Below are 72089 nucleotides of genomic sequence, written 5' to 3' on the forward strand. Positions count from 1 at the left end.
AGTAATAATTACAATTAAATCAAAATAACCTTGATTACACAAGGATATTTTTATAGAAGTTTAACAGTTTTTTCAGATCACTTTTTGTTCCGACCTTCAGAAGGATGTGTAATGTGATATTTGTCAATATCGATAGTGTCTATATAGATAAAGAACGAAATACCTTTCGAAATTTGCTACGGAACAAATGAGTACTTTTGTTTGTAAAATAAAGGTAGATAAATGTTTGCTAATAAATCTTTAACTTAACATACGAATTTCGGGTTGCAGTTGTTTTTATTTGTCGAGTTTTGACAATATAGTTTATCAATGAATAAGTGTGTTTTTGATATGGCTGATCATTCTTTATTTCTAAGACACTACTTCGAAAAGAAGTAATTTCGTTCTAACACATATTCGTCAACCCAAGAGGATTAAAATCAAGACAAATGTAGAATGTTCATTTTTTTTATTAAGTAGTAGACTTTGAAAGAATTATTTTTTATACGGACAGTGGGACGCTGGTAATCCTTATCGCATAATCCGTTCTAATCGTGTGCATTTGTACTAAAACAGTAGACATAGAAATACAAAGCTTTTAAGCCTGCCAGGGACTTGATTCATTTGCGCTTCTTTGGCAACAAACTAGCTTCTTTTTGATATCTGAACCCTCTAAACTTCAAGTATTTGAAACTAAGATAAAGTAGTTGAAATGGGGGAACTAGTTTAAAAGCGGAACATCTTTCCCGTATTTTTCAAAATAAAAACCATTTGTAACTAAATGTTAGCAATATTTTTTATTGGTCATTTTTTGAGTCATTTACAACATCTCACGAGTTCATCAGACATTACTACAAGACTCCTTCGGAACGTTATCGACATCATCACGAAATGCATGACAATTAATGGCTTTAGTACGATATCGTTTGAGTTATTGCAGATTTGCAAGAGTTTAAGATGGTACAAGTTTATTCTTATAGAGCCAAATTTGCGTTAAAATGCCATTTATTATTACAAAAGTATCAGATTTGACGTCATGATTTGCTTTTATCATTTTCATTTTCGACACAGTATTTGCCCGATGTGTTCAAAATTTATATAATCTAACATACAATATTCGACTAAAATGAGGAAACAGAGAAAGGAAAAGTTTATTAAGATATTTCAAATACACTTTTACATGTAATTAATCTTGAAATTTCAAGCAATTTTATTTTTCTATAAGAAAAATCCTTCGTAATCAAAATTCATTCATATCGTCATATGGACTTCTTCTAAACGATCGCAGTTACTAGCAATTAAAGCATTCGATATAAATAGGTTTTAAAGTATACAATTTCGTGTGATCCCTTATTGGTTTGGTACCTATTGCTCATTTCAAATGATTCCAGTCCAATCCTGCCTAAACGGCTTTTTATAATAATGTTCTTTTAAATGTTACATATTTGTTTTTCTACAAATGAAGCGCTTTCAAATGTTACCAATATATTGTGTGGTCAACAGACATCCAAAAGTCACACGATCTTGCATTTGGTGATATGAACAAATCTACATCTACAGCATACAGATCATGACGAAGCATTTATTGGAGTCAAGCTGCCGTCCTTGCTATCGACCTCATGACACGTGTTTCTTGAAAAACTCAATCTAACTACAGCAGATGTTTCAGCATTTAAGGAGTTATGTGAACCGCTTCTTCGCACAAATCTGGCGTATGTGCTGCGGTCAAACGTTGCTGTTCTCCTATTCAATATCACTCTGTTATAGAATCGAATGTAGCCAAGTTTGACCTCAGATCGTCGTAACGCATATATAATGGGGTCACAAAGAGGATTAAGCAGTAATACACACAACAAAATATTGTTCACCAAAAGGAATGTGTTTATGGATTCGTAGTTCAAGTCCATCTTTGGTGGCCATATGTAGTATATAAAGTGGTATATTCCAAGCGGACACCAACACAACGCAAACGTTCCAATGATTAAGAACGTTGTTACGACGGCTTTGATGGAATTGGATCCTTGACGTCGCCCAAATTCGTCCTGCCGCACAATAGTTCGTACTCTGTAGCAAATCCTTGAGTATATAAGCAATAATCCTAACAACACAGCAAATATTACAATTATAATAACTAATTCGTAGTTGAAATTGTCCATATTAACGTAAGTGCAAAAATCACCCTTTTTCTTGTTATAACTGCCAAATGCAACAAATATGTCAATAACTCCACAGAAGAAAATCACAATCCATAGGCAAACGATCACATAATTCACACGTATATTCGAAAACACACGACCGTAGTATAATGCATATATAATTGCAAAATAGTGGTCAATTGCCATCAAGACGAGATTGAATAATGTTGACGTCAGTGCAATATTCAGCAACATTTGATGAAAAACGTCAGCGCATGGGTGGTGAACAGCAGTAAACGTTAAAATTACGTAAACAAATACCGAACACACCACCAAAATATCTGAAACTGCAAGGTTGATAATAAGTTTGTTGTACGTCGACCATTTCTCCCGCGGTACGTTGACGGTAGCGATGATTGATAAAACATTGGCTATCAAACCAAGAATACATATCATGATTTTCACTATATCTACAATCCTGATGTACTCATTGAACTGGCTTTCACTAAAGTCTGATCCATTGCTATAATCGTTGGAGAAATTATCGGCATTTGAAACATTTTTCGATTTTGAGAATTCCTGAAAAGGCCTATAACTCGGTTCCCTGCTGTTGTTCATCGCCATCTTGTGTATGTCTGAAACGAAAAAAAGAGAAATAAATTAGATAATTGTTAGAGAATCATATCATGATTGTATGGGGCATCAGTATGCTATCTGTCTAGATATTTACTCGTGTTGCAAATATAACATTTAAAAAGAAATAACCGAACGTGGTATTTCCAGGTTAGCCAGTAATATGCTTATGCAAATATAGTGTATACATTATTCACTTAAGTCAGAAACAAGAATGCGATTGTTTAATTAATATGTATAAACCCGATGAGTTGTGTAAAAAAAAAAAATATTAAACTTGAAATGTTCTTTTTCACTTGAGTCCAGCAAATCAGCAGTTAAAATAGCGCTAATATATCGCTAGTTTTTGTAAACAATTCATATGCTTTTTTGGTTTATATCATTACTTTTAATGAATGAGTTAAACGTAAATAACATTAGAAAAAATGAAATTTACATCAACCTATATTGTGCTCCTTAAACAGTTTAATAGATAGAATAAAATAAATAAGCTTACATCTTAAAGTACGTCACGGTCTTAATGAAGGTAGACGCCAAATGTGAACCACATATATTGCCTATCGTCGTGTAAATTGAATCTCAATAAGTACATACTTATGATATTGACATAGTTACATTCGTGAGAAAAAAACATTCAAACATTGTTATAATTAAGATTACAAACATGTACAACCATAAACACCAAGCAGCTACATTGAAATATTCATTGATACAGAAATGTGTATTTATACATAAATTCATTGAATTTTTGATAATTTTATTTACGCAAATAAACGCATTGTATTTTTTTCATTATCTGTTAACAATGTAGCTTTTTTAAAACTTGACAATTCATCATTGTTTGAAGCATTCTGTTCATTGTTCACATAATTATTATTTCCGATTTCTCACCATAAACAACACAAACAAATCTAGACACCAAACTCGTATAGTATACCTTTTCACAAATATTTCATTATGTTAGCATCCGACAAAATAATTTGTCTTGAAGAGTTTATTAGTGATAATAAAACATGTTTGTTTATGCCGCATACATCTTAACAAATGACTGTTTTTCAAAATGTAAAACCGAAATGCTTAAAACAATTATCGTTTTTCAATTCAGCGACATTAAAGTAAATTAGCTAGCTATTCAATAGAAATTGACGTTGATTTATTTTAGTTCAAACACAAAAATAAATGAGAATGGCAGCTTAACAAAACTAATGAAAAAGACAGCATACCTTTCAAATGTGATCAAATTAAATATTCAAAAGCTCTTTACATCTGTGAAACTAAGTTAAACGAGGTTTTGAATTGACAATAATTGAAAAATTAATAATGACAAACGTATCATATATCCCTTGTGGATTTGGTGTTACATTAACCCGTCCACGCTAGATGAATTTATAGACAACTTTAAATGGAAGTTATGAGGCTTTTAACTATAAACTATCACAGGTGTCAAACAGAGATGAAACACATATTCCATCGTCAATCATATTAGGATGTTGTTCGCTTTACACTTGCTAGATACCATTCTAAATATTAACGGTATTGATGTATCTCGCATCATTGGGATATTGTGTCTGGCTTGATGACAAAACACCAAACTCACATATACCGGGGACCGGATAACGAGACAGATGCTACTTACAGACTGCCAAGACGAAAATCCTTATAACTGACCTTATCTTTACTTTTATTTGCACTGTTTTGAGTTCGTTTTGTATTCTTGAAAGATGTCGGAATCATTCACCTGTCCAAAGCTTTAGCATAAATATTGATTGCAGGATCATGTATCAAGGTTGAATTTAACCTGATTAACCTTAGATTTTTCCGTCCGTTTCTGGAAGGTTTTTAGTACTTTAAAGTATATCTAACTTTTCAAGAAACAATAAGAAAAGCTGTTTCATTTGTTGTTGTTTTTTAATAAATGGCCATGCTGACTGTCTCTTAATAGCTTAGATGAAGATAAAGAAATGTAACTGTACCTTACCTACAGAGTACACAATTGTATCATCGACTTTGAACTACAGCTTAAAACACCCTTTATAAAGTTAAATTTTAAACAATTAATCGAACTGAGTATTTTGATCCATCGAAGAATGAAGAATGAAAGTTGTATTCAAATAGTTGACAAGAATTGTGTAATATCGATTCTTTGGAAATACTATAGGCGCACTCTTGTCACACTCTATGTACATTCCAGGCATACTCAATTTACATTTTAGGCACACTTAAGGCACTGTTTAGTAACATTGTATGCGGCACAATCTAGGCAAACTCTAGGAAGACTTTAGGTACACTCTACGTACACACTAAGCGCAATCTGGGTACTATACTTACGATCTAGAAACACTTTACTCACACTCAATGTGGCTTACTCTATGCGGCTAACTCGATAGACATGTCAATTGTAGTGACATCGGATTTGTTAATATCAAAGCGCTTAAAGTACTCACAGGAAGGTTTTTTTCCTTCAGATCGTTAAACATCAGTTGATTGATGCTGTGATTTAGCTCACCAGATACTCAACAATAATGACATGGCATTACTAACTAGTGTTTTATCTGTTTTAGGGTTTAACTGATTCCTAGATAATTTCAAATCATTAAAAACACTTCCTGAATGAATACTTAATAACAAAAGTCATGTGATTCATAGGTATTGATAATATGAGTATAACACGAGTTTAAATAATATATGTAAACGAAATATACCATCCTCGATCCAAAAACACGGTTCGTGCTGTTCAATTACTAAGCTTCTTTAAAAATATTCTTGGTTTATTTTAACCACGGTATACTCAAATCTACCATTTTCACTTTAGATGTAATAAGTGATTCCCAAAAAACTAAACTAGAAATACGTCATACTTTTAGCCTATCTAAATAAACCTTTGACAATTAAATTAACGAGCGTACGAAGTTCCAGATATTCATTTCAATGCAAATTGAGTGACAGATACCGAGTAAAGAATGGTAAATGTCAATTTCTATTATAACATTTTCAGTCTAATATTTTGTTAAAAAATATTCGACCAAGAATGAACGATTCGAAATTGCGAACATACGATATGTTCCTTAATCAGATGAATACATAGGCTTGTTAACGATTCAGACAACAAACTATTATTTCTGTAAACAAAATGTTAAAAATATACCAACGAAAAACACATTATACAGAACAAATATAATGCTACATCTAAAACAATTCCATATTGTTTTCCTTGCGCAATCATCTAGAAATATGATTGACCATCAATAATTATTCTGTCTACAAGAATCATGTTTTTATGTGTATATATCATGTTTTTATATATAAATATGCTGCAGACATAATATTGGTTTTAAATTGATCTTTATATAAAAAAACTCGGTCCACCATTTGTTTTATATTTTATTTGGCTTGTTACACTGTATTGTTGTTTGTTATTGCAACGGAAATATTTGGTTTTGGGTAGTATTATATCCCAACGATATATATGTACGTATAGCTTTATACAGTCACTGTCCAGTTTTTTAAAACAAAAATTATCGCTATTATTGCATAAAATATACACACCATGAGTTGCTTGTATGTTAAAAAAGCTATCAAATGTCACGAAAATACAAAAACATTTAGTTAAAAAAACTCCATAAAAGGTACGTAAGTGACGTCACGAGTGATGTCATTGAAAAACGTTTTACATTCATCTCAATTAGGGCCGCAACATAACTCGACAGTTGCATTTTTGTTTCGACGCCATTTTTTCAGTGTTCAGTCGATTGAAAAGTGTGTGCGTTTTTTAATTTACTGGATTACCTGGAATATTTACACACAATTGCTATCGGGTAATCGATTAATTACCGATGTAATCCTAATTTATCATTTGTATGTTTTTGCAACTAATTTAAAAAGGAAAAAACATGTTAAAATGTTCTGGATAAAATGAACAGCATATTCAGCATCAGAAAAAAAGAAGATTTCTGTTGTTCATTGCATACGACGTAATGGAAGCATGGCCATTTAAGTCGTTTGTTCTGATTAAAATAGACGGAAATAACTATTATCCCACCTCAGATAAGTAGATCCAATAATTTAACCATGCTAGATATTCTTATATTGCCCACGGGCGAAGATAAAATGCCCGTATGGAACTCCTTTTTTATGGTCACCACATTGTAACTACCTCCCTTGTTGAAGACTGTCGTCATGGAAATCTTGTCTTGTGGCAATATTTAGAACTTAATTATTTCTCGCTTCGAATGTCACCATAAAACAGTTTTCACGCACCATTCAAGAAATAATGCTTCACTCTCCTTAGGACTATTTAAAGACCGATTTGATTATTAATATAATCGGAATCACTGCGCGCATATCCATGATAACCACGAATTATCGCATATTCATACGCAATTATTTTCACTTAGCACAAAAGAGTTCCAGCAAAAACACATTTTTTACTTAATAATTTTTAACTGAGGTGGGAGAAAAAGCTGAGGTGACTTATTAGACTATAAGTATCTTCCATAGTTGCTCGTGGTTCATCCCGACCCTCGCACATTTGTTATAATGCAGGCCCTGAAAGCGCTTATGTAAAACAAAAAGCCGGCATTACGGCACGTGAATTTACTGAATAATGCACGTGTTCTACCGATAACGCCCGGATTTTTACGTTTTAACCCACCGCGATAACGGACCGAAAACACACATTTGATGCAATAATCAGCATTATGGATAGTTTGCAAATCAATGCTTCGAATGCCATAAATAGGTATTTCTTTTTGAATCGATTTCGTCAATAATTTCAAATTGTTATTTTGAGATGATATAGTTTTGTGATACGAAATAGTCGTTAAAAACATTGAAAGTGCCAATATGTTAAATATATCGTTGAACAGTAATAGTTAATTATCAGTACTTCATGCATTTCGATCTACAACACGACGGGAATAAAGAAATTAAAATCAAAAACGCCAGCAAAGCGTATTGTTATGAGTCGGATATGAATAATACAGACAACTACTAGAACTAGCCATTTATCACATGTCTAAACGAAGCTTTCGTATAGAAGCAATTGGTAGATATCTTTAAGGCGTTAAACGATGAAACAATGTTAAAATTAATACTTTGTCGTGTTCAGGTTGTTTTGTTATCGCAGTGGTAAGTGCTTTTAACCAAGGCTTACGTTTTCAAGTCCCGGTCTATATATTGAATAGTAGTGTTCGTTTCCACATTATTCTTCGAAAAATATTTTTTTTATATGTCAAAGTAAAATGTGACAAACCAAAGAAATTGTATGCAATATTGTTTGACATGTTGGAAGAGAACAATGTTCCGTCATTTTGCTTAATATTGCAAGCTAATGTTACAAAGATATTTCCATTTGCATTTTTGAAAGTAAGTAAATGAAATATATTGAATATCATTGTCTTTGGTCAGTTTCCGTCATGCATTTATTTGTTTAAACAAAGAAGAATGTAATAAAGATGGCGTGTGATATTCGTACTAGCAAAACACTGTTAAATAACAATGTCAAATTCCAAGCGCGATAAGTTATGGTGATATTCAACTATAGATGTCTATCCTTACGTACATCCTCAAAGAAGGTTTCCTATCTAAATACTACCAATCATTTGTAAAATTAACACCGGAGTTTCCATTAAAAAATCTGTTAATTTTAGATCAAATTAACTGTCAACATGTCGATTGTTTTTATCAATGTGACACTTGTGTGCCAACAAAGAGGAATGGCACTAAAAGTGGCTAAGTCTTAATGGTTATTTATTGCTGTAAAACGCGTCGAAGCACGCCATCATTGTTTGCTACTTTATCGGAAATAGAAGTATTATGTGCCGTATTAAGCTGCCCGATATAGTCGGATACGTGTTGACATGCCACACTCGACGCATTTATTCGCCACTTAGTACTTTAGATAATTTTCATTTTTTTTATTTACACAATGCATTACATCCAATAGCAAAATGCAACATATTTTGTTTAATCATAAAGCAATTTAAATTAAACAAAATAGAACTCTGAAAAGTCGTCTTTCAGGAACGTTTTTTGAAGTTGATACCAACTACCGCAACGGTTGAAATGTATGAAACTACAAATATGAGCCTGGATTACAAAATGGGACAGCTTTAAATTATGAATTGATTAAAAAAAATGTTCTAAACACAGATAATTTAACATTTAGGAGTCTGGTACATGCCAACCAGTGATTTTGTATGATCATTTCAATGGTTTTATGTGTTTGTAACTTCATTTCAAAGTCAACTAAAATAAATATTGATAACATTTGTTTTAGTTGTTTTATCATTTCAAATAGATAGTTACATGTTAGTTTTTTTTAGAAAAGTCGTCTGTTTCAATAAAAGTTGATATTTTTTAACAGTCCAATATAAGCTTGAATCAATGTATAGCATACGAAAACATCAATTGTTATATAACTCCATTGTTAATACTTTTTGTCTGGAAATGAATAATAAGGTTCTGTTAGGGCTGTTACATATGAATTTATACTTATGTGAAAAACTACAGAAACAACCTCAGTAGCCAAAAGTTTAACTATAAACCCCGTTTAATGACACAGGGTAAACGTCAAAGACATAAAACAAAACAAAAACAGAAACAATCACAAACTACTTACATGAAACAACAGCACTAAACTCCACAAACGGTACGGTACATATATACTATATAGAAAAACTAAGTAAATTTATCAAGGATTGTTAGATTGGTACCACCTTGGAACGGTCAGTACAAAGTAAATCTACTGGGGTTTAAACCAGTTCGCGAGCACAATCTCACTCTTATTCCAACAATTCCGAATAAAGTAAAAAACGTTAACCTTATCTAAGTATGCATTAACTTGAGGAAACTTAATAATAAAACAAATAGTAATAAACTAATAGGTAAACCCCAAGTACGTCAATGATAAGAGATCCTAACTATATCTGCAGACGGAGGAATACAATTCAGGGTACCTAATGAAAACACTTTTCAAAGATACGATGCAATCATTGTTTGAAACTATGAGCACCACATACAGTGTGCCTTAGATAAAAGGTTTAAAACTGTTTGATCATAGAGTTTCATAATAAAAAAGTATCATAGTACTAGCACTGGAAACACATAAAGAAACATTATTTAAAAAAGCGACATATATTAGCTAATCTTTTCTTCCAAATTATTACTATGTACAATATTTGAAGAAAATAATGTCACTTGCCAAAATATTCCGAGCCAGACAAAGACGGTTTAAAGATAACATGAATCTGCAAAAAAAACATAAAATCAAAGGACTGAAAGCTGAACATAATGATCTTATTAAGGTTATATTTATGATATAATTAGCTTTTAATTAAATGGATATTTGTCTTCACACTGAATGTTTAGTATTTATTGTAGGGCATACTTGATTGTCAATGAATGCGGAAGTGGTTGACTTGGTACAAATGCACAGTAATGCATAACTTGTGATGGTGATTACAAAAGCGTGTATGCTTTGGGTTGTTAAGCTGTCACATTTGCCTTTTATTCATATTATATAGGTTGGATCATTTCCTATGTGAAACAGAGAGGGCGTGGTCATTTTTGGACTTGAGTAAGGTTTTGGGATGAGATTAAAACGTTACACTGTACTTAGAACTGAATTATTATATTTAGAAAGAACATTTTAAATAAGGAATGAACATTGAAACTATTGTTGGTAAATAACCTGCTATTTTCAACCCTAAATTTTGTTTCAGGAATTTATCTTAAAAAACTAGAAGGCAAGTTCTCTTAAAAGTATTGCCTTTATATCCTCGGTTTCAATAAATTCCATGCAATGCATCAAGTCTATCAGCCCAACTACCTGCTGGAAACATTTCAATTTGACAAATTTTCGATTAAAGACTACTATTGTACTTTGATATAATATTAAAATGACCATTAACAAGTTTTGAGAAAGTTGTTAATTTATAATATATGAAACCCTGTTTTAGAAATTTATCCGTCATAAGAGTACTGCGAGAGCTGAATTTTTTGACATTTGTACACATTCTAACGAATCTTATCAACTGTGTAATAAAAAGCACCATATGATGGTGAAGTAGGAACATGCCCATCAAAAGAAGGGTAAATAATTATTTTAAAATTAAAATCAGCACGTTTATCATAAAGATTGATACTCAATACATCTTCCTTTACTTCGAGTTGCAGATCTAAATAAGATGCTTTTAAATTGGATGTATTAGATCTATTAAGTTGCAGTTATGAAGGATATATCGATTTAATACTATCTGTAAACACCGGATTATCAAAATTTAGAATATCATCAATATATTTAAAAGTGCTATTGAATGTATCAATCAGAGCGAGATCTCCAGACGTAGATAATTTTAACATATATTCACTAATAAAGCATTTAAAAATAGTCAGCAAGTAAAAGAGCATAATTGGCACTCATTGGAATGCCAATTGTTTGCTTAAATATATGAACATTTACCGACTTGAAGAAAATAATAGTATTTTTCTAATTACGTGCAAAATTTAAAACCTAAATATCATCTGTGCATGTCCAATGGATATATTAATCTGAGCGATCATTGTTTAAAAAAAGCCTTTTTGTTACTAACTGCCATATAAGTAGTTTTCTCCCTTGCAAAAGTTTTTTTTCGATCACAGGGCTCAATTTGTTTGTAACAAAATATTGTGGAATAGATGTATAGAGCGTTGAAAAGTCATAAGTATTAAGCACTGAGACCTTATATCGTCTTCTTTCAAAACCATTAACTAAATTTAAAGACTTATTGATATACCAAAAGATGTTAATTGCAGAATTCTCATTTTTTTTTGCATTTAAGGTAGCCAGTGTATTGAAGGAATGATTTTATGATCATCATTCATCACAACTTGAAATTAAGCATTAGAATCAATAAGATTTTTAATAATAATTTCTTCATCGGGTTGGCTAGGAGTGTAAATTCTAGAAGATTGTTACTCTTCAATGATAGTATTAACATAATATGATCGTCAAACTATGATTACATTATTAGCTACTTTGTCAGCTGGTACAAATACAAGTTTTTATGTAGAGATTTGATATCCATGATCAGATTTGGAGCTATCGAATTAGATAAAATCAAATCAAATCAAATCAAATTTAATCAAAGTAGTCAAATAAAAAAGCAAAATCAAATTAAATTTGTTTTTAAAACGTTAACCTTTTTGCGAGGCAAATTTGTTGTACTATTTTTTTCAAATAGTTAAAAGTGATTTTGAAGCAGAGATATACATTTACTTTTCAAATATCTAACGAAAACTAATACATGTACTGCATTACTATTATATTTGAAACGCTACAGTTATACAGTTTTCAACTACACTATGTTAATCTAGGTTTCTTAAACACGGTTATGCATCATTGTTGTCTTTTTTTTAAATTGAATGGAATATAAGAATGGACAAAATGAAAAATTTGTTCAGTGTAAGATTTAATAGCCACTCATGAAATAATATTAAAGAGCATATTCGACGTAGTGTACTAAAATCGTACAGTTACACAAACACATATTCTCTACATAATAAAAAACATAATATATGTATAATTTTACCGAACATGTACCCTTATTCTGATATAGCGATGATGATGGCACGAACGCGCATATAACCAAATGGTTGTTGCTTTTTATCATGTGTTAATCATATTAAAGGTGACATCCAAATAGTGGTTATCGTTCTCGGTGTCTGGAATATTTGCTGCAGAAAGATGGAATGAACACGCTATTCTAGAACGAAATCGGTTGAGAATTTGCTACAATACATCCGCAGCATGATTATCTTTGTCTAATGTGAAATCCGACCCCTGACAATTAAGTTATTTATATCTTGGTCTAAATGAGAAAATGAGCGTGGGTTGAGCAGCGTCGATAGTATGGTGGCACTTATCACCAATGGTCATCTCAATCGGAAATGTCTCATTTCCAAGGAGATCCATGTTTCGGAATGTTATCCAACAACGAATTCGAATTGATTGTTTGAAACACAACAACAATATCACGGAATAAACTAAATTGATGACAATACATGAATATTTGCCAGTAACTAATAATGAGGTTTTGTACACTTTATATTCAAGGATCAGGATCTGTGAAATATTAATAAATTCAAAATGAATTCTTAACTTTATCTAAGTTTTCTTTAAACTAAAATTCGAAAGGATCTGTTGAAAAGTTAAGAAATGAAACATATTAACAACTGTTTAAAGGTCCTTTCAACGGAAATTCCCCGAAGCGACATTTCAAACCTTCTTTACGTTACAATTGGTATTACTGGTGCGTGTCAAACATAAACAGAAGGACAAACTGATAAATTGCACCTTCAATAATTGTCCCAGATAAAATGATTAACGTTGCAAAGGCGGATACTTTTTTACGAGTTATTCGTTTTTGTATCACTAAAGAGTTTTGAAAAATTAGCTTTGTGCAAAAGTTACACATACTTACCTAATTACATTATCAAAATTTTGCGTATAAGCAATATTCGTGATGTAAAGGGATATTTGAAATTGATTAAAGCCCAACATCAGTAGACTTTTCATGCTTCAGTAGAAAATGTTCTAATTTTCTAGTACTGATTTTCTTTTGTAGAATATGATTCAAACCAAGTACTAAACATGAAGAACATCAATAAAACGTAGGCTAACCGCCTTCAAACGTAAATTCAAAAATTAAATTGTACAAACAAATGGCCCTTTTATCAAACGCTCCACACTGACTGTTCTGGATGTTTTCTTAATAATAAGGAAGCAAAACCCCATTTATCACTTTTATAAACGAGAAAGATCTCGTGTTTTTCACATGCAAAATATATAAAAATGGTTGTCTTCATTAATGTCTTGAATAAATGATTCACACGAAAATAAATTGGACTAAAGCATTCTAAAATCTTGAGTAATAGTTTCTTTTAGAATTAGGAGCAACGGACCCGCATTTATTTCCCATGTACACGATATAGTTATATATTTTCTGATCCTGATCGATCATTTATGTAATAAATGAAGCGATAGCTTGGGTCCTTGAATGTTTTGCATTAGTCTTCAATAGTCAATCGCAATCGAACCGATACTGCTCTGAAAGTGAGGAAAGTACATCGTGCTTTCGAAAGCAAAAATAATGTTCAATTCGTGTTAAACATAGAGTCTTTTTATTAACAGTGAAAACGAAAATCCCTTGAAGACTACAATATGTGTTTTTCATAAAGAAAGACAGAAAACAAACAATAGGCTCAACTAAAAATAATAATTTCTTGGAAAATTTCTTGCAATAGACCCTCATCAAGATTATCTTTATGCCAAGTGAAACGCGAATTCTGACAATGAAGTTATTTATTTGTTTGTCCTACCGAAATCATTGTTTCAGTCTGAAAATCACTTACGGTATTGAAATGCATTTTAAGCTGGGACTAGAGGAATAGGAGCTTTAAAGTATTGCAATATTCCCCAATTAAGTGTTATAACTGAACAATGTTGAAAACAAAGTTCGTGCTTCCGTGTGGGTCATTTTGTTGGAATTTATTATAAAAACAATTACTGACATACGTTTAAGATTGTAAGATCAGAGTGTATACTTATTCCTCCAGTGAACTACCTTTATATTAGTATATGAAGTGTGAAGTTCAAGATCAATACATGAAGGAGTACCAATAATTGATGTGAATTCAATAATTGTTTATGCAAAATTGCTACATGTTTTCCATGTAGGTGTCGCCCTAAAATGCATTAATTTTTGACTCAGTGTCAGTGGAGTCAGCAACATCTTGTGAAGACAATATCTTAAACATTCGATATCTCATCATTATTAAACATTGCGACGGTGTTTGTGGCTATATTGGTTTGGTCAAGTTTTATTGTTGGGTTAATGACCTGAATGAGTTTAGAGTCATGTTCCCTTTTCAATAAGCATAGTAGAGTTATGTGTTGAGCAAAGAATAGTATTTATCTTTCAGTCATACAATAATGGAACTGTGTGACAGTGTTTGATGTCATACTCTCTTGAGTTAGTATGATGGTAAGATAAATCTCAAAAATGTATATAGATTGTTGACTCTTTTACATTAATATTTAGTGAGCTTATTTATTTTGTGCAGCCAATTACTAATTTAAATTCGATCATGATGAAACTCGTTAAATCTTGTAGACAGCTGCCGATAAAACGTCGATCAGGTATCAGTTTTGTCAATAATTGTGTGAAATGGGTTATTTAGCAGTTCTCATATATAGAGACTTTTTGTGCCAACACCTAAAAAGGTATGATTTTTTTGTGATCATTTTAACGTTAAAAAATTTGAACATTAACGTTTAATATTATATAGAAACTTAGTTGTCATACCCAGAAAGCAAATATGCTAAATCTGATTTGGTTTTGCGGAAAAGCGTTCACCACCAGCACACAGAAATACATAATATTTACACCTCAACTTCCATTCCTTATATGAAAGGCCTTTCGGCAATTGCAAATATTTTCCGATGAACAAAACATCTCCTGATATGTTTGGTATATGAGAATTATCGCACAACAGTATATATGTAGTTTGAAATTTATTTATCTTGTTATTGATTGTATTGTGTCAGCAGGCCCCGCAAAAATTAATCATCATGTAAGAATGTGTTAGTCTATGATATGTTAAATGCATATTTGTCATCAGTGTTTAAATGTTAATATAAAAGTGATTTGATGTGATTTATTCTGTCCCGAGTTATTGTGACGTATTTTGATAAGCTGTTTCCGTTTGTGGGCGGGTCGTTCTATTTACAAAGCATTATTACTTTAAGGTTGTTCTTAAATAAAATGAAGTATTGTTTAAGATAAAATATAATGAACTATTGGTCTAAATATCATTCAGACTCCACACCCTTCAACCAGTCCAACTTCGTATACCGATAATGACATCAATCCCGCTATTCATTTTTTAAATAATGGGGATTATCAAGCCAAACATTCCTTAAACTAGACCTTTAATCATTTCAGGATCTTAGCCGTTATTTGTACAAACGTCACTTATGGCAACACGTTGATTTTATTTACTGTCTCAATTTGGGTCTCCCTTTTGAGAAAATATAAAAAAGGCAATGCGTTTGTCAATTTCAATACGATTAATACACTGAATTGTTTCTGGATAGCGCATTTTAAACTACAGGGGGAAATCTCGAAAGACTGATATGTGTCTGTGAAGAAACGGCGCTTGTCCTAAGCTGTTAAAATGTTTTCACATATGAAAAATTAAATGATGTCTAATTTCAAATTCTTATTTTTACATGATTAAATATTTTCCAAAAACAACTGTTTTGAAACCAAAGTCGAATTGCAATACAAAAACACAAATACAAAACATGGGATGCTCTTTGAACCAGTCGGGATGTTAACAAAAATAATTACAGTTTAAGGCATTGGAATATTTAGTCATATTAGAAGTATAGGCCACATTAACACCTGTGAAAAAAGCCTTCGTATTCTTAACGTTTCGGTTTAATTTGATACATGCAGGACTTGGCTGTCATTTATGATTTGTTTTAATAAGTAATCATATCAGGGAACTAGCAGTTTTAAAAGTATTTTAATTGACTCAAAGAGAATATGAAATCATTTGAATATCAACTAAAATGTAATGTCTGTTCATGACAGATGTTAACACAAAGCAAAATCGGCAAGTGAAGTTCATCTCCCGTTCTAATGTGGTATCCCAATAGTTATGAATATTTAAGTTATGCAAAATAATTTCATTGTTCTGTTGTCGTTTGTTAGTTTTTGTTTCGGACGTATTGTTTTGTGTCCATATGTAATTAAGACTTTGTTTTTATACGTTGGGACAAGTATTTGATTGAGCTCTCAACTAATCTAAACCCCCAGTATGTTCTTTCTTAGTTTTTACTGACCGGTCTAAGGCCATTCAATGAGAGCAACTGTCTAATGTTCCCACAAATTATCATGACGATAACGGTTTGATTGTTTGGCATTTTGACTTGAAGTAGGATCTTAAAATTTAGGCAAATGGTGGTTTCCGTGTAGTTTTTATTGTTACCATTTTTTTATATTTTTTTTTTAAAGTAAATTGTAATCCACTATAATAGTGGAATACGTAACTATATGCTGTACTAGCAAAAACACATATTAATAAGGATGCCCATTTTCAAGTTCCTAGGTATGATGACATTCAACTAAGAATGTATCTCTATTTGTATTACCCAACTGAAAGTTCATATGACAAATAGTCAAAATAAATTGTTATAAGCAACGCCAAGATTTATGTGAAAGCATATTCTGTTAATTTTAAATATAATAAGTATTCACAATATCCGTTGTTTTTTGGCACGCAAGTGACTGCAATATAAGGAGAGACACATCAATATTATTGAGTATTAAGGGTTACTGAAACGGACCTTGTCCCCCTTGTATCAGTATGCGCACCTTGATGGCACAGAAAGCCGTTGTTTGACTTTAAACAAGAAGTCAATGATGAAATAACACGAAGAAAACTTGTACTGGACGCTTATGTACGAAGGACCCAGAAGACTAATCACCTAAATACATCATCTGCAGATAAAATTTAGCAACGATTCACCTACACCAACCTCATATTTACACACACAATGCATATTTTTAAGACTATAATACATAGCAGACAACCCCCGACACGGCCTCAAAATTAGATGTGTTCAACAGATATTACATTAGACTAGAATAGACAGCAAGACGAAAGCAATTCCATTGGGTTTAACCGGATTTGAATAAAAAGACACTGATCCCAAAATTAATCATGATTTCCAAACATAGACCTATAAGAGTGTAAACACCTTTCTGGAAGTCGCTTTTTAAGATCAATGTAGGTAATCAATATATAAAATATTTGTATGTTAATGTCTGGTTTACCATGATTTTCTTATCATATTTTTACACATATAACATCTTTGTTTGACTCAAAGCATATTATGACAGATAAAACAGTTTGAAATATTTGGAACGCAGACAAAATATACATAATAAAATTGCTTTATTCACTGTGTGCCATTAAAAGTAATCAAACATATTTTTATAAACGATCAAAATGTTTTAAGAAAAGCAAAATTATATTGGATTAAACATATTTCAAAACTTAACATTTCAGACAACGGAATTAGTGAACATCTTCTAATACATCGTGAACGTTGAAATCATAGTATTATAAGAGTAATTTATGTCGTCTCAAATGTGTGTTGTATTGTTTTTGTTATGCCAGCTCTGATAAAGATAAAAAAAATAAACCTTGCAATAAGTTATACATGCCTAGGGCAAGTGTGTAGTTTAGAATTGAAAACTAGAGTTTGAACTAGTTAAAAATAATTGTGTTCCATTTAGATGGTGTTACACTGCCGGTTCTATTGTGTTAATCCCATCCTTTTTTGCGGAGCTATTTTGATGCATGTGCGGTCTGTTTGTGGTGTGTGTACGTCTGGTGACTCTAGTTCAGTTTTTCTTTGGCACTATCCTTCTGCATCAAAACAATTTTTATACTTAAAATAGGGAATTCTGCGCTTGTACATGTAGTTTGCCTTATATTTTTTCAATTGACATCTTTTTGCCTTTATTCCATGGAACCCCATGGTTTGTTTTTGGTATTTGGACGTGTCCTTAAAGTTTAGTCTGCTATTTTTTTTTCAAATACTGATTTGTGGTAACACACTTAATTCCAGACCTTAACAAATATGCCAAACACTAGTGTGATTCTGAAATATGTCAAAGACAAAGATTTATTATATGCCTTTCGATGATTGTTTTATATTTTTTAGTGAAATAAAAACACGATATTTTACCGTTTCAAACAGTTTAATAATATTTTGATATTCGTCACTGTTTTAATTGTTTAAGCCCAGGCTCTACATTCTAAATCAGCGCGTACTGGTTAGCGACCCCTTTTCGGCCGGAAATGGAGGTTTTTCCTATGTTACTTTTGACACAAGATAGCTATTACGATAAAACTTTACACTCAGATAGGTCGGCCCTTCCGACAAAAACTGTGTAATTTGTTTTTAAAAATAGCTAGGGATTCCGAATATTCCCACGTGCAAAGTACCCCTTTAATTTCGCTAAAATAAGCACCCTACTGTACCAATTATTCGCCCAACCCATAAATTCGCTGTCCATACAATATTTTCGTATATTTCTCTCTAAACTATATCTTTAAACATTTTTATTTTATTTGACAAGTCTAGCGACCGTTTAAAACGACAATTGATCAATAAATATAATATGTTTACTATTACATACTGTTTATGTATGTGTAAAATGTTACAGCACCTACTCGGTAAGCCACCTCTTTGCAAAAATTGAAAAAGCTACCGGGATTCCTTCTTAAAACATGACCTACACTATGTATGGTTATTTGTAGACTTCCGAAGAGGGACAACGTATGTCCGTACAATAATGTAATCATTAATTCAAATTTGAGCTGCTTCCTTTAGACAAAAAATCCAGCGATTACTTCACCGTTTTCAGGTTTTACCATTTGCTTTTTCTAAAATTGAACGTAAAATACAGCAATTTATTGTATTTGTATAATTAAACACCGTTTTTTTTTACTTTGTAATGACAAATCAATAATGTCGTCTGATAGTGCAAGGTATAATGAAAATTAAAAACTCCTTACAGGGCCTCATGCAAATGAGCGCGCGCGTGATGACGTAATCCCCGCATTCAACATACAAGGTCAGAAGTGTAAACAATGTTTATTTGAGTCAAATTCCACATACCACTTACATTTGAACGCAAAAAACAGCTGATATCTGTCAAAAATGATGCCGCAATGAAACGCCATACTGATTTGTGTAAAATATTTCGTTTTGACTGCTTTTAACTGGGTGGGCGAAAAAGTGGTACGGGCCAATAATAGGTCGCTAACCAGTATAGAGCTGGGACACAAAATCAACGACAAATGTCCGAAATGACGTTACGTCCACATACAATTTGGTACATTATTTTCTATAAAACTGCAATTAACTGTCATTTTAAATCCTTTTTAGGCATATAATAAAAACAATGATTGTTTCATTGTCAGATCGCGTTATATTTCACCGATTGAGCACCAACAATGAATATTACACGAGTGTCGTAGCCGCGAGTGAAATATAGCTTTGGTGCTCACTCGGTGAAATATAATGATCTTATTCTGAAACAAACACTATCCTCTTTTTATTTTTGTTCACATCAGACTGAAGTTTTTATGGAAACACTGACTGAACTTATAACAACATTCTTTTTAACCACATGCTTGCTGCGCACAGTCAAGGATCCGATAACAGAAATAATTGAAAATCGCTCTCAAATCAAAATCAATTATCGGATTCTATCGGCCAAGCATTTTCTTTTAATTTTATATTGTGTAATCTGAGTCCAAATAATATGAACATATTTAAGTTTGTGTATACTAAACCATTACAAGCTGAATTTAAATGTTAAAACAAGTGTACCTTACAAGACGAGCATGAATATATATTTGTATGCTGTATACATGTTTTTTTTAATTAATTGTTGATGATTGACTTGAGATTTTAGCTGAATACAACTTAATTTATACTGATGTTGCATCATATATCATTAGTTTGAGGGAAAAAGAACTGTATAGCAATACGACGAAGTCGATTCTCTGGGACTTCTGTATTAAACTATCGATTGTCTACAATACGAGATTATTGTTTTTTTCATCCTAAGGACACAGCACCCAAGAAACGCAGACTTATCGCGCTCAGTTTCTTGTTGTTATGCATATTCTTCAAACATAAACTCATATACATATTAGGTTTTACGGAAGTTTTAATAAATTCTTCATTTAGTTCATCTTTATCCATGTACCAATATCAGGGATAATGGTTCTTTGGTATGATTTGAACCATTTTTGTCTACCTTCATTTATGTTCTGTTATTTCGGAAAATTCACGTTGTTCTTGAAAATGATGATCGTTTTGTTTTCTTTCATATCCATAAAGAAAAACAAAATGTAGTTGTATGTATCTTTGTCATGAATGTGTGTTTAAGATGAAGTCAAATGAAAATAAAATACCTTAGCATATTGAATGAAATGGGTCGTTAAGAATCTGTTAAAAAGCTTTTTCGAAAATGATGTCGTTGAAATTATTGACTTTTGCAAGGTCTGTGCACGCTGGCGTTTGACTAGGAAATTAAAGCGAGCTAAAATCTCAAAGGAGTAAAAACAAATTTGCTATTTCACTGTTTTAAGAAGTGAAATACCATTTTTATTTCAACGATAAATCTCTGTGAAAAACATATAACTAAATTTCGTATTTCACAGACAAAGGAACAGTAATCTTTTTTCAAAAGAGACATAAAACACACCGTGTAATATAAATCATTTACAGATATTATATGTCTGAAAGAAATCATTTCCCCGTGACACAAAATTTAGGACGTTTGGTTAATATACTGTCTGGTTATAAATATTTTGACAACGAACAAGCTATCATCGTTTATCGTCACATTTAAAATATTAACAATGGTTCAAATCCTAATGAATGTCTCGAATTGTTGTAACACATGAATAAAGATAGAATACAAATAGGATAATCCATTGAAAAGTAACATCTTTGAGAATGTACAGCAACAGATTTATCTTTGCTGACAACGGAGTTAATAATTTCAATATAACATTGATCAAAGGCAAGTCACAAACTAACAGAAACAAATGGCTCTGATTAGACGCACAAGGTGAATGGCCTAACAGACACTTTAGGCGAGACATAGAATACCACAATGCAGCCAAACAACAAGATGATTTATTGGACCTTTTACAATTTTCCGAACAGACAGGATATGAAAGAGTCTTAAGACTGATAGCTGCTAATTTCAGAAATATAATCTTCTTTATTACTAACAATTTCTACAATGGCATTTTCAGTTTCTTATATATACGAAACTTCAACCTAATAGTATATAACATAAACAAATCTGCAAAGAACATTATTTACATTATTACTTTTCACTAAATCTTGTGATTATTGTAATAATTGACACTTAAGTAGTCCGTTTATTTCAAAATTGTAAGTTATGCTTTCAGTTATCCCTTTCCCCATCGTAAGCTATTTTTATTTATTCATTTTATCTCTTCTTTCCTTTAGTGAGATATACATCCATCTGATACATAAATGCTACTTAACGTCAGACACTCAAAACTAAAGAAAATAGTTCAGAAATGAGGTAATAAAGATGAGTATTTATTATTTTGAATGTCTCATGAAAATGCCAGTTTCTTAAATTAATTAAATTCTGCCATCATTATTTTAATTTGAGAATGTTCGTTACATACAGTAATGAGGCAATTTACAATTTGAAAAATAAACGGTTTTAATTTGAAGTTTTGTTCTGAGCTTTGAAGTGTAATTGATACTTAAAATTCTGGTTAGTACAAGTCTGTGTAACGATATCACATCTCATTTCGTTAAGTTCCTTTAAAATTCATCTTTACGGTCCTCTGACTTACTTTGACTCAGAAACCTACTCGTTTGCACATGTATATCAAGTTGATTTATTTATCAATAAAACATGGATATATCGAGGAATATTTTCAAAATGAATAAAAGATTAAAACAATCATAAAAGGGATATCAATTGATTTGATTTGTATCAATAAAATAGCTTTATAAGTAAGAGGGCAAACAATTTTATAATACAAAATATTTCAAATAAAACATGACCTCTTCTCGCTGTATATATGTGAGTTTCGAAATAAATGATATTTATTTTACCTGTTCAACATTGTGTCAAACATGGCATTTATCTTTACATCCTGATTTGGACATTTTGAACATTCTAGATAATGTAAAATGCGACCTAATGCTTCATCCTCCCTCGGTATTAAAATGTTAAACATTTATAATATGTATATTGTCAAATCTGCTGAATGTATATCACTAATTATGTGAATATGTGTACAGAAATCAGACTAATTCCCAGAATTCAACAGACTTAACATTTCCAACTCAGATACTAACATGTTTAGCTTAATATTACTTCACAATATACTTTACTATTTGACAGTGTCCCCATTATGTAGCATTCACACTATGAACATTCTTGCTGTTTCTAAATTAATGCAACATCCAAGAACAATTAAATGCAAAGAGGAAATCATCTTCACGTGATAAGCAAAGTAACTTTACTTTTAAGAACGCCACAAACAATAAATTCCATTTCGGATTGAATGAATCATGTCGTCATGTAGTCACTGGTCTTTCGGATCATTGTTTCTTGAAAATAGAATACCTGTCAAGGCGGTGCTAGAGGTAGATGGCAGTGTTGCATTTGACAATACTGTCTATGAACAGTCTTAATCAAATATACATTGTTGTTCAACTTGTTTTGTTAGCGTCTGAAGGATGTCTCCTCGAGAATTTATGCGACAGAAATAGAACAATTAAACGTCGAAATACCTCATCTGAGCGAGGCAAACCTAGACAATCGTAACTATTTTCGACTATGTAATGTGCTCATATGGTTAATTAAAACAAGCACAGTTTTTACATTTTTCAGCCAAATATGTAGGGAATAATGCAAATGTGTCAATAACATTTCAAGACAAGTAAACATTTTTAAGAATAATGAAGTACACAACGTTTGGTTTAATTTCAACAATGTTCTTAACAAATATTGTTTAGTTAATAACATTAATTCCAAGGAAATGATATCGCACATCGTTCTTCAGGAAAACACTGCCCATATCGTTTAGAGTCATAGTTTAAATCCATAAAGTCATGATGTCATTATTTAGTTTACCTGCTTGAAACACGCTTAAGTCTAGGTTTAGTTTGCAAAGTCTTAGAGAATAACAAGGGTCGTTAATGTCTCTCGCTCAGCCTCAAAGCAATAACTTTAACAAAAACTAGCATTTTGCAAGACGTAGTTTGAAGACATTTATGTTTTGATTGTGTATAAAGATAATGGAAACTAATCAAATAAAATGCCTCATAGTTTGTTGTTTGACGCAACTTTTTTACATCAAAAAATGAATAAATAGCTTCACTGATTCTTATTGTTCGTGCGTTCATGCGCGCTACTTGGATTTGCACAATCGCGGCAGAGCGTTCATATCGCATGAAGGAATGAATCAATCTTAAAGGAAATTAATCCCAAACATGTGTTCTTCATCATTTTTCCTCTGAATCTTTATTCCGCACTGGCGTAGTCTGGCGAGTTTTTTTTAATAAAATATTTTCGGTGTCGAAATTTGACTAGTTTGTCGATACAAACCAATATATTATTTTTGACTAAACGGATTCCCTTGAATGAGGACAGTACATTTGAAACGATTAAACTATTTAAGTGATTTGTTTATTGCAAAAGTTTACAATTTAATGTTTTTTCACCCACATTTTAATGTCTCATCTTTATCCTTTTCTCATGATTCGGGTTCATAATAATGCAATGACAACTGTATTTATTTAGAAAAAAATGTTTATACGTGTAGAAATACTATGTGTTATAAATCGAATAAAGTCAAAACTGAACGACCATATAAAACAAGATGTGGTGCAAGAATAGAAAAAAGCAATAAAAACACATATGATCAATAAATTTCATGCAAAAATACTCTCAAAATGATGACTTGAGATTACACAATTCTAGTATATAGTGAAAACAAAAATATCCTTAAACCCCAACATTTATATGATAATGTAAGTCCACAACAATATTTGATAGCCGGACATTTACATTAGATCTCAGGACCATGTCCACGAACGTGTTTAAAGCCATGTCTACCAGACTCAGAAAATGTGTTTCATTAAAAGGCAAAGAAATAACACTTTTTGATTCCGTATTTTTACACAATTTAAGTAAATAAAAGAAACACTTTCAATTCAGCCAAGTTCACCATCATGCTCTGCTAGAAGAACGATTATAATAAAATTAATGTTGAGTTTTCAGTCTGAAATGAGTGCAACAAGACTTTATTAATCTAAAGCAGAAAAATAAGTTAAATTTCTGAGATAAACATATCACATATGTTGGTACTATCCAAAATACTTTGTACGCGATAGTATATACTTACGGTTTTGAAAATATTATTTCCTTACATTGATCACAGTCTCTACTTTCTCATTATAAAAAAACCACATCCAATCACAAAGACATCAGTACAAATGGCATGACAGTGGAAAATAATGTTCACGAGTTCAACAGCACGGCAATATCCGAAGAATCATTGATAGAAACCAGACTAAACGGGGAAGTCCCCACCAATAGACTGTTAGATTGTTTCGGATAATTTAGACTGTTTTGGTCTGCTGTTAGCAATGCGCAGAATATCTATATTCCAAGCTTTTAGAAATAAGAATCCGGATACTCAATTCATGGTTCAAGACCTACACCGTAGCACTACTACTTGCCGTTGTGCTTTCATTTTAAATCATTGCATTCTCCGAATCATTGGTGTACGTGTATGCGTCGATAAGCTGAATGTTAGGGCATTTTTAGATAACTATGACAACACAAGACATGTCCTCGTGTCTGTCCGCCATAAGCCTTGCAACAACCACCAGAACCTACCCAAGACCTAAATCAGTTCATGAATACTTATATGAATTAAAAATGAACAATATCACGAATAAAAATGCGTGTATTTCTGTTTGTTGCAAATTTATGCAGTTTATTAAAGTAAGAAAACGTATTATCTGAAATCAATTGGTGTGCGTTTAACCGCTTGTTAATTAGCTCTCAATCACACAATTGTATAACTCAGCTTAATCATTCCATTCTTTTCGATGAGAAACAGTGAGTTTTCATCGATATCATCACTTTATCCGTTGCATTTCATGTCAGATGTCATATGTTTATTTCAAAGAAGTCGCTGCTCTGATCAACTATTCGTATGTAAATATTCATAAACAACCACCCGTTACGCCACAGATAATGTTGTTTTTATACTGAATCGACGAACTAAAGCCATCTTTATAACAACGAGTCTGATAGCATCTTGCATTAACATAAAAAAAACAATTGATGCACCGACAATTCCAATTGCAGTAACAGGCAACAGCCTGGCAGTGTCCTAAATTGTCAGTACAGATATTTTAGATATCTAGGCAACATGTGCATAACACAAACAATAACAAAGCACCAATTCAAGTAAGAGGACACCATTGGCGATACATATCCTGACGATAAGCTAATACTTAGGATCTTGAAAGACGTTATTGAAAGGCAATTGTGTTTAATTTTTGTGTAAAGGTAATGAAAACTAATTCAAATCATTTATTTTCCTTTGAAATAAAATCAGATATAACTGGCTGGCGCATTGGAAGGTAATCGTTTGGTTTATTAGTATAAAACAATTATTACAGTCATTAAATAATCCATCTCTCTCACACACACACACACTCTCTCTCTCTCTCTCTCTCTCTCTCTCTCTCTCTCTCTCTCTCTCTCTCTCTCTCTCTCTCTCTCTCTCAAATTGTACTATTAATTGCACATCTATTAAATTAGTGTATATTTTTAATAGACTTTCACCGAAATCCAACATTTGATGACTGGAGTACTTTCATGACAAATTTGGGTAGTGGTTGCAAAAGACTACCTCAACATTATTGGTTTCAGTCCACCAATCAAGTCACCATATAACTCACATTGCATTGAAAATTATGTTCACGAGTTGAATGGCGCGGCTGTATATCAATAATCTATATAAGGAAATATTTATGCAAAAGACTACAGAAACAAGCTCAGTAGCAAAAACTTTAAGCATAAACCCGGTTTAATGGCGCTGGGTAATATACTAAAAGTGATTTTTCCACCAACAGACTATTAAATCATGTCGGAATAATTTCGGCTTCTTTGGTTTGCTGTAAGCTGCATAAAGTACATATATTGGTAAACCTAAATACATAGCTAGGTGAGCAGTACATTTGAATTCACGAGATATACTATAGTAAACTAAGGACTATGTTGCACTGTCAACAGTATGTGGTAAATCAGTTTAATACATGAACAATATAGCTATATTGATAATATTGTTTTATAATATATTATATAAGAGTAACTGTTCGCGATATGGTGTAAGTTGGAAATTTTAAATACCTATGAAAGTAATTATTATAGCCTAAGGATACCTACACTTGAACAACATTGAAGACATTACTTTGGTTATAAAACATAAAAGTCTTATACCACAGCATTTACGATTACAGAAATGTCATTGAAGCCTGTCAACTATAAAAACTCTAAGTCAAAGCTGAATGTCGTTTTGAATCTCGTTTGAATCTAATTATGGAAATGTGATACTGTTTGTCAAGCACTTTAGATTTAGTTATATATTATGATGATGTTTGTAATAGTTACGGCTTCACAAATCGATTTATTGAGATAATTCACGAGTCTTTCACAGTGTGTGTGCATACCATGTGATAAATTATGTCATAAATGGTACGTCGACAGGCAATTTTTTGCTTATTTGTGCGAAGACATAGACAACGATTTGCCAAACTATTTTCAAAGGAGTGAATCGATCCGGTTTCATAGAAGTCAGTAAATGCGTTGTTCGTGGTGACATAAATGATTCGATGTCGCTTTCAACGACCTCCAATTTGTGTTTGCAAATCCTAGATTTCGCAAACTCAAGTACCCTTTAAATACGCTGTAATCGAATACTGACCTATAATTCAGTTAGAAAGCTTCATTAAGGTGTGATTTTGGTGTTTTTTGTTTGCGAAATGTTTTTGGAAGTTTGTCTAATTGACCCACCAACTACGGGCCCCAGCGGGGTTTTTGCAGAAAAACACGGGGTTTTTCACACTCCCGCGGGATTTTTCTCCCGTTTTTCAAGAGCTGGGGAAAAATCCCGCGGGGTTTCAATAATACACGATTCAAATTATTTTAGCTCAAAACAACATCTTATATCAAAAGAAACATTATGCTTCGACACCGGAAGTGAAATAACGCGAAACAAAAAAAACCCGCTTTTTAGTACGGGGTTTTTCTCCTGCGGGATAAAATTCCTACATTTTAGCAAAAAAAGAAATCAATTCAAGCTTTTATACATTATTTTAATGTAAATACTCATTTGAATGACTATTCTAGAGTCATTTCTTTCATTTGAGAAATCTATTAATTTAATGAATATTTTACGGGAGAAAAACCCAGCAAAAATCAGGAATGCTATTTAACGAAAAAAAAAAAAACACCGACAAAAGCCATTTCAATTTCCAGCGGTTGGATGTTGTTAAGGAAGTGAAGTTGTTTTACATATTTATATTGAGTCAATAATATTAAGTTAACATGTGTATTTAATAAAAAAAATCAGATTTTAATAATTAGTTGTTTGTAACCGTCGGCATCGTCGATATACAGCCGTTATAGCCATCAGTGATCTTCCAGTTTATTTATTGTCTACATGATCACTTTCATTTAAGACTTTAAAATTTCATTTAAGAACTACCAAGTGATATATAATTTCGATTAAATAATGGATAACTAACCCCAAACCCCACTCCCCTTCACTGCCACTTAACATTTTAAAGCTGCACTCTCACAGTTTTGCCGTTTTAACAGATTTTTTAATTTTTGTCTTCGAATTACCCATTATTGGTATCTTGAAACCAGTGGTTAAAGACTGCTGTCAAAATATATGATAGCAGATTTTTAAATTTCAGTCAGAAAACTTATCTTTTATCTCTATAAACCGTTTCTTACGGTTCAAGAAAAATGCATGAAACAGAAAAAATCTGTGACTATTTTTTTGTCAGCAGTCTTATATGAATGGTTTGAATGCACTTTCAGGTTCCATGACAAAAATTAAAGAAGTTGTCAAAACGTTCAATGTGTGAGAGTGCAGCTTTAATAATTATCTATAATTATTTTATTGTCTAGGAAAAATACCATTAATGACTACAATTTTTTTTTGCTTCACAAAAATCTTCCCCCCATAGACACACACACAAGTGACACAACCTATTTAATACTAATGTAATACTTTTGTAATCTATACCCTGTGTCCACAATGTTTTATACTGAATGTTAAAAGGTTGGTAAAACAGTATGGATAAGGGTGTTCAATATGGGGATTAAACCCATAATAGACAATGCACTAGCATTGTCGCCTACTCAGCCCCGGTGGCTGACCCCGGTGACTGATTCCCACCCAGACATACATTAAAGGGACTTGGACACCAGATGATCCAAAAACAAGATATTCAATATTACCTCAAAACAAGCCTAGCCGAATCAATACCAATTATTATGAGACTGATATTACATCATTTAATGTGTTTAAAAGATTTCATCACTGTCTCTCTCTCTGAGAAGTAATCTTTAAAAAATAGCACATAATGATTTTCCCGTTTATTAGTATTATCATATCTACTTTAAGCATGTAAAGGTCACATAAACATATATACAGATAAATACATGATTGCTATTTCTAAATTTACTTCGATTTACATGGTAGACAAAGTGAGTTAATTTCGACTTATATGATTACATAAGTAAGATTCAGTGCACGGTACACTGTTGAAACATAACAGTTTGATGATAAATTTTGACAATTTTCACTTTTTCTTGCAATGTAGAATCTTGAGTCCAGTCCCTCTATTATCAGATTCTGTGAAATAATTGCTTTCAAACAATTGGAAGAGCTGCATGGTGTACTGAATACAGTAGTTTAATGAATTCCATCCACTATCTGAATAAAGGATGAACACACATTTTAAAACCACATATCAGAAGTTTTTGGAGAGCATTATGTCAGCAAATTTAAATGCAAAACAGCGTTGGAAAATAAACAAGATTATTTATTTTTTTACATGTTTTATCAATGATACATGGCGATCATCAACTTATTATAAAAATCAGAATTAAAAAACAACAACATTTAGCCATTTATTAAAGCTGACCTCTCACAAATTGAACGTTTGACATTTTTTTTATTTTTTGTCTTGGAGCCATAGTTTTCGAAATTCCATAGAAAACAGTTAAATAAGACTGCTGAAAAATTAGATTGTAGATCTTTATATTTCAGTTCAAAAATTGATGTCTTATGCAATAAAACATTAATTTTCAAACATAAATATGAAAGTCCACAATTTGATATTTTGGCAGCAATCTTTTATCACTGGTTTACAGATATTTACGCAAAAATGTGCTCTTTCCAAGACAAAAAATATAAGAGTTGTAAAAATTGTATATCTGTGAGTGTACAGCTTTAACTGTCCATTTAAAATTGGCCAGTACAAATTTACTTTGATATTAGTATAATACTGTTATATATTTATAAATCAATATAAAAACAATATTCTAAGATCTAAATTGATAATAACTTTAAAAATGAAAAAAAACGAATGAAGAAACATAAGTTCAAAATATGCAAATAAGCTGCACACTCACAGATTTACGGTTTTGACAGCTGTTCTATTTTTTTGTCTTAAATGAGCAAATTTCTACATTCTTTTTTGCAAATCAGACTACTGACAAAAGATCAGATAGCAGATTTGTAGATTTCTGTTCGAAAATTAATGTAATGGCATTCAACATCACTTCGTGAACTTAAATAAGAAAGTATGCAGTCTTATGACATTATTTTTCATGCATTTTCGCATAAATTGGCTCTTTCCAAGCCAAAAAATAAAGAAGTTCACTTCAATCTGTGAGAGTGCAGCTTTAAGTCAATCTTAATCTTAGGGTCATACATCATTGACTAAATTCACTCTATTGGTCAGTACTCCGATTAGTTGTACATATTATTCTCTGATTTAATTAGTCTGACCAATATTAACAGCCTAGTTTCAGTCTAGCAAATAAATTCAACACAAGTTGTTTAATTCTTCTGAGACTGACAATGAATTAAAAACCCACGTTCATGAAAAATATTTTCGATATATGAAAAAACCCACAAAAAATAGATTCAAGAATAAAAGAAATATGTATCCTTAAATATATATTGCATATAAACAATTAATTATCTATTATAAAGTTAACATGAGTTACAATGTTTTATCTATAATTGTTGCCATTCATATTTAATAGTTATATAATTATCATGTCTATCAAACAAACCAAAAAAATGTCATTAAATATTTGAGATAAGCACAGGCTGACACAAGAACTAAATATTTAAGTCACAGTTGACAAGGCAAACAGTTCCTACCATGATATATATATATATATTTATACACATGTATGTCAATAATTCTCAAAAATTGTTCCACCGCCCCCCCTCCCCCATCGTGAATCTGCAACGCGTTCAGTAAAGATGTTTGCGGCGAACGTTTGCTGTTTCGTTTCCCGCTTAACGTATATGCGCTGCGTTGCAACAGAGATACAAAACAAAATGTTTGCGAGCGTTTTGTAAACGCTCGCCTGACTGAACGCACTGCTGATATCCTGGCCTCAGAACACTCTTTACATATCCCTCTTCCTCCTCTCTTTAAAATGATCCTCTTTTTGCCATTACTCTGTCCTCTCCATTGAAGTTAGCCTGCAATTTAAGAAAGGAAAATTTTAATTTCACACAAAAATGGCCAATGTTTATACCAGCACATTTGGCATATGACAAGAGCACCACCTGCGGGTTCTGAACGCTCGTCTGATTATATCCTTTTATTGTAAATTTATTTCATATTATACATTTGAAAGTGAATATTCCAATGTTTAAAAGTGATAGCTCTGATAGTTTGCTTGTAAGCCGCCTTCTAAGCACATTATTTTATTAAACTTAAAATAATTAGACTATAGTCCACAAATACTAAAATATCCCCCATCCTCCCCATTCCCTTCCAAATGAGTTTGATATATTGAAGGCATAATCCTTTCATTTTCTATGAAGAAGCTTAGTGTCCATTTCTCAAAATCAACCGAAATTCACGTTTTTTTACCCTAAAAACAGGTGAGACTCAATATCTTTAGGGTATAATGTGAAGAAGGGTATAAGATGTACAAGTTCCCCAAGTTTCAAAGTGACAACTTTGATAGTTTCCATGTAACTGACCTGAACGCAAAACTTAACCCCATTAGGTAAGGATAACAATCAAGTGATGACAATTGCTGCTTGTCATTTTTTTTCAATAATGTATGAATTTAACAGTGTTTATTAAAGGGACTAGACACCAGATGATACAATTGCAAAAAAATAGATAACTGTCAAAAACTTACATACGATTGATATACTAGTGTATAACTTTTAATCTTACTTTAATAGCTATATAACATTGCTTAAGACACATAATTTCACAGCTTTTGCACATATTGTCGATATGAAACTTTCTGGGGTGTGTTTACCACATATAATATCCCAGTAAGTTTAAAAAAGCATCAGTATATTTATCTGTATTCATAAATGGATATAATATAAACTTGGAAAACTTAATTCACTATTTTTACACAATGAAACCCAAATGAGATAGTCAAATGATTGCTCTGTTTATTTTAATCATGTAAAATTATTTATTATATATATATCCATCATTTATCCACACGTAATACATATCGCAAAATATGGTAGGCTGTATTCCACTCTAGTACACTACAGCCGTTTTCAACTCTTGTGACGTCACGTCACAACAACTTTACAAGTGTCATTGCGTGATGTTAAAATGATGTCATAAAACAAAATAATGTGTCCTTAAAGGGACTGTGTCACAGATTTGCACCAAAAAAAGTTTTTTCTGTAACGAATCTCAGGAAAATTATCTAATAGAATGTGTTACGTTTGATGTCATAATTGTAAAAAAAGATTGTGTCGGAGACCCCGCGTCGCAAAAATTGAAGTCCAACTTCACGTGATAACACCTTCTAGCCAATCACGCATGATTGAATGAATTCTACCTTGAACAAATACCCAGTAATCTTTTTTAATGGAAAAATACTAAGTAACTGCTAAACTTAAATAAATTGTAAACTATGTGGTACTTCAATTAGTACGTTTCAATGCATTGTACACATCGATGCCAAGTTTATGTCATTTTTCGACAATTTGTTTTTTTCGCTATTTCATCATCTGTGAGACAGACCCTTTAAAATGACATTTATTATGAAAACATGTGGCCTTTAAGTGATGTTACAAGTAAATTAGTAATGTATATATAATAAAAGGCTTATTAGTATGGCGTTTTGATCCGGGAGGCTTGTGCCTTGTGAAATCCGAATCTGCAAAAATCCACTCAAGTTAAATACAACCTCCCGGATCAAAACACAGTACTAATAACCCTTTTGTATTATCAGCCTTCTAAATGATCACATCGACAGTTCTAGGCTTATTTTGAAGAAATACTGTACTTGCCAACCTGGTGTCTAGTCCCTTTAAGTTTATGGCTACATTGCACACAAATAAAGTAGGCATGTTGCATGAACATAATCTTCAATAAAAAAAGCCTATTCAAAATATATTGTAGAATACTTCAATAATGTTTCAAATCTAATGGAAATCAGCCAACTTGAGGTAGTCATTCTTTTTTGAGACATTAACAAAATAAAAAGACAATAAAAAAGTCATATGCTCATTGACTTAAAGAATCCATGATAGCAAATTGATTGTTTAGTTTTATTCAATTACATAATTTAATCAATGACGTTCTAATGAGTAGGTCATATTTACGGAATAAGACAAATAACTATATCTTATACATGTGTATGTCAAAACTTTGCATTCATATATACATACCATTCAACTTTGTCTTTGGTGTTTGTTGCATTTGCAAGTCTAGAAGAAGATGATGATGCTGGTGTTCTTAAAGAGTGTGTTGCTGGTGTTCTTGTAGTTCGAGTAGTTTTATTCGGGTAGCTGTTGTTGCTGATGTTTGTGTTTAGGATGAATTTGTTCTTGAAGCCAATGTTTTTGTAGTTGTCCCTGCAGGAAGTGTTGATGTTCTGGGGTTGAAGTTGTTGTTCTTGAAGATGGGGTTGGTGTTCATGCATGTTCTAGTAATCAGAGTTGTTCATAAATCTGGAGTTGCTTTTGTTTGTTTTTGTCAGAAGTATTGTAGTTCTTATACGCAGGGTTGTTCTTGTAAATTAAGTTGTTGGGTCAGGGGTTGTTTCAGGATCCCACTCAAATATGTCGAAGGCCTTAAAAATAAGAGAATGTGAAGCTGTGACAAGTTTTTTTAAATGACAAAAAAGTTTCACATTTTAATTATATTTTTTCTTATTCAATTTAAGTTAACATTTTATGCTAAAGTTTAGAATGTTACAGAATATATATATATCCCTCCTTAGTTGAACCACCACTTGAAAGATTAAAACTTAAATTGTCACTATCAAGATGTGTTTTATTACCCCCAATTAACCCCCTAATTCACTCCATTTGTTAGGTTTAGAAGTGTTACTATGGAGACCTTAAAAGCCAATATTTTTAAACTAGTATTTTGCTTCAAACACTTTCAACAGAACCTACCATAAATCAAGAGTTGAAGTGGGCCTTGGGTCCCTGACAACCAAGAAAGAACTTTACATTTGCAGGGCTTGTGGGCTTGTGATTATTTTGATCACTGATATGACAACATGGACATAATAAGGCTTATACAAATCTTTGTTTACACCCATCTGAATTTATCTTTTTCTTCCTATTTTTTTTTTTTTGCGTTTTGATCAAAATGCCTTTTTTCAGAGACCTAAAATAATACCCTGATACAGGTCAGTTTGCTAAAGAATTATGATCGTCCAAAAAAAGTAATGCCTACCTATCTACCCTTTTTTGGGGGGATGTTAGTAGAAACTAAGAATATTTGTTTCGCCTAATCAAGGATTTAATTTGACGACAGTTTTGCTGCATACTGTATATATTTTTACTTTATTACATTGCATTGTGTGGGAGTAGGATTTGATATATTGGTGCAAGGTATTTTGATTATAACAATTCCAGGAAGTTTATCAAAATGCTAATCTTTATGCAAGATGTGTCATGTTTGGTGTCATTATTTTGCTTTTATAATTCACTTTTATATTCAATAATATATTGATAAATGTGTATCAATGTAAAAGTTTAATTTTTATTACAAGCAAATGAGGAAAATCAAAATAGTTCCTCAGTTGGTAAGATCCATCTACATTTCATGTCAGTATTTATCTTAGCTCCGCCCCTTTCACTGGACTTGACATTGCCCCTTTCACTGTTTTTGACATCTGATTGGCTGAGTTAAAATTGCCTTTTAATATTCTTTATGAATGACAGTTTTATACAGGGAAAGCCTGGTTAATGTGACAATCATTATTCTGAAAATGGTGCTATAAATATGATTATGAATAGGCTTATAATTTATTTAAGATAATAAACATAATCTGCAGTTATGCACTTTAATTGATCAAAATACATGTTCCTTAATTATGCTTAAAATATAAATCCTTATAATATTGGAAGAGATACATGATTGTCAATTTAGAATTGAACTTCAATTTCATAGCATTTCACAGAATTTATTAAAATAATTGCTTATGGTCATGTTGATTTATAGGCTAATAGCAAAGAGGGAAAAAAATAAGAAATATATATAATCATATGGAAAGGAAAAATTGAGGTGAATTTTATGTGAATATCTTAAATGTATAATTCTCCATTTTGCTAAAGTGGCTAATTGTTATTTAATTCAGATGTTTTTTGGGTTTTTTTGTACATTTTATTTTGGCATTTGATATTATTTCAAGGATATTCTGGATATGCAGTTTTAATGTCTTTTGTTTGATTAAAAAAATAGTTTCTATTTGTGTAAGAAAAGCCAGACAAAACTATAATTATTGTTATTATATGCAATTGTTTAAACCTGGGAGTAAGATAACATATTATTGGTCCCAGTTTAAACATAAGTTTGCTTTAAGTGTTTATTCATTATTTTTACCAGCTTTCTTTGTACAGTGCACTTAAAGCTGCACTCTCACAGATTGATTGTTTTGACAACTTTTTATTGTTTGCCTTGAAACCAGCCAATTTTTGCAAAAATCCATGGAACCAGTTATATAAATAAAACTACTAACAAAAAATCCAAAAATGATATAATATGCATTTTCCTTAAAAAACATCAATTTTTCAAACAGAAAAAATGTGAAAATCTACGATCTGATTTTGTCAGCAATCATAAATTTATTTGCAGATATCTAGGCAGAAATTTGCTCTTTCCAAGACAAACAAAAAAAAGTTGTCAAAATGGTATATATATCTGTGAGAGTGCAGCTTTAATGTCATCTAACACCTAGATTTTAGAGTAATTAACAAGTCTTACTTTTTGTTTTTAATTTTAAGTTTAATTAGGTTATTATTATTATTTTTAAAGGGCCCTTTCCATATCTTGATTAAGATTTTTTTTTTTTTGAAAAGTTTAATTATGTTTTCTCCTACTTTTTTCTAATTGTGGACTTTTTGTTAATAGAGAATTGTATCTTCATTATCTCAACGACAACAGGATCAGAGTGGCATAAATGCAGCCACAGAGACAATTATAAACAAAAGACTTCTAAAATAGACCTGCCACATATGAAAAATTCATATAACTATACATGAAATAGACTGGATTTGCAATTGCAATTGTGTTATTTGTTATCGCTGATTTAAAAGGAACACTATTCTTAGAATAAAGGAGTGGAAATCCTGAACAGAAGTCTCTGACTGTTGGAAAAACTACATCAGCCAACCTCAAATACTCTAAGGCTGACCAACAGTAATCTTTCAGTAGGATCTGAAAACAAGGAGGCACACTAGGGGCGCTACTGTGCTATTCCCCAGTCATTCAAAGTACCCCCTGTGAACGCGTTAGCGGACTTGCGCCCAATTCTTAGCAAAATATTGTGCATGAGTGTAGACATTAGACATATATATTTAAGATATTTATAATCCAAATATGAACTTATTTGACAGCTTCAAGGAATGGAGAGAACTCAGCGGATTATTTTGTTTCGCCAACGCATGTAGGAAAATGAGACCCATTTCATCATAAATTCTGTTTATTCCAGTCACTTTAACAATAGTAAAATCTTTCAACTAAAAAAAATAATATTAGTGTCTGCAATTTCAGAGTACCATCCACTCATGATATATTATCATTTATCATGGTGTAATTAATTAAGTCATTTTGACATCCTTCTGTTAGTTTTAAAATAATATACTAAAGTAATAATTACCGGTACATGTACATTACCATGACAGTCACGCCAATGGGAAGACTTATTTAGGGTCTGACATTATAATTCACCAGTCAATTGTAACCACAGCCCCCCCCCCCCCCCCAGGTCCGGGGAATAGCCGGGACTTTGACTTTAGGTCCAGCCGACCCCGGGTAAAATCCCCGCCCTGCGGGCACGAACTGATGGTTAAACCCCGTCCAAATGCCCCCACACCCCAGAGACTCTATATAAGGCCCAATCTTGGCTTAATTTGGCCCTATGACAAAACCACCGCGGTCACCCGGTCCTGCGGGACCACCTGGAAAGTAAAAACACGGCCCTTTTCTCCAGCTATCCCCGGTATACCCCCGGACCTGGGGGGGGGGGCGTGAATACAATTGACTGGTGCATCCATGGGGAGACTTATTTAGGGATATAACATTGGCATACAATTATATAGTAATTAGTTATCCTGACATGTACTTTACACAGAATCGCTACATGGTGACAGTTACTCTGGGACGGACATTACATTTACATACACTATGCTAATAGTATTTCTGACATGAACATTGCAAAGACACACACCAGACACCCTTAGGGTGACTTAATTAGGGACAGACATAACACTGATAAACAATACAGTAATTAATTATCCTGATGTGTACTTTACATAGAATCCCTACATGGGGACAGTTAATCAGGGACGGACATTACATTAACACCACTATAGAAATAGTAATTCTGATATGAACATTGCAAAGACACACACTATGGGGAAAGTTAATCAGGGCCTGTCACACTAAATTGACATACACTATATAGAAATAGTTATTCTGAAATTTATGAACATTGCAAAGACATACCCCATGGGGACAGTTAATAAGGGACGGACATTACATTGACATACACTATAAAAATAGTTATTCTGATATGAAAATTGTAAAGACACACACCATGGGGACAGGGATTTCAGGGATAGACATTTCATTGACATACATTATAGGAATAGTTATTCTGCCATTATCATTGTAACAACAAATGCCATGGGGACAGTTATTCAGGGACGGACATTACATTGATGTATACACTTTTATAAGTACTAGTTATTTTGACATATTAACATTTTAAGACAAGCGCCATGAGGACTGAGTTATTCAGGGACAGATGTTACATTGACTAGACTTAATTGACATACACTATAGTTATAGTTATTCTTACATGAACATTGCAAAGACACACACCATGAGGAGACTTGAATATTTATGGACATACATCACACTTGACAATAACCATATACTAATAATTATCCTGACATTTACTTTGCATAGAATTGAACCATTGGGACAGTTATTCAGGGACAAACATACATTGACTAAATGACATTATACTATAGTAATAGTAATTCTGACATGTACGGTACATTGTAATGACACACCCAATGGTGACAGTTATTCAGGGACGGACATAACATTGACACACACTCCAGAAATTGGTATTCTCAAATGTACCTACAAAGAATCTCACCATGGGGACAGTTATTCAGGGACAAGAATTACAATTAAATACAATATAGTATAAATAGTTATTCTAAAATGTACTTTATAACAAAAAATGACACTATAGTGACATTTATTCAGGGACGGACATTACATTTGACTTTCAATATATAGTAATAATCATAATAGTCATTCTAAAACGTATGGTACATTACAAAGACACATGCCATGGGGTCAGTTATTCAAGGACGAACATTAAACTGACATATACTACATAGTAAGAGTTATAAGGACATTTAGTACAATGAAGAGATACACCCCATGGGAACAGCTATTCACGAACAGACATTACATTCATGTATACAACTTACAAATTAATAATTCTGAGGACAAGTACATTGAAAGTAATCACATCTTTGAAACAGTTATTTAGACAAATATAACAGTGACATATACTATAGTTATAGTTATAATGACATTTACATGGAAAAAACACACACCATGGATACATTTTTTCTGAGGGAAGAATTTACATCTAACAAGCACAACTATGCTACCAGAAAGTCCAAACAGTAACAAAAATATGTCAAAACATGCACATACTGAGTCAGTCATCCAATTAGACTTTTGAAGGTACAAGCCCGACTGCTAACACTAATGCTTGGCATTAATTTTTTATCAAGCCCTGCTAAATAAAATTTGGGCTGGTGTCAATTTTGACCACTGCAGTCAGCTAAATATGCCATTAATATATAATAATCATGCGCCAACCTGCAGATCATATAAAGGCAAAACTGTTGTCTGTGTCATAAGAAGCTTACTAAATCTGAAATCTGGGGGCAGATCATGACAGTTTATATTGCATTAGGATGTTGAATGCGCAATTACAGGCAAAAGACTTTCATGAAAAGAATAAATACTTTTAATAATTATGTTGTTTTTTCTCACCGTTTTTTTAGGAGAGTGGGGAGGCCATGAATACCAGAGGCCTTACCTAGGGTCCTTGGGGTACAAGTCTAAAATAATAGACGTGTTATACGGGTTTCTTCCAATCCCTAATGTCTAAACGGGTTTGTGTAAAAACCAGAGGTGTTTGAAAAATATTGAAATTGTATTAAGTGCAGTATTTTATGGTTGAAATTGATCATAAAGGTTTATATTCATAATTTACCATACATGTAAAAGAAGTTATTTTGCACAAAACAAGCATTAAATGCATTAAAACACATTTACCTTTCCAATAAAATGAAAGTTGACTGACACAGACAACAATTATGCCAAACGGAACAACACGACACAATCGTAATAAGTTGGCCACATCCGACAAGCTTCGAGATAGACCGTCAAACTCATAATTATTCGTTGGATACTTATTTTTTGTGTACGGAACTATTATAAAATAACATAATCTGGTAATATTACTTGTTTTTATGATATTTAATGGACGCAATATGCTTTAACCCGGAACAACTACCCACTTTTGGTACAAAACAATTTGTACATTAAGGATTTGCCATATCAAAAATCATAAAAAAATCTGTCAACTTACAATTATTTGGACTACTTGGGGTACGGGATCATTTGGCAGGGATTTTATCGGCAGTTTGTCCCCGCAGGACAAGGATTTTACCTGGGCTTGGCTTGACAGAAAGCCAAAGTCCCCGCTTTTCTCCGGACCTGGGAAGGCTGTGATTACCGGAGGCCTTACCTAGGGTCCTTGGGGTACGGGATCATTTGGCAGGGATTTTACCGGCAATTCGTCCCTGTAGGACAAGGATTTTACCCGGGCTTGGCTGGACAGAAAGTCAAAGTCCCCTCTATTCTCCGGAACTGGGGAGGCCGTGATTACCCGAGACTGGGTGTATACCGGGGATAGCTGGGGAAAATGGGCCTTTGCCCGGGCTTAGCTGGACCGAAAGTCAAAGTCCCTGCCATTCCCTGGACTGGGGGGGGGGGGGTTACAACTGACTGGTGCATAACCAAGAGTTGTCCTACTTCTTAGCCACAGGTGCAAGTCACATAATCAATAATCGCCTTATATATGGGATAAGTGTATTAAGATATTCTTATTAAAATTGTTTGTGTCAAGTAGATCTACCTGTGTTCTTAGCTGATACATATTCAACAAGCCACACAAAAATGCAATAGAACTAAATATATATGACTTACCATGGAAGTTAGGGATATATCCATTTTGCAAAACTTAGTGTCATTCAGTCATTCTGATTCATCGTTCTGCAAAGCTCGATGATTTTGTTTATCTTCTATGAAAAACAAAATAATTCGTCTGACACATTCGTAATTTTCCAGCATGATACATGTACCCTGGTATTGATTATTGTAATTGTATGTTTGTGTTAAACCGGTTTAAAGTCAGATTCAAGTACCAATAATTAAACAATTTTAAGCAATATCATCTTTTTAACGTTACAACTCTTTAACGTCACGTATAATTTTCATTCCTGCAGTATTTTTAAAGACGGTTAAAAAAGGAAGATTTTTTTTAAAAAGGTTACATTACACTATTTCATAAGTTTCGAAAATAGTTAAATTACCTTTAATAATATCATTTACATAACTAACATGGTTGTTATATTAAACATATAAGATACATATGTAGTAACATTTGTTTTTGCTTTAAATGAAGTGCAATAATCGCGTTTAAATCATAAATAGTCAAAACAGGTTTTGCTGGGTTTTTCTCCCGTAAAAAACATTCATAAAATTTCTATTGTTCTTTAAATAAAAAACAAGTATTTCAAAATCCTTAAACAAGTGATAATTAACATCATAACAATAATATACTAGCTTAGAAGTGGGGTTTTTACGGATTTTGCATTATCGGTAAAATCTTGGAGTTTTATCCCGCAGGAGAAAAACCCCGTACTGAAAAGCGGGTTTTTTTTGTTTCGCGTTATTTCACTTCCGGTGTCGAAGCATAATGCTCCTTTTGATATAAGATGTTGTTTTGAGCTAAAATAACTTGAATCGTGTATTATTGAAACCCCGCGGGATTTTTCCCTAGCTTTTGAAAAACGGGAGAAAAATCCCGCGGGATAGTGAAAAACCCCGTGTTTTTCTGCGAAAACCCCGCTGGGGCCCGAAGTTGGCGGGTCAATTAGACAAACTTCCAAAAACATCTCGCAAACAAAAAACACCAAAATCATACCTTAATGAAGCCTTCTAACTAAAGTATAGGCCAGTATTCGATTACACCGTATTTAAAGGGTACTTGAGTTTGCGAAATCTAGGATTTGCAAACACAAATTGGAGGTCGTTTTTCATAGTATTTGTTTCAGTAACAATTAAAGATATAATACATTAACACCAATTGATTGGATGTAACTAGTTAAAATTGATCTACACAAATCATTTACAAAAATATAGAATGCATGTTAAGATTATGGTGATTATGTGCATATCCCGTGTAAGAGTTTATTAAAAGAGACACTCACTTACTATGTATTCCAAAAATGGAGCAAACCCCGATATCATCAGTTTGCTGGTGTTTTTATTATTTAGATAATTAATTAAGTAATAATATTTTTCAAATCTCTTTTTACATCATATTTGAATTTTTAGCGGCGCTGGAGTGATATCAACTCAATTTTTTGTGTATAATTAGAGTAAAAACTATGCAAAATAGGTAATCGCATCACAGAAAATTGTCATCATACGCGCTGTCAAAAATAACCTAAACAGACAAACAGTTCATTTACCTTGGTCTTGGAACCTTTCTTAAGAAATCCTGTCGTTGTTAACAAACCGAGCTCCTGCCTTCACAATACAACGAATTGGATAAAATGCTGGACTGACTCTAATCACAGCGCCAGAAAATACCTCGTCCAGAAATGGAATGACAACAGTGTTCCTGCGAGCCGGATTATGCAAATATCGGAAAACAAGAACATTGCATCTTTTAACAGCTATAAACACATAAATCCAAATCAACACAAGGAGATATCCAGTATCCTGTATTCCAGTTGAAATACCCCGTCTACTTCCATACAAGATGCAGTACACCAGCAATCTCTCAATGTTACTTCAGTGTTTGTATCAGTATTCTTTAAACACAGGCTAAATTGTTCTCCACCTTTTCAAAAGCTTCTATCCATAGTCTTCGACAAACATTCCATTTTCTGGTAATTAAAGATAAAAGGATAACAAATAAAATCAGTAAAATATGATAATATAGTTTTAAAAAGCCGTAATAATACCTCCGCCGCTGTGATCTGAGAATTTGGATCGCATTTTACTCAAGAAAGGTGAACAAATATTTGACGTCAACCGAACTATTAGAACATCAAGTTATAAGGACAGAACTAGGAGAAGTTAACAAAAACTAATGGCTGTAAAAATGGAAAAAGTCACTTTGTACAGTGTATTACACAAACAATCTATTTGTGAGAACAATTCATATGAATGAGACTAAAAGAAATTATTTGATATTTAAATAGTAAACTGTTAAATCAACGTACAGAAAATTATTAAACTTCATGAAAATACAAACATGTACCATAATTTTCATAGTACTTCGTTAATTATTAAGTCAACATCAAACATTTAATAACATACTTTATTGCGTAAATGATTTTTGAAACTATGACCAATGAACGTATACCTGTTAAAATATATAACTCTTACGGTCGGTGTGAAGACGATGCCAATGAATACCAAGTGTGTGTGTTTGATTAACAAAAATTGACCAACTATTCGAACGTGTTACGTCTGTATATTTTCACTAGCCGTTGGTTTCTTACCACTTACAAAACGTTTTTTTTTTCTATTCCCAACGTAACGATGACTATGCATGATATATACTATTTGAAACTTTCAAGGTCTTTCTGTCTACAGGGAAATGTCCACCTGTCAAAGCCCCAAAGGATGTGTGATTATAAAGTTAGCCGCAAAGACATAAATCAGAGAATAATCGTTGTGTAATTTATTTGTTAATATTTCTCTAACATGCATGTTTGTTATATTTCTTGACAATTCACTGACCTTGGTGTAAATGTCACATTTTTCCGACTTTCCGAAGTTGATCGCAACTCTGCAGTATATAGTTGAATAATTCTATAAATCAGCTTTCGTTCTTTCTTAAATCTATTATTTGTTGTATGTTGCTTATATTTATATTTTGTTAAAGAATATTAAAGCCAAAAGTAATTCTAATGCATTATTTAAAACAAAACAAACAATGTTTCCGCTAAAGGTTTTTGAACTAGCCAATATATTATGTCTGCTACAAATAAATATATAATGGCATATTGTATTTCAAAACCAGACGTAATATATTATTTTATTTCTCTTTTCTCTTAATATTATGACTCCGGAATGTGTCCGTGTTTATGGAAATGTAAAATAATATTTGTTTGACAGGCATACATAAATACATCGTACACAGGAACATATTTACTATGTTATGGTTTTGTAAATCAATTATTAATATAGATACTAATGTCAATAACGGAAAAAAACGTTCCTAAGTAAACCAATGGAGACTACAGCAGCCTAAAAAACCAAGGTCGTATTTAAACGCGAAATGATAAAGATCAAACAAACACCAAACAAGAGACACATACCACTATAAAAGAACCGACACTAAACAAGTAAACGTCATTGGTAAATCTTGCGGTCACCACCACGGCACGATCAGTGAACACCAAAAATGTAAGCTTTCTTCAAAATAGTTCATAAAGTTTTCTTCAGTATAGACAGGTTCACACCACGACGTAGGTAGATTTAGAGTGGGTCGGCCGTCCGATAAATAGTGTACCTAGGTAGATGAAGTGTTGGTCGGTCGATATTTAGACTGTATGTTATATTACATAAGAAACGGCGTCAAAGAATGTGACTTCCAATCCTTTTGTTTTAATAAATAGAAAACATCCTAACACTATTTGCAAAAGCCAACCTTGAATCAGGATGATTGTTTCTGGGCAATATTCAGAGATATACCTCTGACCTAGATGGTTAGAAAATTGTTATCAATAACATTATTACAAGGTGTTTTTTTTAAACGAATACTGCTAAAGCCTCTGCTAAAGGACACTGACAGTGTTGCGCATATCATTGATGTCGATGAACAGTTTTAATCGAACCGTAACCGCTATTACTTCCGACGCATCCAGAAAGGTATTCTAGAGAGGTAAAAAGCCACTACATACAAACCATTTTAAGTGATGGTGGTATTGCTGTGATCACGAATTAACTAATTTTGATTGAGACTATTCACTTTATCCCATAACTTGTTATGGGTATATACATATGCGGCGTACTTGATAATAAGGTGTCCAACACTGTTTTACCCGTTGCCCAATATATTTCTAAATGAAACATTTCAAATCACTGACTGACTGCAATCTGTGTGCTATGATAATGATAGATGTAGGTTATCATTGTGTACCCAGTGCTTGATTTGGTATATCTACAGTTTGTATCGTTATTGTCGAATAAATACATCATCTGTCCTGAAAGATATTGCGGAAAAATGCGAGTACATGTACGTGTTGAGTTTACTGCAGTACGTCATACATGTATGCATATTTGGTAAACAAATTGAATTACAAGTACAGGTAACACGAGAAAAGTGATTATGCAAAATATCAGCAAACGTACGATAACAAGTGTAATCAGAAATGTCGCAAAGGAAAACTAACCCTAGGTACGTTCTAACTTAATGACATGTACAAAGATATAGTCGAGGATGCCCTTTTCATATTTAAGATTGAGAATGCTACTTCAGATTAATAGTTTGTGAGTGATGCACACTTTATAGTTGTTATAGGTACAAATCTATTGCTACCGATCCCACAAGAAGGATTTTCTGAAAGTGCATCACTATAAACAGCGCAGATGTTTAAAAACTGTCCATGAAGCAATATTTTAAGCAAACAGCTTAAAGCGTATCAGACGCTATCCAAATGTTAGGGAAGCTATATTGACATAGCTTGTTTTCCTTTAGCCTAATAAAAAGTTTGTCGTAACCAATATGATTGAACAATATTTGATCCATCAAATATTTGTTACAAATAACATAATAAGGCAACGTAATGTTGTAGGCAGACGACGAAGCGGCGTCAATGCATTTCACAAGAAGAAATTAGTTGCTTATAACGTAATTTGTCATTATTTACACACGAGATTCAGGTTATTTATAGACATCCGACATTTTTGAAGACTATCTTTATCAAGAATTAGCTGAATCCGTGTAATTGAAAATTGAAAATCATGAAATTGCATACAAATATGGATATAACTATGATTGTTATTTGATAAGAAAATATTTCATGAAGACAAACTAACACATATAGTGACATCCTCATTATAATGATAATACGACGTGGTTGACAAAAACTCTAACTCGTTTTAAATCAAATTGCTAGGACAGGTCAACTTGTGTGTTGCAGCACGTTCTCCTTTTAAGCTATAATAGAAAGGTCACAGTGTGTGTTGCAGCACCGTAGTCCTTCAAAGCTATAATAGAAAGGTCACATTGAGTGTTTCAGAACCGTACTCCTTCAAAGCTATAATAGAAAGGTCACATTGTGTGTTGCAGCACCGTACTCCTTTAAAGCTATAATAGAAAGGTCACATTGTGTGTTGCAGCACCGTACTCCTTTAAAGCTATAATAGAAAGGTCACATTGTGTGTTGCAGCACCGTACTCCTTTTAAGCTATAATAGAAAGGTCACATTGTGTGTTGCAGCACCGTACTCCTTTAAAGCTATAATAGAAAGGTCACATTGTGTGTTGCAGCACCGTACTCCTTTAAAGCTATAATAGAAAGGTCACATTGTGTGTTGCAGAAACGTACTCCTTTTAAGCTTGAATCAAAAAGTCACATTGTGCGTTGCAGAACTGTACTTCATTTAAAGCACGAATAGGGACGTCAGATTGTCAGTTGCTTTAATGTATGAATGCATTGATTATTAATGTTTTTAATTTGATATCAAATGAATCTCAAAGCAAATTAAGCTGGCCAAATGAGAACAGACACAGTTTGACAAAACATCAACTGAATTTTGTCACTGTGCCATTTTAATATCTTCATTGTATCATGTAACATACTGAGTCCGTTTCTGTAGTTTTAATTGGATCAATAACGGTCATTTTCCTATCTTACGGACATAATTCTGACATCAATGTTCATGGCCTCTCAAAATAGACAACAGTGTTATTTTCTAACCAGGGAACGGGATTCGATTAAGAAACAGCTGTCATTACAAGCAAACTCAAAGAAATAAGTTTGAACGTAATCCAGAACTAGTATAACTTGTTGTTTTAAAATTAGTTTTAAAGAAAAGGCCACCTAGGATTTACTTTATTTTGTCGCATATTGATCTTTACTTATGTAAAAAACTTTGGCTCAATCACCAAACAGGAAACGCATCGATAACTCTTACGCTTACCACATTCTTAGATGATTTCAAAACAGATATAGGTAAAACAAATGGTCATATCATCATCACTAGACAGTGCAACTCTAGTGATTTGACATTCCCGTTTCAGACCAATATGTATATGCTGCAAAACTTTATCTAGACAATTATCAAAAAAGACAATTATCTAGAGAAACTATTGGGACCGAAGTTTCAGAACGATGTCCTGATAGTGTCACAACAACAACGACACTCCAAAGCAAACTGTAATATTTGTGTGGCAAAAGCTTCTCATGAAATAACACTTAAAGTTTGTTTGATGATATGTATCATTTTCTTAAACTTTAAATGACAGTGGTGGATTCATCTTAGAGTTAGCGAACATGTTATATTAGCTACATTATACTGCATGAATGTACAAACTGTAAAACTCCAATTGTAGCATAAATCTACCTATTACCAATATGATAATTCTTAGGTTTTATTGAAGGCTTTTGTACCCGATGGTACAGTGTTTAAAAAAATCACTAAGGTATTGTAATGTTTTGGGGTATAAGTAGAAGAAGTTTAACAGAAAGTCTTCAAAATAATGTTACATATCTTACAGAAAAAAAACAACATAATTACATAACACAAGGATACTAATTAAATAATGAATGAAAGTAATAACAACAATTATACACGAATAGTTATATACTAGAACATATCGGCAGCTTAACATTCTCTTGCGAGAATAAATGTCTCAGTGTATTTTTAAGAAAAACTTATTCGTCTGTCTGATAACAGGAATGTTAAATACCGGGAATTGATAGACAAATGTAACTCTTCAACCGCAGTACTATTTATTGATAGACAAAATGTGTCTCGCTAACCGCAATACTAATTATTTATAGACAATATTTATGCTTTGTTAACTGCAATACTAATTATTTATAGACAAAAGGTGACTTTTCTAATTGCAAAACTATTTATTGGAATACAAAATGTACCTCGATAACCGAAATACTACGTTTTAGTCGAACGATGATTGCTTGAATTACCCTTCGTTCCAAAGACAATTAAGACTAGTCATCTTTTTGAATTAAACAAAATCATGACAAATAAATAGTAATTATCTTTCTTATGTCTACACGTTTTGTTTCACATGAAGCAAAAATTGATAGGCTTATTTCATTAGTAAGAGTTTATTTTAACAAAAGATCCAAATCAATTGCAACTTTGTCCTATGTGAATCTCTAGTTCGGACAATGCAGTTATTTATTTGTTTGTCTTGCCAGTATCCTTGATTTAGAATATATTTCGCAATTAAACTAGCTATGGCGTTGAAGGTGTTGCACTAATTACAAATGATCACTTTCAATGGAAAGCTCAAAGAAGCTTACTGTTTGGAAAATGTATAATCTAAATATCAACTATAAAATGTGAAGTTGGAGATCAATACTGGAATGAATACCGGTTAGTGTTGTGTAATTAATTAAATATACGATTTTGCAAAATCGTCGCACTTCTCTTTCATTTTTTGTTTACATTAAAAAAAAAATTGACGTCGGTGTTGGCGTTTGCGTTGTAAGGAATACTTTTTGAAAAGTATGTTTGGCATAATCTTTAAGTTTTGTTCCTATGGGTTAATCACCATAGCGACTTCAGAGTAACGTTGTATATTCATAAGTGTAAGAATTCTTTGCGCAGAGAATACCTTATTACAATCCAGTAAAACAGAATCTTGATGACAGTGTTTGTGATCATGGTAAAATTAGATCGTGGGATAAATATTCAAAGATTTTTTTCGACATACGTCTTATAGTAGGCTATGAAAAGCATAATAATTTATAATCCAATCATACAGAAAATTGTTGACATTGCCTATTCGATCGTGACATCGGTATTCTTATTGGCTTGATTTTGATTGGATCTCAAAACAGGTGACACGTCCAATTCTTCTTAAAGGATCTTGGGTACTCTGTCAAATGTTTACAAAACTCAAAACAATATTTCCGAAAAATATCTGAAATACTCATTCATAATGTTTTCACAACTCATCAAAATTCTTCCTCGCGATCTGAAATATGATGTTCTAACTATCAGTCGTTGATCTCACTTCGTATGCTTGCTGTCAGCGAAAAACCAAAAAACAACAATTCTCAACTTATTGAGCTTTACCCAATAACAGTTGTACTACGAGTCAAATATCAATACGACGACAAAGTATTTAAGAAACTGACATATCGATTATTAACAATTGTCAAAGGTTAAACGTGGACAGGTTTAGCCCTTGTTTGTTTAATAACGTTGTATATGGTCCCTTAAACGAACAAGACTTTGTGGCTAAGCAAATAAAGATCCATTGTCAAAGTGTATTAATGGTTTAGGATAATTTAATTCTATATTTATAGAATTACCTATTTAACTCTTTATTTTCTAGCCTCAGTACCAAGGTAGCGAAACGTTCTTTACATATATGTAGCGCACGTTGAATACTCATATAGCTTTTGATTAAATATCATGATATCCGGACGTCTGTTATTATAGGTTAAAAGCACTGGCGTATCGTATGTTTGACTTTTCGAATATAAAATTCTTGTTCGAAGTGAAAGTATGAATTGCATTGATAAAATGTTCTTATTTGAATTTACAAGTTAACATGTTTATTTAACTATCGCATGGTATTGATCTTGTGAGATATCATGTCATTCGAACGTTGGTAAGATGACTTATTAGTGTTTTTATAAAAGGTTATTAAACACAGGAAAAACTAAACATGGACGTTTTTCATCACAACAAAACGACTGTAACTTTAGTCATTGTCTAGAGCATTTTTTTTTATGAATAAAAGTGGAAATAAAAAAATATCTTCAATATATCTTTTATATTTGCTCATAAGTTTTGCTGTTATTTTTTACTTCCTTTCGAATGTATTGATTCTTTTTAGTTCTGATTCAGAAAACGAGCGGTAACCGCGTAGTCTCGAGCTTTAGGGCATTTGTTGTGTTAAAATTATCGTCACTATACATGAACAATATAACATTACACAGGACCATAAGCCATAATGATAACAAATACTCTGTTTAGGCATTCAAAGTAAAGGGCCTTGCATACACCCTAAGAGATAAAAAGAAAATCATAATGCAATAACAAAATGACATGAGTCTGTGTTGACTAGTCGTTGATTTACCCATCATTTACCAAAAACAAATATTGCTTCATATCTGACTTTTGTGTGTTGTTATGTATTGACTTTACTGAAACCGTTGACCAGGTTCTGTCACTTTTAGTGCGGTGGCAATACATCAACGCATCAGGAGGCGTAGAACCTCGACCTTGACTTTCATCTTTAAAATAGTTCCGCTCAAATTATCATCAGATAATATAAAAACAAAGTCATATTCGGACATCAAACGCTACATCAATTTATACTAGTCCAGTATGAAAACTATTAAGGAGTTTATCATTACAAGTTTGGTTGTCGCCTATATGTTACCATAATTTTACGCTCGGCTTAATATTAATGAGAGTTTATACTTTTATGTATTTTCGCCAACACATAAACAGGGTATAAACCGTGCTGATTTACATGTACACAGATGAACGGAAGAGAACACAATGCCTCATTGAATTTATAAGAATTCAATCATTTATCTTCAGTGAATTCATCCAGCTGATTCAGGAATCTTTCACGAGTTTATGCAAGGGCTCTATGGTGACTCATAATGCATGCAACGAAACAATCCGAATGGACCCCAAATCAGCCAGGAAGTGACTTTCTGCCAAATTTAATTATGTTTGAAATGAATTATTTAGAGTAAATCTCGCGAGGCTTATGCATATATTTGTTTTATTATGTTTAGATTTGCTATTTATCAGGCTGTGTCACTTCTTTTGCATGATATTGGTTTAAATAATTTAAAGTAATCAGAGTTTTTCGGAATTGCAGATGAAATTTCCACTAATTTACACTTATTGTATTATCAAATTCAGCAAGATATTCTGGAAACCATCTTATGTTATTTTCACAAGCCATGCGTTTCTACTAATCAGATTAAAGCCTGATATGAAAACGTTGAGCTTTTTATTGATTTCGCAGAACACAGATTTAGATGCACATCTATGAATTTGACACTGTGTCATAGAATACAGATTAATCACCAACACTAAATTTGGGTAGATAAAACGGACCTTTACATACACCGAAGCTGTCCTGTTAAAGGATGTAAGTACAAATTAATCATTTTGAATTGAAATAACCAAGTTCCATCAATTTCAAAGACTAACTGATAGCTATTTATTTTGTGTTTTCCTAAAATAATGAATGAAGGCATAAACAGGGCACAACCCGTTCATCGAAATAAATTTTAGATTTGTTATCCCAACTTCATTATTATTGTATATATATATGTTATCCCATCTTTCTTCAATGACATATACAACCATCTAATACATCCATGTCATTCAAGATCAGGCACTCAGAATAAATGGATATAATGCAGAATTGTGTAAATAAAGATTCATATTTATTGAGGAGAATTTTTCATCAACATGTCATTTTCCTAAATTGAATCACATCACATGCTTTATTTCAATTATAGTAATGTAACTATCACATGTTATTAATGATAAATAATAACCACAAAGGGCTTGGTGCGGTTAGCTTGTAAACATGGCCTATCATAGATTTTCACGATATTTACCATCATGATGAAAGTGCATTCCCTTCTCATTCTCACTTACGGAGCCTCGCCTTCGGTCTTTAATCAGAGTTTGATTGAGAGTTTTGTTTTTCAAAACACATCGGCAAACCTATTCGCAATACGGCCGTCTGACGGAGCACTATCAAAACATTATGTTGGAAACAGGTTTGTCGAAGTGTTTAATGAAACTAATAACCTCATCAAACTTCGGTAATAAAAAGGCGGGGCTCTTAAAGCGGCCTAGACTGCCCTATGTTTTATTCAAAATTATGTAGCAAAAGAAATGTTATCTTTGATTTAAGGGTTCATTTTAAGCAAAATGTTGCTTTACGAGGTAGCATTTATGACTTAATTTATCACGTGGTATACACACACTGGAAATGGCGTATGACATAACATCGCTTTTAAAAATGGCGGCGTTATTATAACATCAGAGGTAGTGTAAGCTAGTATATCGACAATCCAAAAAGGTTGTGATCTGCCTTAACTTCACGAATAAGACAGAGTCAATAAAGATACAATTCGAAGGTTAATACACACTGCTTGGACAAAAATGTAAACGATAACGGAGAAACCGTTTTTGGTAGACTCTTGCTTATTTAAGATAAATTTCTGGTCACAGATTGATGTAAACCTTTATTTTTTAAAAGAATTTCCTCAAGATTTGCAGCTCATGTCTTATGCTAATGGTATATGTCTTAAAAAGAGTCTATCACAATTTAAATTTACGAGAGACATTTCTATTCAATGATCTAAAAACAAAGTACTGCAATACGGTTGTGGCGTTTTGTTCCAACCTTGTAAGGAACTGTTTGTTGGCCGTAAAGACTCATTTCTGTTTACTGTGTAATCATGTAGTTCCAGGTCTTCGGGAGCATTGAGGTTTTGTAAAAGGATACCTGACAGGGCAGTGCTAGTGGTGGTTGATGAAGAGTATATATACCTTCAAGTTGGATGTTCTGTATACGTCCAAATGATCTCTCCTTAACCGAAATAACACTCTCGAAAAACTTTCAAAATGTTAGATAACTAAATCTCAGAGTAGCGAACCTAGGATAAGGATCGTATCTGTTGTTTTTTGCTATCTTTATAATCGAATAATGGACCGATTGGAAAAAGATTTATCAACGTTAAGAACATTGTAATTATCATCGTTGCTAACTCTTAAAGAGTTATGTTTTATTATGTGCTAATAAAGATGAATAAAACAAACACAGTTGAAACAGTTCTCTTGAAATATGTACGGAAAAATACAAATGTGTCAATAAATTTCCCTCACTAGTAAAGAAATGAGAGTTAACAAGGACGTCGTTAACGGCGTTCTTATATTAAAAACAGTTAAAAACAATGAGCCCATTATTCCTTAAATCAAAAATACTTGATACCGCCGGCTTACAAATCATGTGAAATCAACATCGTGTTAGATCTTAAATATTCCATTTTGTATTTATCTATAAAAATACTGCATACCTCACTTCATGTGTGTCTTTGGAAAACCACGTTCAAGCTCTGATAAATTATACATTTTTGAGTAAACATTGTTTTTTTTCTTATGATATTGCTTATATAGGGTTGGTCACATGGATGTTCAGAAAGAGAGACATTATCCAATAATTGAGCAATGGTATTGCTTAAAACGATGTATGCTCTCTGACACAACACTTATAAGGACAAGTAAGCGAAAATTGAAATACATTTCTTTCAAAATAACACTTAAACATAAGGCCAAAGGATTGGTGGTTGTGGACGGAAGCACGATCGACAACACACCAGTTCAAAAGTGAAAACGATTTGTGTTAATCATATTTGATATTAAAAATATTATTTCCCTTCTCCTCAAGATCTTAAATAAGGTATATGAGATATGAAGCCTGTACTTTGGAATAATGCTCCGGGCAACATTTACTAATGCAAACAAACAAAGGTTAAAGACAACATAATGGTTCCTGTGAATTGTACTCTTTCTTCACAATTTATATCTGTATATGAAAATTGAAATCAATATTTATATGGAAAAGTACAGAAAAATACCTTTTGCTGCGAACAAAAACTAAATATAAATAATGACTAAAGTGCAATAATACAAAAAAGAGTTATTGTTCATGAGCTCTTAACATCTCCTCAATTAAATCTATCTGAATAATTTTTAAGGCAATACCCAACGTACATTCGAGACTTTGATATGGATAAAAAATAGTCTTAAATATATGTTAAAGGTAAGATAGTTAGGAAATGTTGAAGGTATGAGAAATGTTCTTGTGCACTGCAGTTGCTTATATCTATATTCAAAGTTACAAGTTTATATCGCTTCTGTTAGTTTTGATTTCTACAATCGTCTACCTCATTAATGCATACAGTAAAATAAATGGAAGATGACTGAATCTAGAATTATGGTCCTTGCTAACTGAACCTCCGTCTATGTTCTATTTTCACGGTACCCTTCAAATCATTGTTGTAACCGATGGACGGGTGGACGAAAGGACTGCGTAAGAAGAAGCGACTATATGCTGTCCCTTTGGGAAGCATAAACAAGTTTAACAGTGAAAACGTTATATAAGTTTTAAGCTAGCAATCATACTCAGAGAACATTTAGATGGTATTGTCATAACCGTGCCAACACTTGCTGTTCATGTGCAGTCCATTTGTCTACTATTAAGCCAAACATATTGATTATTCTGAATGTTTCTGTTTTCAGGAGTTGACATTGCCATTTGAATAACACAAATAACAAAGTTACTTGGGTGACAATTTGTCCGAATAAGCAGTTTATTTGCGTTATAAAATTTTGCTTAGTTTACCATTTGCAGCCAATAAAATCGCAAATAAGTAGCGCTCATAATAATAAAATAAATATCTTAAAACATTACAAACATATTTCATTACGTTGTTCACCTGCAGGAAATACTCTAAGGTCTAAGGCTAAACATAGTATGTTCGCTTCCCTGTCATGTTATATCTATACCAAAAACTTTAGTTCTTGAAAAACAATTATGTTATATTTAAGTCTAAAGGTTATAAAACGAATACAAATATTTCACAGTTATCTTTTACTCCAACTTCTCAGGACAAAAGCAGATATAACAGGCTGTCTAAATTCAAGGTTATCATCGTATTTATTATTACAAAACATTTAGACAACGACGAGAAGGTTGTAGTCTACCCTACCAGTTATATGAACTTAATGCATTTAAAGAAAATTAAATGAATAATAACAACATTCTAAAGTTAACATCAGATTCAACTTTAGAAACATGTCGTGTTGAAGCATAAAGATTATCAATGTTTATTTGCGTAACATTTGTGTCGAACATTTCATTACTGCAAATGAACAGTTTCAATCAAACACATACTGATATGTTCATACTTTGCATGATGTGTGTTCATTTCGAAGTATCTCTCATCCAGAATGATATTAGTGTACGGATATCACTAATAAAGATCTTAGAACAATATTGAAAGGATTCACGGGCAATTTTCTTGAAACACCTTGAAAAAGATAAAGGTTGTGTGTATTATTATTACTGCGAGAATCAAATATAAATCAAATGAAAGGACTCCTAAAGGATCCTTGATCGCTCATCTAAGATTTGAATTCAACAATGCAATCTACAGGAACACACATTTGAACCAAGACCCTGTTTGAAAACACCTTATGAAGGCCAAACACACACCAAGCAAGAGACAAATAATGATACACGAAAACATACCCGACTCAACTATCAAAATATAGTCACTGTAAAATGTTGGGTTTACAGCGCAAACCACGGTTAGTGAACATTAATAAAAAGGGAAACGGCCATGCCGTTTGAACCACAGAAATACGCCCAACGGCTTATTACATTATTGTTGAAAAGTTAACTACTACAAACACACAACAACTACAACACATCTGATATAACAATTACAACCGACCAGCTACAAAATGACAACAATTTTATTGGCCAGTCGCCGAATGTCATTCAAACAAACAGTTGACCAATAATAGGATTGCAATTTGTGTAAATATTTTGTCAACTATGGAGAAATCCATGTAGCGAATGTGTCTAGAGAGTAATGCAGGGAAAAATGGTAAAACAGTTCTCAACCAATCAACTTACTTCCTGCATATATGTAAGGATAACCCTATAGATGTTTTTGTTTGATTTTGAAGATTTTTCCGTTTTTGTCTTTTCTTTTTTTTGTTGGTCATCTTAATTTACTTCAAAGTAGAAACGAGATAAAAATGTGTTTGCTATTTCAAGGTAATTATAGACATATGTTCACTGTTTTAGAACATTCATGACCAGTAACGGTATAATTCCTGTGTTTTTAACTGTGAGATTGATTATATTGCCCCTCCCGGGGCCTGATCGCAGAATCGTAAGAATAATCCATCGGCAAGTTTTAGCCGTCGGGTATGTCATGTGAAAAAAGTTTGTCTTTTGTTGATAAAAAACTAATTTTGCTTATTTATTTGGCTTGAAAATAGTTTGTGATTTATGCTTGACTGCATGTTTTCTCTCATAATTATTGATTTTAAATAATTATACTTGAAGTGAGACAGTCATAATGTATTTTTGTTAATCATGATAACTAGATGTTGTATATTTTAAGTGAAATTGTATCGAAACACATAGTAACTCAATCGGTAATTCTTTTACTGCCGGAAATTTAGCTATTACACTTAATTGTGTTCAACATGTACATCAGACATGTTAATCAGAGACGCATTGCGAATTCAGTATTTTATCAACCAACTTTTGCTATACTGAATTTCAGCTAAGCATACACTCGTCTAAAGCTAAGATTACCGTAACAAGTTAATACACAAAGACGGGTCCGTTTATGACCCTCATAAATTCTTAAATTCTTATTTGCCTTAATGTAGCCTAGCGTCCAATATATAAATTATTGCTTAACTAGCCTATGGTAACGTTACTATTGCACGGAGACAGTGCTTGACACAAAAGGACTAAAGCTAATCGGAACGAGAACAATTCTAAATGATCCTCCCGAAAGCACGATTTATGTTCCTTATTTTTAAAGCAGTTTCCGTTCGATTAATATTAATCATAAGAGATTATTTATACACTTTCCTTATGCCACGTTGTTTATTTCCTATGATTACAATGGACTTTAAAACAAATAACTAGATCGCCAGAACTTGTGTTGAACATGGGGAAATGATACGCGTTTCACATAAACTATTACACTATCAAAGCATATTTTCCCCATTTAAGTTCATGTGAAACCAGTATTCTAGACATTGATGAAGATAAAAGTAAGTTTGGTAATTTTGGATGTGAAAAACACATGATCTTTCTCGTGTATACAAAATTTACTGAAGTTGTTGATGCTTTATTTGGCTCAGTGATAACACCTTACGAATTCATTTTGGGTAAAGCTTAATTTATGGTGCAGTTATGTTTTTACAACTTATACATACTTGTATTATAATACAGCTTATATATATATACTCTCAATATAAGATGAATCTACCGCTGTTATTTAAAGTTTTAAAAAACGATACACTGGATCAATTTAGCTGTAAATGTTTATTTGATGAGTAGTTAGTGCCACACAAAGATATTGTCAGTTTTTTATTGTCTCTGTGTTGGCAATACTAGCGAAAAATTATATGAAATAGCCTCTCCAGATAATTGTTTAATCAAATAAGGGAAAGTCTAATAGCAACAGTAGCACTGTCGAGCGGAGGATAATATGGCCATTTATTTGCATTAAATCTGTTTTGAAATTACCTTAGAAGGCGGTAAGTGTTATTGAGGTTCTTCTTGTTTGGTGAATGGTTTTGTCTCCCAAAGATATCAATGCTAAGAGACCCCTTATGTTATATCACGTAAGTATTACAATACTAAATTATACTAGTTTTGGATTGTGTTATACATATTTCTTTTAGCTCGATTGAAATGAAAGGTGGTAGCTAATAGTAATCCGTTTCACTGCGGCCCGTCCAATTTGAGAGCCCAAGTGAGATCAGAAGTATGTCCCTAAGAAAGAAAAAGGAACGGCCTATACTCCATTAAAACTACAGATATGAACGCAGTATATTACGGGATACAATGAAAATATGAAAATGGCACATTGGCAATAATCAGTTGATGTCTGTAAATTGTATTCGCTTGTATCACCCGCGAATACTGTCGTGTGTCTGTTGATTAAAGCAAGATGATCGTGTTGCCTTTCAATAATTTTGCTCCTTAACTCGTTTTTTGTATCTTCAGTTACGGATACATCATTTTGTGTTGAACAACTATGAGTGATGTTCATAGTTTCATACAATGACTGCATCGTATCTTTGAAAAGTTTTTGCATTAGGTGCTCTGAATTGTATTCCTCCGTCTGCAGATAGAGTTGGGATCTCTAATCATAGAAGTACCTGGGGTTTACCTATAGGTTTATTATTATTGTTTTATTGTTAAGTTTCCTGAAGTTAATGCATACTTTGATAAGATTTACCTTTTGCGTTTTATCTTAATTTAGGATTGTTGGGGTAAGTGTGAAGTTTGTGCACATAAACTGGTTTAAACCCCCAGTAAATTTACATTTTACTGACCGTTCCAATGCGGTACCTAACAATCCTTTATAAACATACCTAGTTTTTTTTTGTATATATGTAGTATGTATGTACTGTGCTGCTTTTGGAGTTTTGTGCTGTTCTTCCATGTTTCTATTTTGTGATTTTATGTTCTTTGTCTTAGGCGTTTACCCAGTGCCATTAAACCGGGTAATACTATATGTTTAAACTTTTTGCTACTGAGCTTGTTTCTGTAGCTTTCCGCATAATTTTTAATACACTGACATATTATTTGTCTCGGTAACTGGTTGTCAAATGACATCCTGAAAACTCGGAGTAGGAATAATATTTGAAATGTTATTCTGTGTTGTGTATACAATTGTATTTCAGTCTTACTTTTATATGTCACTGCAGGCATCTTATAAACAAGAAACAGCTTCCTTTCTCAATCATATCGGTTTCTTTTATATTAATAGACGTCAACATAATGGCAAAAAAGAGGAACGCGTTCATTTAAATTGTCATGATTAACGTTTTTATAAGTGATATTCCATATAAATTAGTTTCAGTAAACTATACCTCCTTGTTCATTTTAATACTGTTTCATTTTGCAAAAGCGTTTAATGTCATTCATTGCAATATAAAACATATTTATTGCACGCTTCTCTGAAGACCTGTAACACGTCCCTTATGTTAGGTAAAAACGTATTCGTGAAAAAACACTCATCATAATATAGCACAGACTGTTCCTTTTACGAAATAAGCAATTCTATATGGCATGCTTTCATGCATTCAACATGAGTACATTACCCTCGAGACTAGGCCGCTGTGAAGTTTTTTTTCTTGGCGTACATTTATGACATTGCTAAAAACAACCGACATTTTTGACAGTCAATTTTATTTGAAATTAACAGATCTATTTGTTCTTGTTAATTGAAATCCTGAAGTTGCTTTTAAAAATGGTATGCGGACATGAACTTGAGAATCGTTATCAGAATGTGTTTTTGCTACCAATTTCCGTTTTGTCCGTCTTTATAGTTTAAGCATACATTTGCACATAAAACATTGACCAGTTATATTCAATTTTTTCAATATAGTTTTCGCATACTTTCAAAATTGCGACTCTTCAATTTTTTGACGCAGGTGTACAGTAAAGGTTATTTAAATTGTCTGTACAAAATATTTCTTTATTTTTGCAAGCACAAAGAAAATTTGTTGCTACATGCATGTATAAAGCAGTTTTGTTGTCGAATGTAATTGCAAACTTATTTTGTTTTTGCATGCGCGTGTATACACATTGATTTTGTTGTGTCATGAAATAAAAAAGTGTGTTGTCGCATGCATGATCAATGTAAATGTTTTGCTGTATGAAATCACAAGCTACTTTAGAACAAAATAAACAAACACTATTGTATTCAACACCGGTGATGATATTGAATAACAAAATATTTAGGCGAAGTCACTCGTGAAAATTTATTTTTTCTTTGACACTCTTGAAATAAAATACAACCTTACAATGAAATAAACAAATATCCACTTTATACATAAATTAATTAAAACGTATTGAATAATTCTCTTTTTTCAATCAATCGTCATGACATAAATGCTTATATTGACCTAGGATTAAATAGAAAATGATATGCAAATGTTTTAGAATCACCCTAAATGCTAAGACAGCTCGAACACTGGACAAATAATGTCATATCATTATTGGATGTACATGTATGTGAGGAGCATCTTAAGCTAAAAAAAGCTACAACTCTGAAAAACTAATGCTATGTCATTATGTTTATGCGATGAAAGACAGCTAGAACTATGAGCAATCGATGCCGTGTCACTAGTGCTTGTATGTGATGATAATCATCACTACATGAACCAATTAACAGCGGAAACGATCCCCTTTATTAATTTCTCAACCACGAAGTCAATGGAAATAAGCACTCATTTCTTGAATACGAAAGTCATTAGTATTTGAAATTGACATGGGCTGTCATAAAAACCATTTGTTTAATGCAGTTCTGACTCGTGATGCCAACATTGACCGACAGAGTGTAATGTAGTGTGAGTAATAGATGTATTTTTTTGGCTCTGTCTATAACCAATACTAAATAAAGTCACTCTCGAAATATAGCTTTTCGTGCTCACTCGGTGAAATATATTACGATATTACACTGATAAAAACAATAATCCTCTCTTCGTTATCCTAAACGATTATCTCCCATTGTCAGTATCGGTTAAATGTAAGATGTTGCGATTTTACTCGGAGCTCCCATAACACTAGTTTGTTTAAAATAAAGATTGAATACTTTTTGATTCCTATTGGTAAATATTGCGTTTAATAATATGTTTATTTCAAACATACCAATTTAATATCATTTCAAGCCTGAAAGCCAGATCCGAGATAAAAATGAAAATGAAATGTGAAAATCTTGATTAATCGTTTTGTAATCAATGGCATGCGGAATGCACAGTCGTGTCACATAATTGGTATGATATGCGATTTGATCATGTCTTCGCCCCTCTTGCGGTTGAATTTTGTTTCGCTATAGCAGACAGACAGACAGACAGACAGACAGACATGCAGGTAGGCAGGCAGGCAGGCATACAGGCAGGCAGGCAAGCAGGCAGACAGACAGAGACACATGTCACAGTTTCTTGACAAAACATTACATAAAATATTTTTAATAAAAACCGACCGGTTGTTTTTTGGAGTGTTATTTAAAACAAACATTCAATTTTCTTTCATAAATAATACTACATATTATATGTATTTAAGTTTGTTTTAGTGTGTGCGTTCTCATACTTAAAAGACCGCACACTTTGCTTATAAATGCTTTTGGCACGCATCATTGCTAACCTATGTACTTTATTATTATATTTCTTAAATTAATAAAGCTTGCAGTAACAATCCTATCTTTTATCCCGTACAACGTTGTATTTTTAAATATTCAATATCTTGTATCGTATATGTTAGGAGAAATCCAGCTGTCTGGGCAGTCCAAACGCGCGAGGATTTTCCTAAAGATTAAATGGTTTAAGACAAGGTGCAAAATTCAAAAATAAAAACGTTACAAGGTATGTGGAAATGTGAATTTATAGTTGTAAAAAGATATGTTCTTTTATGATGGATTTGCAATTTGAAACATTACAAGGAGTGCGGATATATCAAACAAAAATGAACCGTGGTATCACGGTCTTAAAGGCAATATTTAAAAGGCAACTTATAAATCACTTCTTTACACGCTTTGATCGATAATCACTGATGACCTGTGCTACATTATTATAAATGTCAAACTTAATCTGTTCTTGCCTTTGCGTATGTGCAATAACTGACCCATTAAACAACACGCACTTTCTATCTGTTTGTGTTCTAACAGTCTGTTTATCAGTCCCGTGTTGAGTCGCGTCACGTCGTCCGTCACTCTGTGTCACGCCGTCTTCATCTGCTTTCGCTTTTGAATACTGCGCGATTTAACGTTATTGTTTATAGTCTTAATGAGAACAAGATTCGGGCTAACCCCTCTCGTCGGAATGCGGTGTATATCCCGTACAACATCATCAATTATTCCTGAGGCACTTTTATTGATGTAATGAGAGTTTTCGCTCGTCAGACATTGACAACTGATTCATTTACAGAAAGCAATTTGTTTAACAAACCCCATACATACATAATAATAAGTCATTTATACAATGAGCAATATCATTTGCGGTATAAGCTGTGACAAAAGTACCGCTGAGTTAAAAACACTACGCTTTAATTCCTCACTTGAAATACTACTGCCAAAATTATCCTTATTCTCCGGCTTCAAATTGTAATAATGAATGCCCGAGTTTTTTTATGCCATGTGTTTTATCATGAAAAGCAGGTGCATGTAAAATGTCAATTAATCCCCTGAATGTTAATTCAACAAGACAATGGTCTGATAATAAATCAGGACCATTTGTATAAACGATGTAAAATTATAATACTATTTCACTCACCATACAATAATCTATTTTTGAAAGTAAAATAGAATAGTCTGGCGAATATAAAAAAAAACCCTGAAAACTCTCTTTATAGAAACACAACCTCAAATCTATATATTTCGTTTTATTAGGAAAAGTTACTTGATACCGATGGGAAATAAATTATACAAAGCTATTAATATGTCAGATATAAACCAACTTCATATTGTAATTCTTTGCGCATACATCTAGACATATGATTGAGCATGATGAAGATGGTTATATATCTACTTGAATTCTGTCTTTCTCAGTCAAGATAATCATCATCCATTTGTATATATATATGATGTGATTGTTACATAGAATTGTTGATTGGACCCAAGCCAAATACATGATATTTGTTCAAATTAAAGTGTCCAACAGATCTTTTGACTTTACCATCCAATTTTACGCGACTGAAAATGGGAAACAAGCAATTTGCAACTTTACCATGGCGTCATTGCAATAGTTTATATAATAGCTTTAGAAACTCAAGAAAGACCACTGTTTTTGTTTTTAAAATACTATGTTAAAAAGGGTACCAAAGTCTGACATTATTAGGTATAGGGTGTAATTCATGTAATTTTCGACATGCTTAAACGTTTTAACTGTCTTGTCTAAAAATTTTTTTTTTCAAACTAAAACATAAAAGACAGGTCTGAATAAACAGGAATTGAAGTCCTGCAACACGCAATTTTTTCCTTTCTTTTCGTCCTAATCATGAACTTCAATTCTGTCACACGCAATTTAACCTTTCTGTTCGTGCTTAACAGGAAGTACAGTTCTGTAACACAAATGTGACCTATTATTCTAGCTAAAACCGAAATACACTTCTGCAACACACAGTGTGACATCCATATTCGTGCTGAACAGGAAATACAGTTCTACAACACAGTGTGACATCCATGTTTGTGCTTAACAGGAAATACAGTTCTACAACACTCAATTTGACCTCCCTGCTCGTGTTTAACAGGAAGTACAGTTCTGTAACACAAAATATGACCTTCTTTTTTTGCTAAAATATAAATAGAGTTCTGCAACACACAATGTGACCTTATGTTTTAGCTAAAAAAGAAATGCAGTTCTGCAACAAACACTGTGACCTTCTGTTTTAGCTAAAAAGGAAATACAGTTCTGCAACACATAATGTGACCTTCTGTTTTAGCTAAAAAGGATATACAAATCTGCAACACACAATGTGACATACATTTTCGTTCTGAACAGGAAGTACAGTTCTGAAACATACAATTTGACCTGCCTGTTAGTGCTAAACAGAAAGAAGAGTTCTGCAATACACAATGTGACATTTCTGTCTTAGCAAAATTACTTCAAAACGGTTTGCCAGTCCTTGTCCACCTGGCGCATCGTCATTAAATTGATGTCCCTCTATAAGTTCGTCTGTCATATAAAGTATTTTCTTATCAAATAACAACCAAAGTTATCCCTATTTTTATTAGCAACATCATGATTATTTATTACATTAAAATGAAGTTAGTTAATTACGATGAAAAAGAAAGCTAAACACAATGAAGGATGTCTCTTAATCACACGAATTCCGTTTAAAATACAGAAAAATACATAAATAGCAGATAATTTCGTCTTGTAAAATGTATCCAAGCATGCGAGCTTGGTCGTCTGACGAAAAACATTAGGTTGCCATATTAAATTATTTGAAACAAACTATTGAGGGATCATAAATTGTTAAAATATATCGGTTTTGGCAAACACTTTGATAAGGAAAAAATGTTATGTCAATATAGCTTCCCCTAAGTTTGTTTAACGTTTCCACGTTTAATACTCTTTAAGCTTTTTACTTAAAATAATGCTTTATGCACAGCTATTAAAAATGTGTTCAATTTAAAGTGACGCACTCTCAGAAAACTATTATTTCGTGTTTGGTAGTAATAGACTACCACAACGATTTTCATCAGCGCTAATTTTTCACTTTAAATATAGGTATACCATTTAAAGTACAGATCAATATCAAACAGACACAATGCAATGTAAAACCCACACAAGGATCAATGCTGAACAAATACAATGTAAATGACACACAAGGATCAATGCTGAACAAACACAAAGTAAAAGCCACTCAAGGATCAATGCTTAACAAATACAAAGTAAAAGCCACACTAGGATCAATGCTTAACAATTACAATGTAAAAGCCACACTAGGATCAATGCTTAATAATTACAATGTAAAAGACACACAAGGATTAATGCTGAACAAGGACAACTTCAAAGCCATCAAGGATCAATGCTGAACAAATACAAGGTAAAAGCCACACAAGGAACAATGCTGAACAAACACAAAGTAAAAGTCACACAAGGATCAATGCTGAACAAACACAAAGAAAAAGCCACACAAGGATCAATGATGAACAAACACAAAGCAAAAGTCACACAAGGATCAATGCTGAACAAACACAAAGTAAAAGCCACACAAGGATAAATACTGAACAAGGACAATGTAAAGCCACACAAAAATCAAGGCTGAACGAACACAATATAAAAGCCACACAAGGATAAATGTTGAAAATGTCACCATATGGAAGCCACACAAGAGTTAATGCTGAACAATAAAAGAGATCAATGCTGAACAAACACACTGTAGAAAGTCACGGAAGAATCAATAATGAACAGCAACAACGTAAAAAACGCATAAGAGTTAATGCTGAACAAACAAGAAGCAAAAGACGCACGGTGATAAATGCTGAACAAACACCAAGCAATAGGCACGCAATGTTCAAAGCAAAAGAGGACACTAATCAATAGACAATTTTAATGTCTAAAGCCACACAAAGCAGAACACCCGCAATGATCAATGCCAAGCAAACGAATATATCACATTGTCTTGGATGCCGTGAATAGTTACAATCAAAGTCCTTTCATTCGTGATTGCAGCAATATCACCATCTTTTAAATTGGTTTGTGTACAGTGACTTCTTACTTCTGTTGAATACTTTTCTGGATGTATGATGCATCTGAAACAATAATAGTTACTATTTGATTAAAACTCTTCATAGACATGATATGTGCGACACTGTCAGCGTCCCTAAGCACAGGCCTATGTAGTATTCGATTTAAAAAATAACACCTTGTAATTATGTGATTTAAACAATTCTCTAGCCATCTAGGTCGTCAACGTTTTCTCTCTGAAGACTGCTTAGGAAAGGTAGGCCCGAATCAAAATATGATATTACTAAAAGTACTGAAAATGTGTGTTTTTGGACACTGAATGATAATCATAAGAATTGCTGGCTTACATGTTCAAATCCCTACTTAGTTTCGACTAACCGTGCTAATGTAGCTACCCAAACATTTGCTAATGTCGTTTAGCTGTTTGTTTAATGTCTGTTTCCATTTTTTGGTGATTGTTTGATCTTGATCGTTTATACATTTGTCCAGTATATTGGTTACATTTTACGCTGATGTGGTCTTCATTGTTTTACTAGTGAGCGTTTTTTTCCGTTTTTGACATTAGTGTCTATAATAAATATTCATTTACAAGTCTATAACATATTGAAATCATTCCTGTTTACGATGTATGTATGCGTGTCATACAACTACTATTTTACATTTTCGTAAACAAGGACATATTCGGAATTAGAGAATAAAGATAAAACATCAATAAAGGAATTAATAACGTCTGGTCTTCGATGTACTGTATTTCATTATTTATTTATTTGTATCAGACATAAGATATTGACACGTTCATAAATCTTTAGCGGAAAATTGTTTATTGAATTGATGCTTGGTGATTACTTTGTTGGCTTAAACGCTTTTTGGACATGAACATTGTTTTAGCAATATAAAACAAACGATAGATTTAAGGAATATCGAAAACCGAATTATGCAACTATATACTGCAGGGTTGCGACCAACTTTGAAAAGTCTGAGAATTGTGGCATTTACTCCAAAATAAGTGTTTTGTCCAAAAATGGTACAAGGTTGTATGTTAGAGAAATATTAAATAATCAAGTCCGTGCGTCAAACTACATTTTCACTCAATGGCATCCGTTATGAGGATCTGACATGCGGAGTTGTCCCTGTAGACAGAAGCATCACCTACAAAGTGGCAAATATTTTGTCCTATGCAAAATCATCGTGATTTGCATTGAATCATGTGTGGCCTGTGGGTATGAACCGACGGGTAATGTAAATTATACAGACGTAAAACGTTCGAAAAATCAGTTTTTATTTGTAAATCCAATACCCAGTTTGTGACTTATTGACATCATATTGACCCAAACGTTATAGTCATTTTTAAACACCAATAAGTTGAATAATCAGTTAGGAAAAAACATTAAAGCAATAGCTCAATTAAAGAAAACTCTAAAACCAGTGTTCGTAATAGGACGTGGTACCGTAATATAAGTAACGTTTTAGGGCGTAATAAATACATATATGAAGTAAAAAAATAAGATTTAAAAGATATCATAACTAACTTAATAGCAACACTAGCAAACTGATGATATCGGGGTATTTCCCATTTTATGAACCACACAATAGTGACTTGAGCACTGACTTTCTCTTGGCAAATGTCACTTTTAATGATCCGTACACATAATATGCAGTTCATCATCACTGACTAAATGTGTTCTTTTTTCAGCAAATTAATTTTGTAGATTATTTTAAACTAGTTGCATTCAATCAGAGTATGCATGTAAATGAAGATAGACAATTATTGAAGGCAATGTATAAACATTTTATTTGTATATGAATAAATTGCTGTTAAAGCAAGTTTTGATTATAAATGTTACAAAACACTTATTTGCTGAATTTGCTGAAACCACATCGTTTCGCCTTTTCGTTTTTTGTTATTAATGATACAACTTCCTTTAAAATAGTTAGGAAAATCGGTTTCAATGTCTTCGAAAAAATACTGCTCTAAGCTATTGTTAATAAGCACTATTTGTCTTATTTATTAATTAGTAAATGTTTGTATACACATTTTATCAACTTATTCGATTAAAGGACAGACGTCACTTCACATCAATTCTTATTGAATGCCAAAGATAATTTCAATTTAGTTTGAAGTAGTTCTCTTCAAAGTCTGGCCTCTCTAATAGCAGACTTGATAGTGAATGTAGAATAACACATCTTGGAATTAAAAAGCGAAATAAATGCTTGAGATATCTCGAACTTGATATACGTTTTAATATCATAAATATGATATTTTGGTTTAAACGCTTTTTATTTAAAATATACAATAGCGCAATGATTAGAGTAAATGGTAGCTGCTATTAAAGTACCCCTCTTTTTTCATTATAAGGAATTGTATAAAATAAGTTCTACTATTTATGAGAGGATTTTATTTTTGCGTTTTCGTCAGTACATAAACTCCTTTAATGGAATGATTTAAGTAAAAATGTATACAACTGTTTTTAAGTATACCACCTACATTTTCAGCTAATGAAATGGCAGATAGGCAGTCACTAATTACTATTCTTAATATTTGAAAAATCAACTATCGCTGTTTAAAGGTCTGTTACTGCCACTCATCCGAATCCGACTATCTTTGTCAGAATTATTTTAACAATGTTTTAGCCAATAAGGGTTTTATTCTAAGTCATTTAGATGACCTGTAGTAAAATCTGAATGTTTAAGGATGGCTCGTTCACTATGATCATTATTATTAGTTAAGATTTATTTACTGTCATCTAGCGTTATCAAAACTACCATGCGGTTATGTAAAAAAAATTTTTTTAACTTTTAGCACGCTATTCATCGAATGGTGTCCTGGACAACACGGTACAATACAGTTACCAAACCCTCATATTGAATATATATATATTCACTTGCGCTGAAAGGCTAGTTAATTATCTGAACAACACAGTTTGATGGTGCCGTTAATATTACATACAAGAGCAGAATATATAATGAAATCTGTTTGACAAGTAATATCACATTATAGATATTTTAAAGTTTCTCTATTATGGACTTAAATTGTGAAAAGGAATTAAATATATACATTAGATATATTTGTTGATTTCAGGAAAAGATTGTATTCTATTTGACGAGTCTAATAAATAAAAATATATTCACGAGTGGTGACGCTTTTATTTAAGATCACATGTGAAGACGAAGGTGTGCCTCCTAACCAAATAGTCCAAATTAAAGGGCATTACATGTTAACAGCTTAATAGCTAAAGTATAATGAACACTAACAAGTCAAAGGGAAATCCCAGATATACGTTCAAATGATTATTTAAAAGGTCGATTAATTACTGCATCCAAGCACGACTTGCGTGCAACCGATGCTGCAACTTCCAATTTCACAAACACTCTCTCGCAAAAGCAGCATTCAGTATACAATTTATACACGAATTTCCTCTATGTTCCATTTCAGCCATGTAACGACCGGTCTACCAGAGAATCAGACTGATTTTGTAATTGAGAGCGATCCAACTTTTTCTTTTTCTAAAAGTAAAAAACATTGTCGTTATATTGTTAAAACTCCATTTATATCATTGAATAGTTTGAATAGAAGTATTTCCGGAGTGAATTTGTTAATACTTTTGAGAACTTTAGAACTAATAGACGCTCTTCGACGACATCTTTATTTTGAAGCGATTAAATACCCATTTGGTCAGTTAGATTTGAACTTCATTCAGCAGAAAGAAAGATGGTATATTTTTTTTTTATCAACATGTTGCCTAGATATAAATTAGATCTGTATTGACAATAAAGGACACCTTCAAGCAGTTACTTGTTAACTTAAAGTGGAAGTGTCGGTGTATCAATTTTTATTTTATTTTTAATGCCTGATGCTATCACATTCGTTGCTATATAGAGTTCGTCGATTCACTATTTAAACCTCTGCATCTGTGGCGTAACGGGCGGTTGTTTATAAACATTAACTGACGGTGATTTGTTCTGAGCAGCGATGTATTCTAAAATAAACAGATGACATAACTTTTCAAATGTTATTAAAGCAACATAATTAGCGGTGAAATCATAGCATGTAATGCTTATGCTGAATCATACAAGTGTGCGATTATGAGCATATACGCTAGTAATACTACAACAACTTATTTAAGACAATATATTTTTACTTGCGTACAATAGCACAAGTAAATACCTTATATTTTGGTATGTTAAAATGTTCTAATTCGTTGCAATTCATGGAACACCTACACGTTCACCAATGATTCGGAGAATGCAGTGATTTAAGATAGAAGCACAATGTGTCATAGTAACAAATAAGAGCGTTCCAATGTAGGCCTTGCACCTTAAAATGCGTATCAGGGGTATGTTGGAGCAGGACAAATCTGCATTCCGTCGTTTAACATACGCTGAAAACTATGGAAAGCCTTTACTGCCCCATTATACTGGTCTACGTGCTATCATGTGCTTACTTCATTATGTAATGTATATTTATTAACATGTTATGTGCATTCTCAATTTCGTTATGTTCACCTAACATATTAATCAGTACACAGAACGTTGTGAAATGTGCGCATAACGAAATGGAGAACGCACTTAATATGTTAATCAGAACAGATAACATAATGAAGTGTGCATATATCGAAATGAAGATTGCACCTGGCATATTGAGGAGTGCACCTAACATAATGATTGGTGCGCATAGTGAAACGGAGAAAGTACAGAATCCAATGAGCAGTACACATTCTATAATGAAATGTGCACAAACAGAAATATAAAACGGACCCGAAATATTAATCAGTACACAAGATACAACGAGGTATGCACTTGAACGAAATATAGAACGCATGTTACAAATTAATAACTACACAGATAATAATGAGGTAAGCACATACTTAAATTGAGAATGCACCTAATTTGTTGATAACTTTACATAAAAAGTACTAGGTTAGTGCCGTGGATGGAGGAAGTCTATCTGGCAAGGCGGTGGAATTTATCGCGTGAGCCGATTAATCACTATAAATAACCTGAAATTTATTAGGTATCTTTAAAAGTAAGAGGTACAGCTGTTTTTTCCCTGTTGGCGTCAGCACACTCGGTATCCATGTTCTAATCGCCCTCAAAATAGTTCTCAAAACTCTTCAACTTTTTTCAATACGTTTCATTTAAAAGTCTTTGCATTCTAATACGTCAATATCAATTCAAAACATATGAAGCATCTGCGGGTGGGGTAAGATTTCACATCACATATAGATTTTCTGGTCAATTGTTTGCCATTGACATTATTATGCAGAGTGATGGGACTTATGGGCTAGTGGTCGTTGAGGTCGGTTGTTGACGGTCTATTGATAAGATACTGAAACAGTATTTGTGCTTTTCCTCTGACATTGAAGAATATAGAAAAGAAGTTTGTTTTCGCGATCGCATGACCATCAGACTGAAGATAAATATCACGTGGTGTACTATCATAATAAACTAAAATTTACACGCCACCTTGTTATTGGACCGATTTGAATGCAAGTGACAGGATAAATAGCATTATGGAGTAAGCACCTGATAGAACGTAAACCATTATAATGAGACATCACAGGCGTTCCATAGCAAAACGGTTTGAATGCTTTCATCCTGCCTGCAAATATATGATAAAGATCAAATTAAAGATTATAAACAAAGGTGGATGAAAAAGTTATGATGTATTTTGCTGGATATGTTTCGCATAATTTTGACGAGGCTGGTGGTTGGAATTTAACTTTCATTGTTTTAATATTATGTTGATATTGTTTTCAAGAATCAAAAGAACACTGTTCGGTCATGATGTAACCGAGCATTATAACGTCTTGAATAGATAGTTCCATCAGCGTATACTTGTCACGTATTACCAACGAAAGTAGAATATGTTCATCAATTTTCAGCTTAATTGCACTAAAGAAGCATTCATTTAAGATAAAACCAGTATTATCGAGTGCTTTTATTTTGTCGGGAATGAAAAAGACCACCTGTTTACCGGGAGAAACATGTGAGCCGGAGCCAAAGCGTGGCGACTGAGACATAACGCTGTATAAAAATGCTCCTGGCTTTTTGTTTTAGCTCAAACCAGAAGAAATAGTAACTTTTATTTGTTTTATGTTTAAGTTTCCTCAAGTTAATGAATACTTTGATGTTATTAACTATGTACGTTTTTACCTTATTCGGGATTGTTGAGATAAGAGTGAGGTTGTGCACACACACAGGTTTAAACCCAAAGTATTTTTATTTTACTGACTGTTCCAAGGCGGTACATTACAGTCATCGATGAACATATGTTTAATTTATTATTCTATATATAGTATGTTGATTTCTGAGTTCGTGTTGTTGTTCTGTGTTAAACTTTCTGGTTTGTGATTTTTTTTTTCTGAACTGTGTCATTAGCGTTGACTCTGCGCAATTGAATGTTGTTGTTTTTGTTTTAAACTTTCGACTACTGGATATATGTCTTTGCACGTTTGAACATTTCAACGCATTAAATGTTATTGGTCCGACATTTATCCGGCATGAATATAATGGATTTAATTTATTTGCATATTCCTTCCTGACTTTTGATTTGGAATATTCCATTAAAAATGAAATGTTGCTGTGTCGTCTCTTAAATAGTATTTGCTGTTGTTTAATGTTAAAAAAGCCCTAAACGTTTTGAACACTTTAAAAATTTATGTTTTTTACTGATGATTATATAACAAATTTCTTACCATAAACACTTATTTTCTAAATTTTTCAAACAGCCTATCATTATAATAATTCAATTCAAAATCCATTATTTTCAATGGTGCTCAAAAGTGCTAAGTTTACGATTGTGTCCAATAATAATACAAATATAACATAACTGTAGTGTTCAAGTATTAAACAGAATCTCAACGAATTGCTAACAGAAGACCAAAACAGTCGAATTATCCGATCCGATACGATACAAAAGTATATTGGTGGGGACTTCACTTTAAGTCTGGTTTCTTTACAATTGTTTTAAGATACCGCTGCGCCATTGAAATCATGAGCATCATTCCCATTGCCATGTAAGTTCTACTGTGTTCTTTGTTTTGTATGCTGTATTCATAGTTTCAACGAGGGACTGTGAACAGTATAAGAAATTATAATTTCAAAACCGTGAGTATATTGTCGTGTTCAAAGTATTTTTAATAGTACTTACTTGTGTAAAATGAATATCTCAGAGAGTTGACTTTTTTACTACCATAGATTCATAAAGTCTTCATGCAGTCATTTAAAACTGATGATTTAAAATTGCAAACTTTTATTTCATTGCAGTTATTTTTTTTCAAGCAGAGCATAATG

At 32.6% G+C, this 72089-nt stretch overlaps 1 protein-coding gene across 4 annotated transcripts; it reads right to left on the reverse strand.

The window, feature by feature from the left end:
* Positions 1-658: 658 nt before the first annotated feature.
* Positions 659-42170, reverse strand: LOC128205375 (melanocortin receptor 4-like). 4 transcript variants are annotated; one of them, XR_008256230.1, is made up of 4 exons: positions 42033-42167; positions 40483-40577; positions 33387-33790; positions 29636-31205 (listed from the first exon to the last, which is right to left on the reverse strand). XR_008256230.1 is itself a non-coding variant. In XM_052906955.1 (2 exons), the coding sequence occupies exon 2, from the start codon at positions 2736-2738 to the stop codon at positions 1548-1550; it is 1191 nt and encodes a 396-aa protein (XP_052762915.1). In that variant the 5' UTR covers positions 2739-2749; positions 42033-42170; the 3' UTR covers positions 659-1547. The 4 variants fall into 4 exon arrangements, 2 of the variants coding, with proteins under 2 accessions (XP_052762915.1, XP_052762916.1); XR_008256231.1 differs by lacking the exon at positions 42033-42167 and adding an exon at positions 40869-40924; XM_052906955.1 differs by lacking the exons at positions 29636-31205; positions 33387-33790; positions 40483-40577 and adding an exon at positions 659-2749 and having other exon boundaries at positions 42033-42170.
* Positions 42171-72089: the final 29919 nt, after the last annotated feature.

This window comes from Mya arenaria, chromosome 10 (assembly GCF_026914265.1).
Source record: "Mya arenaria isolate MELC-2E11 chromosome 10, ASM2691426v1".
Classification (NCBI taxonomy): domain Eukaryota; kingdom Metazoa; phylum Mollusca; class Bivalvia; order Myida; family Myidae; genus Mya; species Mya arenaria.

Coding starts and splice junctions, on each gene's coding strand:
- LOC128205375 (XM_052906955.1), bottom strand. CDS start 2,738: ATGGCGATGAACAACAGCAGGGAACCGAGTTATAGGCCTTTTCAGGAA.